Source organism: Miscanthus floridulus, unplaced genomic scaffold, assembly GCF_019320115.1.
Source record: "Miscanthus floridulus cultivar M001 unplaced genomic scaffold, ASM1932011v1 fs_266_6, whole genome shotgun sequence".
In the NCBI taxonomy this organism is placed as follows: Eukaryota; Viridiplantae; Streptophyta; class Magnoliopsida; order Poales; family Poaceae; genus Miscanthus; species Miscanthus floridulus.
Genome location: NW_027096480.1, coordinates 1 through 71,623, shown reverse-complemented (window position 1 = coordinate 71,623; position 71,623 = coordinate 1). Strand labels below are relative to the sequence as shown.

The 71,623-nt window shown below is 45.9% G+C and overlaps 3 protein-coding genes and 2 pseudogenes across 5 annotated transcripts; 3 read left to right on the top strand and 2 right to left on the bottom strand.

Annotated features, from left to right (window-relative positions):
- Positions 1 to 30,599: 30,599 nt before the first annotated feature.
- Positions 30,600 to 33,345, bottom strand: LOC136531039 (DNA ligase 6-like; annotated as a pseudogene).
- Positions 33,346 to 36,461: 3,116 nt separating this feature from the next.
- LOC136531038 (protein FAR1-RELATED SEQUENCE 5-like) lies at positions 36,462 to 37,350 on the bottom strand (annotated as a pseudogene).
- Positions 37,351 to 54,858: 17,508 nt separating this feature from the next.
- LOC136531035 (ATP synthase subunit beta, mitochondrial-like) lies at positions 54,859 to 59,092 on the top strand. 3 transcript variants are annotated; one of them, XM_066523750.1, is made up of 10 exons: positions 54,860 to 55,443; positions 56,131 to 56,206; positions 56,305 to 56,393; positions 56,496 to 56,613; positions 56,699 to 56,802; positions 56,880 to 57,038; positions 57,202 to 57,426; positions 57,513 to 57,824; positions 58,617 to 58,743; positions 58,824 to 59,090. In XM_066523750.1, exons 1-9 carry the CDS (start codon positions 54,976 to 54,978, stop codon positions 58,725 to 58,727), a joined length of 1,662 nt encoding a protein of 553 aa, XP_066379847.1. In that variant the 5' UTR covers positions 54,860 to 54,975; the 3' UTR covers positions 58,728 to 58,743; positions 58,824 to 59,090. The 3 variants fall into 3 exon arrangements, with proteins under 3 accessions (XP_066379848.1, XP_066379847.1, XP_066379846.1); XM_066523751.1 differs by having other exon boundaries at positions 54,859 to 55,443; positions 56,131 to 56,176; positions 58,617 to 59,092; XM_066523749.1 differs by having other exon boundaries at positions 58,617 to 59,090.
- A 2,558-nt stretch (positions 59,093 to 61,650) lies between these two features.
- LOC136531036 (65-kDa microtubule-associated protein 3-like) lies at positions 61,651 to 65,940 on the top strand. The gene is made up of 13 exons (XM_066523752.1): positions 61,651 to 61,955; positions 62,182 to 62,282; positions 62,404 to 62,610; positions 63,018 to 63,266; positions 63,383 to 63,592; positions 63,774 to 63,929; positions 64,033 to 64,192; positions 64,303 to 64,454; positions 64,543 to 64,630; positions 64,742 to 64,815; positions 64,911 to 64,985; positions 65,076 to 65,310; positions 65,415 to 65,940. Exons 2-13 carry the CDS (start codon positions 62,211 to 62,213, stop codon positions 65,798 to 65,800), a joined length of 2,064 nt encoding a protein of 687 aa, XP_066379849.1. The 5' UTR covers positions 61,651 to 61,955; positions 62,182 to 62,210; the 3' UTR covers positions 65,801 to 65,940.
- Positions 65,941 to 68,732: 2,792 nt separating this feature from the next.
- Positions 68,733 to 69,802, top strand: LOC136531037 (uncharacterized). Its single transcript, XM_066523753.1, has one exon. It carries the CDS (start codon positions 68,920 to 68,922, stop codon positions 69,565 to 69,567), a length of 648 nt encoding a protein of 215 aa, XP_066379850.1. The 5' UTR covers positions 68,733 to 68,919; the 3' UTR covers positions 69,568 to 69,802.
- The last annotated feature ends 1,821 nt before the right edge of the window (positions 69,803 to 71,623 follow it).

The following is a 71,623-nucleotide window of genomic DNA, read 5'->3' as shown; positions in this document are numbered from 1 at the left end:
CCTACCCGTTCATCCGGGGGTGCGCGACGGCTGCCCAATCGATTCGGATGTGGTGTTCATCACAAAAGCGAACGAATTTCCTACCGGTGAACTATGTGCCGTTGTCTGTGATGATGGAGTTCGGTACTCCAAAGCGATGGATGATGTCGAGAAAGAACAGCACAGCTTGCTCGGATTTGATTGTGGATATTGGTCGAGCTTCAATCCATTTTGTAAACTTGTCTATGGTGACAAGCAGGTGGGTAAAGCCCCCGGGTGCCTTTTTGAGCGGCCCAACCAGGTCGAGCCCCTAGACCGTGAAGGGCCACATGATGGGGATCATCTAGAGAGCCTAGGCTAGGAGGTGTGTTTGCCGAGCATAGTATTGGCACCCTTCATAGGTGCGTACAATTTGCTCGGCATCGGCTACTGCGGTGGGCCAGTAGAAACCTTGTCAGAATGCATTCCCAACCAAGGTTCTTGGTGTGGCATGATGACCGCATGCTCCACCGTGGATGTCGCTCAGCAGAAGTTTTCCCTATTCGCTAGGGATATAGAGTTGCAGAATTCCAATGTGACTTCGTTTGTAGAGTTCGCCCTCTACAAGAACGAAGGACTTGGCGCGTCGTGCGAGCCGTCGGGCTTCCGTCTTATCGGTCGGTAGTATGTCGTGGAGGAGATAGTCGAGGTAAAGCGTTCTCTAGTCATTGGGAGGATCGGACTCCACTGCTGGGTCCTCTTCAAGCTCCATGACCTCGGGGTCGGGCGGAGCAGTTGGCGGATCGGCCCTAGGGGTCGGACTAGAAGGGCCATCGTTGGCTTGTTCCGACCCCGCGTAGCGTACCGAGGGTTTGTGTTGATCACTAGCAAAGATGCCTGTTGGGACCGGCTCTCAGCTGGATGCTGCTTTTGCGAGCGTGTCAGCCGCTTCGTTGAGGCGCCTGGGGATGTGATTGAGTTCGAGGCCATCGAATTTGTCCTCTAGACGTCGGACCTCTTGACAGTATGCCTCCATCTTGGTGTCGTGGCAGCATGACTCTTTCATGACCTGGTTGACGACCAACTGAGAGTCGCCCCTGACGTCGAGGCGTCGGATGCCTAGCTCGATGGCGATTCGTAGGCCGTTGATGAGCGCTTCGTATTCTGCAGTATTGTTGGATGAGGGGAAATGAAGCCGAACCATGTACCTCATGTGGACCCCAAGGGGGGATACAAAGACTAGTCCTACTCCAGCGCCCTTCTTCATCAGCGATCCATCAAAATACATTGTCCAGTACTCTTGATCGATGGTTGTTGGTGGCATCTGGACCTCGGTCCACTCCGCGATGAAGTCGGCTAGTGCCTGAGATTTGATCGCCGTTTGGGGGGCATAAGAAATGCCTTGATCCATCAGCTCGAGTGCCCACTTTGCGGTTCTTCCCATAGCGTCATGGCTACGAACGACCTCGCCGAGGGGGAACGACGTCACTACTGTCACGGGGTGTGACTCAAAGTAGTGGCATAGCTTCCTTTTGGTGATGAGGACGGTGTAGAGAAGTTTCTGGATTTGGGAGTAGCGGGTTTTGGAGTCAGATAATACCTCATTGATGAAATATACAGGGCGCTGCACCCTGAAGGCATGCCCCTCTTCCTCTCGCTCTACTATTAAGGCGGAGCTAACCACTTGGGTGGTGGCCAATATATACAGTAGGAGAGATTCTCCGTCGCATGGAGGAACTAGGACCGGCGGTTTAGTTAAAAATCATTTAACCATGTCAAGCGCCTCCTGAGCCTCGGCTGTCCACTCGAAGCGGTCAGTTTTCTTCAGGAGTCGATAAAGGGGGAGTCCTCATTCGCCGAGGCATGAAATGAATCGGCTGAGGGCGGCAAGGCACCCTGTGATCCGCTGAACCCCCTTTATGTTTTGGATTGGGCCCATCCTTATGATGGCTGATATTTTCTCTGGGTTGGCTTCGATGCCACGCTCGGAGACGATGAAGCCGAGCAGCATGCCCCTTGGGACCCCGAAAACACATTTTTCGGGATTGAGTTTGATGCCGTTTGCCTGGAGTTTCGCAAAGGTTCGTTCAAGGTCGGCGACAAGGTGGTTAGCTTGCTTGGATTTGACTACGATGTCGTCGACATAGGCCTCAACGGTTCGCCCGATGAGGTCTCTGAAGCAATTAAGCATACAGCGCTGGTACGTTGCCCCAGCATTCTTCAGACCGAACGGCATTGAAATGTAGCAAAATGATCCGAAGGGCGTGATAAAAGATGTCGCGAGCTGGTCGGATTCTTTCATCGCGATTTGATGGTAGCCAGAGTATGCATCAAGGAAGCAGAGGGTTTCGCACCCCGAGGTGGAATCGACTATTTGGTCTATTTGTGGTAAAGGAAACAGATCCTTTGGACACGCTTTGTTGAGGCCAGTATAATCGACACACATTCTCCATTTCCCGCTCTTTTTTTGGACAAGAACAGGATTTGCTAACCACTCTGGGTGGTATACTTCCTTAATGAATCCTGCGGCCAGTAGTTTGGCTATCTCCTCGCCGATGGCCCTACGTTTCTCCTTGTCGAAGCGGCGCAGACGTTGTTTCACCGGCTTGGAGCTCAGGAGGATTTGGAGAGTATGCTCGGCGACCTCCCTCGGGATGCCCAGCATATCCGAGGGTTTCCATGCAAAGATGTCCTTGTTGGCGCGGAGGAAGTCGACGAGCGCGCTTTCCTATTCGGAGGAGAGCGCGGTCCCAATGTGGACTTTTTTGCCCTCAGAGCTACTGGGATCCAAGAGGACGTCCCTAGAGCCTTCTGTCGATTCGAACGATCCGGACGACTTCTTTGCGTCGGGTGTCCCTTCAATGACCTCCTCCCTGAGGGTGGCGAGCTCTTCGGATGCGATGACTATGGATGTGTGTCCGCAGCATTCGACCTCGCACTCGTAAGCGCGCTGGAAGGAGGTTCCGATGGTGATGACCCCATGGGGACCCGGCATCTTCAGCTTCAGGTACGTGTAATTGGGTATGGCCATGAACTTCGCGTAGCATGGTCGCCCTAGGATGGCGTGGAAAGTCCCCGGGAACCCCACTACATCAAAGGTGACGGTCTCAGTCCGGTAATTGGACCGATCCCCAAAAGTGATGGGCAGGTCGATCTGCCCTAGTGGCACAGCTTGCCTTCCAGGCATGACGCCATGGAAAGGTGCTCGGATGGGATGGAGGTGCGTTCGGTCGACGCCCATCTCGTCGAGCGTCTTGGCGTACATGATGTTGAGGCCGCTGCCCCCATCCATCAGTACCTTGGTGAGCCGCTTTGGACCAACAATCGGGTCGACGACAAGCGGATACCTTCCCGGGTGTGGGATGGCATCCGGATGGTCGGTCCGGTCGAAGGTTATGGTGGATTCCGACCACCGGAGAAAGGTTGGCGTGGCCGGTCCGGCGGTATAGACCTCACGACGTGTGACCTTCTGGCGGCGCCTAGAGTCGTAGGCCGTTGATCCTCCGAAGATCATGAGGGCACCGGTCGGTGTTGGGAAGGTGTCGTCCTTCTCCTCTGCGTTGTCAGTGGTGGGGGTAGGCTCCTTCCCCTGCTCCCCCTTATTAAGGCCCCCGGCCAAGTATTTGCGCATAAGGCCGCATTCCTTGTATAGGTGCTTGGCTGAGAAGGCGTGGTTCGGGCATGGCCCCTCGAGCATTTTCTCAAAGTGGTTCGGAGTGCCCTCCACGGGCTTCTAGCCACCTTTGCGGTCGGCAGTGGCCATGAGCGAGTTGTCGCGCCGTTGCTTCTTATTTTTCCCTTTGGCGGGACGGTTGGAGGCGCCTTCGCCGGCGTCCTCGTTCCGCCTTGTCTTTCCATCGGAGCGATCAAAGATGGCTCCGACTGCCTCCTCTCCAGAGGCATGACTAGTGGCGATGTCCAGGAGTTCCTTGGTAGTCCATGGGCCCCTACATCCTAGCTTGTGGACCAGGGATTCACAGGTCGTCTCGGACAGAAAGGCTCCTATCATGTCAGCGTCGGCGACGTTTGGGAGCTCGTTGCACTATCGAGAGAAGCACCGGATGTACCCGCGGAGGGTTTCATCGGCCTTCTGGCAGCAGTTCTTGAGGTCCCATGGGTTTTTAGGGCGTTTGTACGTACCCTGGAAGTTGCCCACAAAGATCTCCATCAGATCCGCCCAACTCTGAATAGCAATGGACGGTAGGTGCTCCAGCCATGCTCGCGCCGAATCAGCCAAGAACAGCGGGAGATTGCGAATAATGAAGTTGTCATCACTCGCACCACCGGCCTAACATGCAAGCCGATAGTCTTCGAGCCAAAGCCCGGGATTTGTTTCACTAGAATATTTAGGAATGTTGGTAGGCGGTCGATACCTTAGGGGGAACGCAGCGTTGAGGATGTGTCGGCCGAAGGCCTGAGGGCCTGGCAGGCCGGGGCTCAGGCTTCGGTCCTCGTTGCTGTCATAGCGCCCACCACGTCGGGGATGATAGCCGTGGCGTGCTGCTTCTCCATCATCGCCATGGGCACGTCTCCGAGCGTCGATGATGCTGCGTACGTCGCGGCCATGGCCGAGGCGTTGATGTACTGGGACAACGGAGGGTTGCCCACCGGCTGGCGGTGTTTGGTGTACGGATGCGTCCTTGGTGGGACGCACTGAGGGCGCGTGCTGGCTAGTGTCGGGTTCGCGTCATCCAGACAACGAACTTTCCGCCTGCTGCGCCGCTGCACGCTCGAGCAACGTGCGAATCTCCCGGCGAGCGCGGCGATCCTTGGATGTCGCGGCCTCCGGAAGGCCATGCAGCAAGGCGGTTGCTGCGGTGATGTTCTGGCTAGCTCGGGCAAAGTGAGGAAGGGCCCCATCGTCGGTGAGGATCCTTTGATGTACGGTGCGGGCCATGGCGCGCGCGCGCCCCCTGTCTTTGCGGCGTTCAATCTCGCGATTGATGTCCGCGTATTCCTGGACGAGCCCTTGCCCGGCCTCATCGATCTCTTGCTGACGGGCCCTCAGCTGCTCCATCCTTAGGTGAGATGGGGCTGTCATCTCTTCCCCGGATCTGCTATCAGGGTTGTTTGTAGGGGTGACCTCTTCCCTGGAGGCGCTTTCGACGTGACCTTCGAGGGTCTACATCATGAAGCACTCCCGAGAAGGGTGGTGGCTCCCCCTACTGGAATCCAAGCTAGAGAATGATCCCGGCTCCTCGTTGAGGAGCTCATAGAGGGTCTCCGTATCCCGCTCAATCGCCCCCACGAACTCGATGTCCGTGGGTGATTGAACCATACGTAGCACTAGAAGGCGGCCAGCGGTCGTCGCAGCGTTGCAGAGACCGAACGGAAACACTGTCGGGGCGCTCCGTACGAACCCTTCCAGACATAGGGCAGCGTTGCGAGAGGCCTCCTTGGGTGACGGGACTCCCCGAGAGTTGCTCGGCGGGCCCTCAAGCCTGAGACGGCTGAGGTTGATGGAAGGGGGAGATGGGGCGGCTGAGTGAGTCAGCGCCAGCTCTCCTTCTAGTGTGATGATGAAATCTAGGTCGCCGAAATGCACGTGTGCGCCTAGGGCCCAAGTGATTGCGTGGGTGGCCATCCGAGGCCTGATTTGGAACACGCAAGCCCCCTACCTGGCGCGCCAACTGTCGGTGTTTCATACAAGCACCGGCAAGTAAATTTATAGTAATGCGCGTTAGGCTTGGATGGTGCGCTAAAGGACACAAGATTTATACTGGTTCGGGCCGAATGTCCCTACGTCTAGTTTGCTGCTGCTCGTGTTATTAGCACCGTGAATGGTCTGTAGTAAGGGGTACAAACGATCGAGAGAGGGACTGGTCCCAAGTCTCTGATGGAAGGGTTGAAAGGTGGTCTAGAGCTTCGTAGCCGCTTGACTGTGTGTATGAGTGCGTCGTATTGTTCGGTCTTTTTTGGTCCGTCCCCTTGATGGAGGAAGCGCATCCCCTTTTATAGAGGAAGGGGGTGGCTTTTACAAGGGCCAGGGTTTAGGATGTATATTCTACTTAGTCTTGTGGCTCACGTCTACCCAATCCTCCTCCTTCATTCTGGTGAGTGCGAAGGGAGATAGGCGCCTACAATACTGTTGATGTCTCTGTAGAATGTCAGGTTGATTGCAGAAATGCTACCTTGCGCAGGGTGTGGGCTGTAGTACTGTGGTTCTGACTTATTGGCCTCTCCCATCCTTGCTCTGCATGCCTTCTAGTTCCTGTGAGTCTTCGTCGGAGGGACAAGGGGTCGGGGTCCAAAGCGACGACGTGGTCAAGGCCCTCTGACTTGGCGGACCTGAGGGGTCGGGAAGTGGGTGCCGCTCCCTTGGGTCCATAGTATGATGATGGAATGTCCATCGTGCGTGGAGATATTAAGTCCTTTTCTGGAGCGTAGCGGTTGTCGTATATCTTCGTCGGGTTGTGTGTCCCAGGGCTGAAGGCGGCGCCTACAACTCTATAGGGCGAGGAGCACGCACCTGTACAACCTTTCGGGCTCTGCGGCGCCTGGAAGGGTCTAAAGCACCTGTCCTGTCATCCCCTGGCAGTACTTTTCCTGCTAGGGCGCAGGGTATGGTCCTTGGAGCTACGGTTGACCCGAACGTCTTGTCTTGCCCTGTACTTATCATCTTGAGGGAATGGGGAGAAGTTGTCAGGGAGGATGAATCCAATCTTTAGATATGGAGCAGGGTGAGACTCGTTCCTCGCCGTCGGGCGAAACGGAGACCAATTCCTATCTCTCGGGTGAGACCGACCTCGCCCCTCCGGGGTCGGGCAAGGCGGAACCTATCCCTCAGCCCTCGGGCGAGACCGAGCCCGCCTTCAAGGCGTCGGGCAAGACGGAGATTAACCTTGAGCCCTCAGGCGAGACAGAGTTATCTCCCAAAGGCGTCGGGCGAGGCGGAACCAAACTCCTGTTTACCCGAACGAGGGATGAAACGGCGCCCTTATGCGTCTAGAAGTTTTTCATGTTCGGCGGTTATTGGTTCCACCTTCTGGGGTACCCCGGTATTAGGTCCCCGACACAACCTCTTACACCCACCAATACCCAAACCATATCCCGGCCTGGTCACCATTTTTCCTTTCCACCATTTATATTTTCCAAGTGATAATAATATAGTAATATATTTCCTATCTCTCGCGAGTGACAGGCAATCACTCGACATCTACCAGAATTCTGTAGCATAGCAATCTACACGATCCTGTCATACTAGTAAGACTCATAGGATAAAGATATATATGCAAGTCGGTTTCATTCAACTCCTTAAAACTTAATGCACAAATATAATTTAAACTATAGAAAAGTAGGGGTTATGCACCGGGGCCTACCTAGGTAAGATATATATTAAAAAGTTAGTATCTGCATCTTCAGATCATCCACAATCATCTAGATAGAAAGCTCATTGCATCATCTCCTGGAGAGAATACCATTACACCATCTTTGGATTCCCAATTATCCTTCAATTGATCCGTTGATCCATCATCGTACCTATATGATATGCATTGATGCAAATGCATAGATGGAAATAATCAACGACATCCGAAATGCTTAGAAATCCGATAACGCCTCACAAGCTAACGCGATAGCTCTAATACGGGTCTACGTATCCATGTTGTCGAATAAGGCGTTACTTCCCAACCACCGTTTTAGTTATACAAACCCAAGTTGTTTCTTTATTTCACTCTATCAATTTAATCTTTATTCGCAATAGGACATCATTATCTATTTATCAACTAATTATTAAGGAGCTACAAAAATTACAGTGAGTACCTAATATTGCTAGGAGCCTACTGTATAAATTTCAGATTCAACACTATTACTAATTGATCACAACAATTCCAACAAGTTTATATTTTTACAATATCAAATACCTCAAATTAATTATATAGCTTCCAAGAATATTATCACACTATGTGAACAAAATATACTAACCGGTAGATCATGATTTTAGGAGACTAACAAAATTGGTTTCATAATTTTTATGATTTTTCTACACTTTATTTTCAATTTCTGAAAGGCACTAAATTAATAAAACCAAAACAACACACAAGTTAATACCTGGGCGGCCAACTTGGCCCGCAGGCACGTGGTGGCCCAATAGCTAGGCAGCCCAGCCGACACCAGTTCGAACCAGGCGGACGGCACGCAGCGGCCCAGCGTAGGGGCGAGCGGCCCAGGCGCGAGTGGCACCAGGCAAAGGCCCACGGTGCTGTGAGCCTAGGAGGGGCGCATGACCAGTGGCCCAGCAACCAAGGCAGATGGCCCATGCGCGGAGAGGGTGCGGCCCAAGCGCACAGCGTTGATGACAATCTTATGAAATGGCCCCAGGACTATCATCAATTTACCCCGTAGGACATTAAAACTATTTTGGTGAGTCACGTATCTCGCAATAACCACCCTGTACAATATTTCACTTGAACTCATACCCTTATCTGCGTCTTCTTCACACGGTGGAGCAGAGGAGCACCGGCCGACAGGCACGGCCGGCCAACCCACGGCCACCAACGCACATGCCGGCAGGGGACGACGGAGTAGGACAGCAACGGACCACGGTGCAGCCGAGCGATGTGGCATGGGCACTAGGGAGCAGCGGCCCAGCGTGGGACCGAGGCACGGGCGCGCTCGTGCGTGATGGTCGGCTCAGCGCGATGACGGTGAACGGGGGGCGCGGTGCTTCGCCAGTGGTGAGGGTGAACCGCACGACCACACGGCAAGGCTGCCGACAAGTGCGATAGGAGCAGTGGTGGACGAGCTCGGGCTTGCAGCACCCATGGCGTAGGCGTGCTCGTGTGCGGTGGTGACAGTGGGGCGCAGCAGCAGATGCCCCCCAGGACAGCATAGGTGCCCGCGAGGTGGGAGCGGACCAACATCATGAGCCATGGCGGCGCAGAGGGAAACAGGAAGAGGACGAGCAGTGCTCTGTGGGACCGCGGTCCAGCATGGAGACACGGCGTGTGACCCCCAGGCACACCTGCGCACGACAGGCGAGAACCGAGGAGGGGCGCCGGCGACTGCGGTTGCGACGGGCACGGCGGACGGAGGAGAAACAGAGAGGATGAGCAGCGCTCTGTGGAGCTGCGGCTGGTCGCGGTCCGGCCGGGTGCTCTACAGAGGCGAGGAGCGTGGAAGGGAGTCATGTGCGGGCTGGCAGGCGGAGCTACGCATGGAAATCTATGCCTAGGCGTGCTCGCGAGGAGGCAGGGCAAAGCAGGGACGCTGGTCTAGCAACAGCGCTCTAGGGCTAGGGCACCTCCTCCGGCACAGCAGGAAAGGAGAGGGAGGGGAAAATAGCGCTCGGCTTAGCTCGGAATAGCAAGCAGGCACAGAGGCAGAGAAGAACGGCGCAACGAAGAAAAAGGCGTGGAGGCTTGAGCGAGTACGCCAGAGCACGTGGTCTGGCAGGGCATGCTGGTTGGCATAGACAAGACCTGGCCGCAGAGACAAGTAAGGTAGGGCAAGGACATGTAACGGAGATAAGAAAAGGTAGACAGAGATATTCATGATGCCGCAGAGTGAAACGACGGAACCAACAGTGTGGGAGGGAAGCAAACAAATCAATATACGACAGCCGCACCCCGGCCAACCTTCATTATGGCGATCATCAGAGAAAGGACACGATGGAGCGGGAGCAGTGGCACGATGACAGAACTCGATGATGCGGCGTGACGCTAATAAACTGGAGTTGATTGATTTCGAACAAGGGGGAACGCATTACTAATGACAAGCGATGGAGCAAGGCAGGGAGATGTCCCATCACGCAAGGCAGGGAGATGCCCCGTCATCGCTGTGGAGCCGTTCGCTCGCAAGTCAAAACTAAACCAAAGCTCTTCAACAGAGCGTGCTTTTCAAAATAAACATATGAGCTTATATATATATATATCGTTCTGTTGATTAATGGATTTTATTTTATTTCTAAAAGTTGCTTTTCATGCTTAATCTAACGGAACATACTGTTCACTGGCGTCGTCGTTCGTCATTCCTAAATATTTCTACGCACTGCGTTATTTAACTTGGGTGTTGATTCGAGTCCACAAAACTAAATCACCCAGGGTTCGCTTATCGCCTAGAGTACGTTTTAAATCAAAAATCCGAGAACTCATTTCAAAAAAAATTTACTTAGGCCTAAATCATGGTGCTAAACAAGCTCGTAACACCAGGGGTGTTATAGAAGAAGTGACTCAAGGGGGACATGGACGCTATGAGAGGGTACGATGAAGACATATATGGAGGGGGAGACTTCAACGAGACCTGTGGCAGGAATCTTTGCTCCATTTGCAAAGACCCTGGTCACAAGGCTAGCAGGCATAGAAGACGAGGGCAGCAGATCCATACATAGAAGTTGCTTATTTTCCTAGTGAAGTTGTTTAATATGTCTGTTAATGTTACTTTGAATATATACATATGCTTTCATATTGTGTTCGTATTGCATAACAAGTAGTTCAAATTTTGCAATGCTACATAATGTTAATTTGAATATTGTTAATTTGAATACTCTAACCCATTGTTTATCAATTTGTAATAGGATGGCCCCTCCCACGCAGCACTAGTTGTACCCCCTTCTTGAGGTGGAGTATGACGACCCGCACCGAGCACACTTCTTGACTGACACTGATGCAGAGGTGCCCTTGCCTCCTTTGAGGCCCCGCATGCACACCAGGGTGCACCAGTACGACAAGCATTGCACACTGTACATATGGCGTGTTGGCTTCCTCGAGCTTGTCCGTGTTGTCAACTATGGTCTTCCGCCCCTTGACCCAGCACTACTTACTGTAGCTGTAGACAGGTGCGAGTGCCTTCATTGTACGTAAACATTCTTATAACAAATTTGAGGTAACTAACAGTCGTTCTATTCTTATAACAGGTGGAGGCCTAAGACCCACATGTTCCACCTACCTTGCAGTGAGATGACCTTGACCATGCAGGATGTGAAGGCTATCTTTGGCCTTTGGTTGGGGGGCTTCCAGTGACAGGTATAGTTGACAACGATCACTGGAGGGAGCTGGTGGCTAAGTTCACTGGCTTTCTTCCACCGGATGTCGAGGTTTCCAAGAAAAATAAGTAAGTAATTTAAGCCTATTTAATACTTGCATTGCTCTCCTACAGCCATCGGGTCTCATTTTCTTTGGTAAATTTTAGGAAAAGTTCTGGTGTTTCATTGTCGTGGATCACAGAGCGCTTTGATTACTTGGACCCACAGGCTGATGAGGCTCAAATTGACATGTTCGCTAGAGTGTGGCTCTGGCACTTCCTTGGTGCTTTCCTATTCCTAGACGCCTCGGGCAACACCATTAGCTAGATCTTTCTTGACATACTACGCCAGCCGTGGGATAACATAGCGGCGTACAGCTAGGGCAGCGCAGTCCTAGCATGGACGTATCGATAGCTATGCGTTGCATGCCATCGCACCTCAGGGTATGTGAACCTTAGGGGTTGCTCCTACCTACTCCAGGTTTGGTGTTGGGAACGATGGCCCATTGGGAGGCCTCTAGTTACTAGTCTCCCTGTAAGTACTTCAATTCACTATATTCTTCGAGGCAGTTACATAAGATGAAATTATTAATGGCTAATTCATTATCGTGTTCAATGCAGCATTGGAACGGGCAGGATACACTGCCTATAGCTCTGTATATCTAGACGCAAGCAGAGTTAGTTAGAGAGAATGCGCAGTGCAAGTACAGGGAGTACACGGACTGTCTCGACGTTCTGACATAGCACCAGGTTATGCGCTCTTTACTATAATATATGTGTCTTGGTCGATGTACACTATATCACAACCTAACTCAATTACAAAATGTTTAGGTGCATTGGTGTCCTTGGGATGCTCTAGAGCTCTAGGACTATCTGAGTCCTATCACTAGGGATGAGTTAGACGAGAATCGCTTCAACGTCCCTCTTATTTTCTTCCACGTGGTCGAGATTCACTTGCCCATTAGGGTTTGTAGGCAGTTTGGAAGAATGACAGGCTACCCACCACCTCTTTACTCCACCAACCAAGAATTGCACGGGTGCGTTATCGATTAATAATAAAGCTACAATTCAGAGGTGTGTATGGTACAACTAATAATTGTTTTGTTGTAGGTATGACCGTAGAAAGAGGTATAAGACTAAGGATTGACGCATGACACACAACGCGTACATCTAGTTGTGGCAGACCAGGGACCGACAGCCGGTTGATATGGTTCCCCCACACGACCAGCACACCTTCAATGAGTACCTGCAGTGGCTTCACAGGTCTACGAGGACACATATCAAGCCCGCATACACTGAGGAGGCGATTGACGAGGATGACGAGGAAGATGTGATCGAAGATGTGTACGACGTTGCCACTAGGGATGACACACAACTACAGAGAGCCCCGCTTCAAACATACGTGGTAAGATACTCGAATGGTACAATTTGTTATCCATTTGGTATTAAGTATGTGTACTAAAACTATCCAACCACATTTCTGTACCCAGACGACACAATTGTCAAGGTTGTCCAACGAAGCAGCTTTTTGGCTTCATGAGTCTACAGGGTAGGGGCCAGGCGTTCTCGAGGCTTTTTTGGAGGTAAACATAAACTTGTCCATTCCGAAAATGTTTCTTTAGTGTATATGCGTTTGGGAAATGCACTAACTTTAACGTCTATTCATGCAGAAGGTGAAGCGGAGTTGTAGGAAGCTAGCTTAGAAGTTGAGATGCATGGACACTCCTTGGGTGGAACCCGATTACCCGACGCGGTCGGATGCCACGTCTTTTGGCTCTTTGAGGACACCAACCGGCTCTTCTCAGCCGGTGATAGGTGCCGCTTCCACTGTGCATACACCACCACATTATAGCATAGGGAAGGACCCTGTAAATGAGGACGACGAGGACAACGATGACGACGATGATGACAACCCCTGGGCTTCTACATATAGCACCACCAGTGGGACCCTTGGTAGTAGGATGAGATCGGCATGTCTTAGATAGGTGGTGCCCCACTTGGTACCCAAGGAGCCTCACAGGTAGTAACAAAGGTAGTTTCTTTGAATACGTAGGCTCCATAAACTAACGATCATAAAGATTATAAGTAATCATGCATATCATATACTTGCAGGGTATGAGTCGTAAGCACCGGCAACATGACCACACCAATGTTGGCTACACTCCTAATGTGTTGCCTACAAATCCAAAGAGACAGAGGCGTCCGAGGGATCCTTACACTCTTGGGACTTAGTTGGTTATGTCGAACTTATGTCGAACAAATATTGCCGTCTGAAACTTGCAGACTCATGAACCAATAAAAATGTTATGTGGCAACTTATCAACTTGCGTACGAACTCCATTTATTTGCTTCATATTCATTTCAATGCATCACGGCAGCACTTGTAGTTGTTTACAGCACCGACAGTAGCTCCCATTCAATTGCAATTGAGGCTGGTCGGCTTCTATCTGCATCCATGTCCTGCCACGTCGTGGTCTATGGCGCGGCAAAACCAGGGCTTAGGGTTGCGTGCCAAACGTGACTCATGAAAAAAGAACTCTGGAGTAAAGTGATAACATTATTGTTATTTTACATTGATCTGATGCTAATAACATAAGTTACATGCTACTATTTTAAAATACATGGGAAACATGCAAGATATATATGCCAGCCAGTCGTATTCGAAATAATTTCACTCAATTTTGTTCATTTTAGAAATTCTCAATGCATTCGCTATTATTAAAAAAACCTGGATGCATCAGAGAGCGACAAATGGATGGGTCAGAGGGTGACAAACAGATGAGATCACTTAAGATCGACCATGGGTAATCCGAGTACATGATACATGGGTATAATACATCAATAGTTCAAATGGAAAACAAGACAATGCAATGAAAGTTCTAGTACATAGCTACATTGATCATTAATAAAGCATGGAACTAACAGACGGCGCGATCAAAAACCCTCAGTCAGAAATATACTGAGTAAGCATCGTCCGAGTACCAATATTCTACCACAACCCTGTTGCTATGGCTAGGGTTACCTACATTGCCTGATCTGCCTTTCACCTATAGTAAGCGGCCTCCGCTCCATCTACGGCCTAAGACAAGAATGCCTTCTCTTCCTACTCGTTCATGTGGCTAGGCTCACCCGCATTGTCTAGATCTGCCTGTCGCCTGTAGTAAGCGGCCTCTACTTCATCTGCGGTCTCTGTGGCTTGAGAGAAGAACGCTTCCTCATCCTCCTTCGCCTTCAAACCCACCTCTGCTAGAGCAATGAACTTGCTCAGACTACCAGTGTCATCCTCATTTTCTCTACATGTAAGCCCGCCTCTGCTAGAGCGATGAGATCGCTCAACCTGGCAATGTCATCCTCATCCTTGTCCCCCTCATTGTCCAACTGAAAGGTCCCAATATGGCTAGAGGGGGGGTGAATAGCCTATTTAAAATCTATAAATCAACTAGAGCAATTTGATTAGTATAACAAAAAGCAAAATACAAACTTGCTCTAGCTCTACAAGAGTTGCAAGCCACCTATCCAATAACTCTAGTTGTTATGATCACTAGGCACACAATTCACTAGGTCACTACTCACTAAGAGCTCTCACAATTGCTACACTAAAGAGCTCCACTACATGAACTTAATCCACAAAGCAAGCTCTCAATTCTAGCTACACTAAAGAGCTTGCTATAGCTAGTTTGCGGGAATATAAATGAGTAAGTGAGGTGATTATACTACCGCGTAGAGGAGTGAACCAATCACAAGATGAATACTTTATCAATCACTAGGAGAATACCAAAGGGCAAGAGACAAGCAATTTTCTCCCAAGGTTCACGTGCTTGCCAACATGCTACGTCCCCGTTGTGTCGACCAACACTTGGTGGTTCAGTGGCTAAGAGGTGTTGCGTGAACCTCATCCACACAATTGGACACCGCAAGAACCTACCCACAAGTGAGGTAACTCAATGACATAAGCAATCCACTAGAGTTACCTTTCGATGCTCCACTGGGGAAGGTACAAATCCCCTCACAATCACTGGAGATGGCCATGAACAATCACCAACTCATGCCAATCCTCCTCCACTGCTCCAAGCTATCTAGCTAGTGGCAACCACCAAGAGCAACAAGCAAATCCCACAGCAAAAACATGAATACCAAGTACCTCTAGATGCAATCACTCAAGCAATGCACTTGGATTCTCTCCCAATCTCACAAAGATGATGAATCAATGATGGAGATGAGTGGGAGGGCTTTGGCTAAGCTCACAAGATTCCTATGTCAATGCAAAATGGCCAAGAGAGTGAGCTTGAGCCGGCCATGGGGCTTAAATAAAAGCCCCCATGAAATAGAGCCGTTGGCTCCTCAGTCCACTGAAAAATGGAACGACCAGACGCGCTAGTTAGATCGACTAGACGCACCGGTCAGATCGACCAGACGCTGGACCTAACGTCCGGTCACACGATGTGTGCCATGTGTCCCTAGCTTCAAACACTGATTGCACAATCTCAACGGTCAGCAGTACATTTAACTTGTGACCGGACGCGCTGCTTCAAAGTGACCGGACGTAGGATCTTAGCGTCCGATCATTTCTAGTAAGCATCCAGAAGCAAAAAATCACGACCGGACTCACCCAGCGTCCGGTCACTCAACATCTCCCCTGTGTGCCACATATGTCATCATATGTCATACTGACTAGACTCAGGCCCTGAGCGTCTGGTCAATTCTTGCGCCAGCGTCCGGTCAAGAGACCGAGGGTGAAATTCACTGTGCCACTGACCGGACGTAGGACCCCAGCGTCCAGTCCCTGCGCCATCAGCGTCTGGTCACTCTATGACCCCTGTCTTTTCTGTATAGGGCACCGGTGGCACCGTCGGACTGTCCACACTCTTCGTGGGGACACTCCACCGGTGAAGTTTCAAACCCTTGCTCAAATGTGCCAACCACCAAGTGTATCACCTTGTGCACATGTGTTAGCATATTTTCACAAATGTTTTCAAGGGTGTTAGCACTCCACCAGATCCTAAATGCATATGCAATGAGTTAGAGCATCTAGTGGCACTTTTGATAACCGCATTTCGATATGAGTTTCACCCCTCTTAATAGTATGGCTATCGATCCTAAATGTGATCACACTCGCTAAGTGTCTTGATCACCGAAACAAAATGGCTCCTACAACTTATACCTTTGCCTTGAGCCATTTGTTTTTCTCTTTCTTCTTTTCAAGTCCAAGCACTTGATCATCACCATGGAATCACCATCATCATGTCATGATCTTCATTTGCTTCACCACTTGGAATAGTGCTACCTATCTCATAATCACTTTGATAAACTAGGTTAGCACTTAGGGTTTCATCAATTAACCAAAACCAAACTAGAGCTTTCAATCTCCCCCTTTTTGGTAATTGATGACAACCCTTACACAAAGATATGAATTGAGATTTAATTGAATCCACGTTGCTTGCCTAAACATATTTACCATGTGTAAAAGGATATGGACAAGTTTCATGAATCCCATATGGTAGCAATTGCTCCCCCTATATATGTGCTAAGAGTTTAGATTGAAGCTTACACATATGCTTAGATAGAAAATATAGGAGACAATGTCTACCAAATGATGCTAAGGTATAAGAGATGGACCTTTGAAGCGTGATATCAATCGGAGTGCACCAATATACCATCCTTAGAACCATTAATAACTAGACATACACAAAAACTAGAATACCCCATGAGATCAACATTATAAGCAAGGGTCTAGTTTCCATAAAATGAACATAAGTCTAGTTGATTTAGCCTATGCATGCTAGTTTTTTATTTCACCATTCAAGCATATAACTAGCATACACCACACAAGCATGGATGTTGAAATTTAAAACTTGTGCCATGCAAGCAAATATATGAAATGCACATTCAAATGCAACATACAAGTTTATGAGCTTGCTCCCCCTACTTGTGTGCATTTTTTATTGATCCCCTTACAATGTTATTTCATTTGTTTTCATTTGTTTGATCCTCCTATCTTACTATCTTTGTGAATTTCTCTCCCCTTTTGTCAACAATTAGCACAAAAAGGCGAGCTTAAATTATAGATAGGTTGGGGTAAAACCATGTGAAATGAGGATCATTTTCCTAGTTTAGTTCAATCTAGATAACTTGCAAAAGATATTTAACTTGGTTTGATCCAAGGACAAGCTTCTTCACACCTCCAAATAAGGGTTATCTTGTACCATGTTGAGTTAAATACTTGTAGCTTATTTTCTAGATCAAACACTAGGTTTACAAGCCCACAAACATGTCATATGCTATCACTAGATCATTTCAAACATACAAGCAATAGTGGTACCATACAAGCATCAAATTCATTTGATTTTAATGAATGAGCCTAGGACATTATGATCTTTAGGCCTCTCAACTTACTCCCATACTTGGTTTCTTGTGAAGTTGTTTAGTTCTTCATGCATAGCATTGACCTAATCAACATCCTACAAAGCTTCATCCATCTTCTTAGGTTCAATGGATGACACAAATGAGAAATGTTCACAAAATGAAGCCAATCTTGATCTAGTTTGCACACCTCTTGAAATATCACCAATGATAGTGTCTAATGGATGATCTCTTGCAACATTGGTTGGTTGAAGCACTTGCACTTGATTGCCTACATTTGATTGATCATTTGGTTGAGATAATGAACTAGCCACTTGTTGATCTTGCACTTTGTCATGACTAGTACTTGCTTAAACTTGATCATGAGAACCACTAGCTTGCACATTTGAGTTAGAGAGCACTTGATTCTTGTCATCTTCAACATCAATCACCTCTCTAGGCCTTATACACCAATGTCCATGTTTTTCATTGCATTGATCAATTGAGTGCCTTTTACATCATCTAGATTCTCATCTTCCTCTTGGGAACCATTTGTTTCATCAAATTCCACATCATGAACCTCCTCAAGAGTACCACTAGCTAAATTCCAAACTCTATATGCCTTGCTAGTAGTGGAGTAACCAAGCAAGAAGCCTTCATCACATTTCTTTTCAAACTTGCTCAATCTAGTGCCTTTCTTCAATATGTAGCATTTACAACCAAAAATCCAAAAGTATGCTATGTTGGGCTTTCTTTCATTCAATAGCTCACAAGGTGTCTTCTCCATCATGGGGTGACAATAGAGTCGGTTGCTATAATAGCAAGCCATGTTGATTGCTTTGGCCCAAATTGAATGACTCACATTGTACTCACTCAACATTGATCTTGCCATATCAATCAAAGTTATATTCTTTCTTTCAACCAGGCCATTTAATTGTGGAGTGTACTTGGCCGAGAATTGATGTCTAATTTCAAATTCATCACACAACTCATCAATTCTAGTGTTCTTAAATTCACTACCATTGTCACTTCTAACTTTCTTGATAGTTGTTTCAAACTCATTGTGAATGCTCTTGACAAAAGATTTTGAATGTTGCAAACACATCACTCTTGTCAACAAGAAAGAACGCCCATGTGTATCTAGTGAAATCATCCACAATCACAAATTCATATTTGTTTCCACCAATGCTAGTGTATGTGGTTGGTCTAAACAAGTCCATGTGTATCAACTCAAATGCCTTGGATGTGCTCATCATGCTCTTCTTAGGATGTGTGTTACCAACTTGCTTTTTGGCTTGACATGCACTACATAGCTTATCCTTCTCAAATGTGACATCTTTCAAGCCTCTAACTAAGTCATGCTTAATCAACTTGTTCAATTGTTTCATTCCAACATGACCAAGCCTTCTATGCCATAACCAACCCATGCTAGACTTAGTGATCAAACATGTTGTCAATTGAGATTCTCTATCATTGAAATCAACCAAGTATAGATTCTCATATCTAAATCCTTTAAAAATCAAGTTAGAGCCATCTACACTTATGATCTCTACATCATCCACACCAAATATGCACTTGAAACCAAGATCACACAATTGAGCTACCGATAATAGATTGAAGTTCAAGCTCTCTACTAGTAACACATTGAAGATACTCAAGTCATTGGATATTGCAATCTTACAAAGCCCTTTGACCTTGCCTTTGCCATTGTCACCAAATGTGATACTATTAATCACATTGCTCTTGTTTTCATTGATTGAATTGAACATTCTTGGATCACCGGTCATGTGTTGTGTGCGCCCATTATCAAGCACCCAATGCCTTCCTCCGGCTTTATAATTGACCTACAAAAGAACATCAATTCTTTTTAGGTACCCAAACTTACTTGGGTCCTTGAAGGTTAGTTATCAAGGTCTTTGGTACCCAAATAGCCTTCTTCTTTGGACCCATAATTGGTGTACCAATGAACTTAGCCTTCACACCATTGGCACCCTTAACGACCATGTAACAAGAATCAAATTTAATTGAGGATACATTAGGTAGCTTGTTCTTGTTAATCTTGTAATTTTGCTCTATATACTCAACTTGCTTGCATCTATTGCAAAACCGACCATTGCCCTTCACAAAGCTAGCTTTGGGAGTGACAAAGGTTGTCTTGCCTTTCTTGAGGGTATAGCTTAATCCCTCTTTGTTGAGAGAAAACCTTTGGCTACCCAAGCACTTTAGCAAGCGGGCATCTCCACCATAGGCATTGCCTAAGGCACGAGTGAGCTCATTCACCTGCTTCTTGAGGATCTCATTTTCCACCATTAGTGAGGCATCATAAGTGAGACCATCACTTAAAGGTGAAGTAGAAGTAGTGGTGCTACAAGAAGTGTTAGTGAGAGCAACTACAACGGGTTTACAAAAAGATCCATCAATAATATCACATGTTAGTCCCACATCACAAGACATAATCACTTGCTCCTTCTTGGCTTCCTCTATTTTGACTTGCTCGATGAGAGAGGAGTAAGCCTTTTCAAGCTTAGAGTGAGCTTTACCAAGCTTCTCATGGGCTTCCATTAGCCTCTCATGAGTGGCATTGAGCTCATCAAAGGATTGCTCAAGAAATTTGACTTTCTTGCGTAATTCTTTGCACTCCTTTCTCTTTATTTCAACGCAAGTGTGCACTTGCTCACACATGTCCAAGAGCTCCTCCTTGGTGTACTCCTCCTCCTCATCATCATCATCATCATCACTCCTACAAGCATCACTTTCACATTCATCCTCATCACTCACATCATATTTTACCTTGGTAGGCTTTGCCATGAGGCATGTCGATGGAGTGTCGAAGATGGAGGGCTTGTTGTTGATGGCAATGCTTGCTAGTGCTTTCTTGATAGATTTCTTGTCATCATCACTAGAGCTATCACTATCCGAAGAGCCATCACTATCCCATGTGACCACATAGCCTCCACCTTTCTTCTTCTTTTGGAAGGTCATTCTCTTCTCCTTCTTTTCTTTCTTGTCCTTGTGCTTCTTCTTTTCATCCTCATCATTGTCACGATTGTAGGGACAATTCGCTACAACATGATCGGGGCTCTTGCAATTGTAGCATCTTCTCACATATTCTTTGCTTTTGGTGTGATCTCTTCTCTTTCTTGCACCATAGCCCTTCTTCTTCATGAATTTTCCCATCTTGCGTACAAAGAGGACCATAGCTTCATCATCAATATCACTAAGATCATCATCATCACTAGATTCTTTCTTGGACTTTTCCTTGTTCTTGGATGATGATGAGCTAGCCTTGAATGCTATACTCTTCTTCTTCCTTCTTGTCATCCCCCTCCCTTTCCACACGGTATATCTCTTATGTCATGACATCACCTAGTACTTGGTTAGAGGTAATCTCCTTCAATACTCCTCTTATGATAAGCAATCTCAACATCTCAAATCTTGGAGGTAGGCACATTAAGAACCGATGAGAGACATCATCATCCTTTATCTTCTCTCCCAAAGCCTTCAAGTCATTGACAATTACTTGCAACCAATGGAACATCTCTGGAATGCTCTCATCATCCTTTATCTTGAAGCTTGTCAACTTATCCTTGAGAATGTACAACATGGCACTCTTCACCGCCGGTGTGCCCTCATATGTTTCCTCCAATCTCATCCACACCTCATTAGCTCTTTCACAGTCCTTGATTTGCTCAAACATCTTGGAATCAATGGCATTGTATATGGTGTTGAGAGCCATTGTATTGCATTGCTTGTTGGTCTTGTCTTGGTTGGTGGGATTGTCGGGATCAATGATAGCATAGTCATTCTCGGTCACCTCCCATACTTGATCATTGATTGAACCAAGATACATCCTCATCTTTCTCTTCCAATAATCATAGCATGTGCCATCAAAGAACGGTGGTTTGCCCCCACATGGTTGAACACAACTTGAGCCATAATTTGACACCGAGGTTGTTAGCCTTTAATCAAATGGTGACCATGGCTCTGATACCACTTGAAAGGTCCTAATATGGCTAGAGGGGGGTAAATAGCCTATTTAAAATCTACAAATCAACTAGAGCAATTTGATTAGTATAACAAAAAGTGAAATGCAAACTTGCTCTAGCTCTACAAGGGTTGCAAGCCACCTATCCAATAGTTCTAGTTATTATAATCACTAGACACACAATTCACTAGGTGACTACTCACTAAGAGCTCTCACAATTGCTACACTAAAGAGCTCCACTAGATGAACTTAATCCACAAAGCAAGCTCTCAATTCTAGCTACACTAAAGAGCTTGCTATAGCTAGTTTATGGGAATATAAATGAGTAAGTGAGATGATTATACCGTCTCGTAGAGGAGTGAACCAATCATAAGATGAATACTTTATCAATCACTGGGAGAATACCAAAGGGCAAGAGATAAGCAATTTTCTCCTAAGGTTTACGTGCTTGCCAACACGCTACATCTCCGTTGTGTCGATCAACACTTGGTGGTTCAACGGCTAAGAGGTGTTGCATGAACCTTGTCCACACAATTGGACACCACAAGAACCTACCCACAAGTGAGGTAACTCAATGACACGAGCAATCCACTAGAGTTACCTTTTGGTGCTCCACTAGGGAAGGTACAAATCCCCTCACAATCATCGGAGATGGCCACGAACAATCACCAACTCGTGTCAATACTCCTTCGCTGCTCCAGCCATCTAGGTGGTGGCAACCACCAAGAGCAACAAGCAAATCTCACAGCAAAAACACAAACACCAAGTGCCTCTAGATGCAATCACTCAAGCAATGCACTTGGATTCTCTCCTAATCTCACAAAGATGATGAATCAATGATGGAGATGAGTGGGAGGGCTTTGGCTAAGCTCATAAGGTTGCTATGTCAATGCAAAATGGCCAAGAGAGTGAGCTTGAGCCGGCCATGGGGCTTAAATAGAAGCCCCCACGAAATAGAGCCGTTAGCTCCTCAGTCCACTGAAAAATGGGACAACCAGACGTGCCGGTCAGATCGACTGGACACGTCGGTCAGATCGACTAGACGCTAGACCCCAACGTTTGGTCATGCGATGTGTGCCACGTGTCCCCAACTTCAAATGCTGATTGCCCGGTCTCAATGGTCAGTAGTACATTTAACTTGTGACTGGACACGCTGCTTCGAAGTGACCGGACATAGAATCTCAGCGTCCGATCGTTTCCAGTAAGCATCTAGAAGCGAAAAATCACGACCGAACTCACCCAGCGTCCGGTCACTCAACGTCTCCCTTGTGCGCCACATATGTCATCATACGTCATACTGACTGGACTCAGGCCTTGAGCGTCCGGTCAATTCTCACGCTAGCGTCTGGTCAAGAGACCGAGGGTGGACTTCACTGCACCACTGACCGGACATAAGACCCCAGCGTCTGGTCCCTACGCCATCAGTGTCCGGTCATTCTGTGAACCCCTATCTTTTCTATATAGGGCACCGGTGGCACCGTCGGACTGTCCACACTCTTCGGGCGGACACTCCACCGGTGAAGTTTCTAACCCTTGCTCAAATGTGCCAACCACCAAGTGTATCACCTTGTGCACATGTGTTAGCATATTTTCACAAATGTTTTCAAGGGTGTTAGCACTCCACCAGATCATAAATGCATATGCAATGAGTTAGAGCATCTAGTGGCACTTTTAATAACCGTATTTTGATACGAGTTTCACCCCTTTTAATAGTATGGCTATCGATCCTAAATGTGATCACACTCGCTAAGTGTCTTGATCACCGAAATAAAATGGCTCCTACAACTTATACCTTTACCTTGAGCCTTTTTTCTCTTTCTTCTTTTCAAGTCCAAGCACTTGATCATCACCATAGAATCACCATTATCATGTCATGATCTTCATTTGCTTCACCACTTGAAATAGTGCTACCTATCTCATAATCACTTTGATAAACTAGGTTAGCACTTAGGGTTTCATCAATTAACCAAAACTAAACTAGAGCTTTCACCAACACAATCGGACATAGAACGCTGCGACCGGCTCGGGTTCTGTGTTCATGTAACTTGTTTTCCACATAACTTGCACGGGCCACCTCTGCAGCATGGTCCCCGCTGCATCCAATCCCTTCATGTATAAAATGCAACAAGATACCAACGCGATTATAGTACATTTAAAAGCAGGCAACGAAAGTAAGAAGGCTTCCAATGACTCACTTGCACACAATGCAGCAACATGGTCGTTCAAGACCTGCATCTATATTGTTTCCTCCTCCATTGCAGCCTTTCTTGCCCTATCCTCCTCTAATGCTCTCCGTCTCTCCGACCCCCATTTGTCAAGCCTAACATCGATCGGGTTACGAATACCGCTCTTTCTAGCAAACTCACGCATGTTCTTCTTTCGCAGTTTAACAAAGTGGTCGACATAGTCACGTCCATATCCCCTCTTCCATGCAATTCTTGCATCCCCTTCAAGTCATCCAAAAACTTATCTTGACCATCATAAGATTCCCACTTGCATTTCCTAGTGCTCTGTTCAAACGAAAAATTATATCATAATTCTTCAAAAAATACAATTTTAGGTTTTCAACACCAATAACCAACCTCATCATAGTCAACCATATGGCCACAATAATGGCCTATTCCAAGCTCCGAAGGGACTAGGCCATAGTTGGATTTAACATCACATTCGCACATGACTGGAGGTGCTTTGTAAATTACCCTTTCTTTCTTCTTTTCCTTAACCTTTGGTGGTTCTTCTGGCAATTGGTTCTTAGGACCATACAACCACTCCTTGAAATGATACTTCGCCATTAAAAACACCTAAATAAGGTGACATTAGTACATGAACACATATAGCTCAACATTTCAACACATACACTTTGCACTTACTTGATGCTTGTTTGGACACACAAACTCCAACGTATTCTCAGGGTTAATCACAGCTCGATCTCCGCAATCGCACAGAGGAGGTTCCTCGAGTCGTCTAACTGCGGCTAAGTGCTTCTCCTTAGCCATCATTGGAGAGGGGTTAGGGGGAGGTGGAACCCACCGCTCGAAGTGCTGTCGTGGATGTCGCCCTCTCAACCAATCGTCGAAAAGGAGGTATCTGGGGTCAAACTTGTCTGTACCATTGATCCACTGAAAGAAAAAGCACCTCTCATAGACCTACACAATAAAATTTCAACAAAATATTAGTAACCTAGTAATACAAATGAAGAAAAAAATATACGGAAACAATTACTTACATTAAAATGATTGTATGTGTAGAAGCAACGAGCCACTGCGTCCGGATATCTCGATTGAAACACGTCGGCTGGACGACCACAGTCACAGTTAGGGATAGGGGGGTCAGGAGGGACGGGGACATCTTTGCTAGACTCATCGGGGTACAATTCTCTAGGACGACCCCGTTTTCGCCACAACTGCTCCCGAAACATGTATTACATCTAATAAAATGGTTCAAATTAAACATCAATCAAAACAACGTAAATTAATATAAAATATAATTATTTGCATTGCAACTCAAATAATATAACCAACACTTATAGCAACAAAAATATACATGGTAAACATACTTCTAACTAAATAATTAACCTTAACATTGACAAAATCAAACTAATATCTTCCTCCAAACCATCGCCCATAGTTCTCAAACATAATTTTTCTCCTAACATTAACTCTCATTCATAATATTTCAATCCACCATTCAAACGAAAATAAAAAGTGCGTCATTACCTTGAACGAGGCCGAGGAGGGAGGGAGGCGGCCAGGGAATAGAAGGGAAGGGAGGAAGGGAGGCGGCAACGGAGGGTCGGGTGCCGACAGCACTTGGAAGTGGCGGGAGGGCGCGGCGCGGAAGTCGTCCACCGCGTTAAGGCAGACAGAGGGAGGGTGGCTCGCGGGCGATATTTACCTGGGACTACCGCGCCGTGAGGGATGGCGCCGCGGCGCCGCGGCTGACCCTGCCACGTCACCGGTCAACGCCCCGGTTGTCGCCACGCCATCCCTCTCGCCGCGCCAGGAAAATAGGTGTGGACAAAAGTGTTAGTTTTGGGAAAAAAAATAAAACAGTGTTAGATTTAAAATTAGTTTACAAAACGTGTTAAAAATTAAAAAAAAAATCTCTAAGGACACCACAGGATCTGCTGCGCAGTTTCTATCAAAAACAACAGCATGTGCAAGCGCAGGTAATATCGTCTTCATCATAGCCCCAATACGCAAGTTACGAACCTGAAGTTAAACAAAGCCACACACAAAACAGAGAAGTGGTGGAGCTTATTAGAAGTTACACAGTAAAAGGCAACATGAATAAGCTATTATATACTAAATTGTAGCTTAATTTAACAGACATAGAAACATGTCGCAGGAGTAACAATAAAAGCGAGATGCACCATAAAGTTGATCTCCAACACAGTAAGGGCAAACATATAAGAATTTCAATTTTTTGTGAATGCAAGGAAGTTGTGTATTAATAAATCAATACTTGAAAACTTCAAATTTGAGAGAGATAAATATAAGCAATTAAGACCAAAAACATGGAACCAAAGTACAACCAGCAGCCATTACATGCAATATCGCCTCAAATAAAAATTGCAAAGTACACAACAAAAAGGAATGGATGCTCACCAGTGTTCTGACAAGAAATTTTATTTCTGTTTCTCTACAAGAACGAAGAAGATGCAAGACAAGTATTTTTCTCCTCCCAGCACTTCCACTACCTGATATTGCACTAATACGAAAAAATTGATGATGTAAAGAGGAATTGAAGATAATCCTTTGTCAGAGCATCCCATAAAAATAAACAACATCATGCAAAATATGAATCTTATTATTATCGTCGAAGCAAAGGGTTAAGTTTACCTCATCAACCAAAAAACTGGAGCATCTTACAGATAGATTTTTTTTTTACTAAGTGTCATGTAGGTATTCCACTAAAAGGCAGATTCAGCGCCGGAGGCTCCCACATGAGTGGGGTCTTGTGAAGGGATAAACCGAGATAAGCCTTTTTCTCGTAAAATCTACAGAGATGCTGCTTCGAACCCACGACCTGATGACTCAGTGAGACAGCTCTCACCACTGTACCAGGCCTGCCCTTCTTAGGTATTCCACTAAAACCGTCAAAAAAACAGAAGGAGAAGCCGAGGCAGGAAAAGAGTCCCTAGCTATCAAGCCATTTAGTTTGTTAGCAAATCAAATTCAGTTGGTTTAGATTTTGGGGCTGGGCTCATGTATATAAGCAGAGACCGGCCAGTGTTAGGCAGGCATTAGATTGATTCATTGTGTATCCCACGTACCGTGCCCTGCCTTGCTGGAGCGACGTCAAGCTGCCATTACATCTCCGTCGCGCCGACAAAGTCCAGGGCCGCATCCAGTTACTTTATTCAAGTATATAATGCACACAGCAATCCTTTCTATTATCTCTATACTTCCCCAACACATAACATCTAGCACAAGAAAAAATGTTAAAAAAAGTATTATGTCAAACCTAAGCAGATTCTACTGACGAGATGTGTTATTTGTCATATCCATTGCTCTGTACTAATATATCAGAAAATGGTTTTCCCTGTGTCGTATGAGATTGCACAACATGTTACAAAATGGAAGGTACAAAATAATCAGAAATTGTTGTTGCATTACATGATATCTGGGGTAGTTAGTAATTACCACATAAAAAGATTGGATATAATTCAAATTAGCCACGATTGAAATTTAGCCATTCATATAAAAGCAATCTTCAGTTGCATGAAATGCTTGGCAAGATTCATGAAGGACCACTGGCGGATAGTTTTAATTTGTAAGTAATACCTTAGTTTCCAAAGCGTGGAATATACATCACAAATCGAGAGAGGGCGGGGAGGAGCAAGTAGCGTTTGATTCTGACGACATTCTTGGGCAACATTACCTATAAATTACAATTCATCCATTGTTGATACTTGTTACTATAAATGTCAACTCAATCAGGAACAGCCAATGAATGAAACTACACAATGATGTTGGATCTTGCCATAAGTCTAGCGAATGAATCCATATGTCTTCACTTTGCAAAGAAAATTGCGGAAGATTACACTAGAAGCCTTTTTTCTTCTATACTACCAATATGAGATAACAAGTTGGTACTTACCAAGATCACCGTAAGTTTTGTACATTTCATGTATTTTAGATCTGCTGGTTCCTAATGATTCCTCCAGAGTAGTTACAACTAGACTCCCACCAATGTTCAGTTCCTAGCTTCAGTAACAAACATGGGGTTGATGTATTCCCATGTCCTATGACAATGCACAGCAAAACTATATTAAAAGAGAAAAAGATGAACAAGGAAAGAATGTGTAACGTTTAGAGCATCATACTGTAAACTATTCCCGCGCAGTCCGGTTTATAAGGAGCGCACACATATAAGATTCAAACTTTACAATCTTTGAGCAATGGTTTAATGCATGTTTTCATTAATATTGATCAGGGCATACTCAGTGCAAAGAGATCCCGCTCTGTGCGGGGTCTAGGGAAGGGTGTCAGTGGCAAGCCTTACCCTCTCCTGTGCAATGCGAGGAGACCGCGACTCGAACCTGGGACCTTCCAGTCATAGGCGGTAAGACTCTACCGCTTGCACCAGGCCCGCCCTTCTCTACTGATACACAGATTATTCATAATAAAAATTAAATTATGATCTGGAATGTACTCCCTCCAGCCAAAAATATGTGATGTTTTGGACATCATGGGTTCTCGGAAACATAACTTTGACTAGTACCTTTCACTGCAATATATATTTATAAGGCATAAAGTATGGCAAATGTGTACTTTTATGGAATTATGTTTTGACACAAATCTACAAGAAGTATCCCAACTCAATACTATAAGGTACTCCCTCTGTTCTAAGGGGTTGTTTGAGACTGCTCCACTCCAGGTTTTCCAGCTCTGCTCCAGCTCCAAGAAAAAAGTGGAGTTGGAGCCATGGAGGTCAACTCCACGTTTTTTGTGAAGCTCCTCAAGTGGTACTCCAGAACCTGGACTTTTATACTTCCTCATGGAGTTGGGGGAAATTACCCACCAATGCCAGCCATTACACAAATACCGATTTGTTTCTTTCTCATTTCTCTGTGTGACTGCTTCTGTCTGCCCAGCCCTTCCTTGACGTTTCTCTCGCGCCGCCCCTTCCTCCTCCAGAAACCCTAGCGCCGCCGCCCACTATTCCGGTGTAACACCCTGAATTTTGACCTAGTTTAAAAACGACTAAAAATTTAAACTTTTTAAAACTTTACATAAAACAAAAAAATATAACCTAGCTAGGAATTTATTTAGTATCAATAGGATAACTAAGAACAAAACTACTTGTGTGAAATTGCGTGAATGTTGGCTTGCTTGTTTGCTGAACATATGGTGGTACACCTTGCATACTTGCATTTTCGAATTTGAATTCAAAAGTCATTCAAACAAATGCATAACAAATCTAGGAAATGAAAAAGGAAAAGGAAAAGAGAAAAGCTTCTTGGGCCCCTTCCTCTCCTGGCCCGCAACAGCAGACCTCTCCCTCTCTCTCCCCCCTTTCCCTTCCTCCTGCACTGGGCCGGCCCGACTCGCGCCCTAGCCCAGCTCGCGCCACACCCTCTCTCTCTCTCTTCCCTCTTTTCCTCTGGCTACCGAACGGGACCCACAGGTCAGCATCGTCATCTACCTCCTCCCGCTCGATGCAAATACCGCGTCGCGGTGCTCGCCTTGGCCACACCGCTGTTGGCAAGGCCACATTGGGCATTACACCACCCGCACTGCACTCGCCACTCACCCGCGCTCACGTTCACGTAGTTGGTTGATTAGATTAAGGCCTCTATGGTCGAGTCCACTGCACGGTGCCGCCTCGTTCAGTCCGGCAAGCTGCCACCGCCACTACAGTCACTCCCCGTCACCTAGGTCGCCCCAACGGCTGTGGCTTGACCTCCCAAGCCCCGTACACCACTTCAACATCCGCACTGGGGCTCAGCGTCACCGACGTAACACGCTCCAGCGAGCACGAGCCACCCTCCCCTATTCCCATCACTGCACCGGCGACCCTCATCCGTCGCCGTTCCCTTCCCTCCCTTTCTTTCTCTCACTGATGTGCAGGACCGAGCAATAACGGCGTCGCCATTGCCATCCGTCCCCGTCCGACGTCGCCATTGCCATCCGTCCCTGTCTGTCACTCCCTCTCCCTCACTCTCTCTCTCGCTGTAACGTGGGCCTGCGGACATAACGCCGTCACCCCCCAGCCCCGCACCACGCGCGCACACACAGCACGGGATACACGAAAGGAAAATGCTACGTACACCCGGTTAGTGTACAGAGAGGGCTATAAATCCATTTCTTAGAAAATTTTCCAGAAATTTTGTAAATAAACTAGATGCATTAAGGAAATTAACCATGTAGTTTGCACATATTTTCGTACACCAGAAAAATACATGTAAAATTCCACCTAGTTATTTAAGTATAAGTTAAACTTCTAAAATACATATCTCCCTCGTCCTAACTCCGTTTCACATGAAACCACTTCTAAAATTCATCTAAAATCTAGCTCTATTTATTTTACCTGGTACAACCATATTATTCTATGTTTGCTTTTGTCCTTTTATTTTATGTTTGGCAGTAGCCTTATACGACCCGACAGACGACGGTGACTACCAAGAGAACGAGGACCCGGACTACGTAGACGTGCCGGAAGGAGACAACAATGAAGGCAAATCCTAGCAACCCCATCCCCCTTCCACCTTGCTTTATTTGCTACTAAATAAATGAATTGCTTATTGAATAATTATTATCCAGGATATGAGCTCTATTGTTATAATGTGATTAATAATTACGATAAATGGTTATTTTTTTATGTTATAAGCTCCATGATATAAATGAACTTATGGATAATAATTGTGAACCCTAAAATTGGTAAACCTAAACTGAACCCCGACAAGGGGCGAGTGGAGGTAATTTATGTGGGATAGATTACCTTGGCAGGATCGCCTGGTGAGGGTTCCTATGGGAGATACTCACCTCGGCCACATAAGGACCGGTTCGTAGTCCCTCTCGCCTAGTGAGATATTACGTACAGCCACATGTCTAATATGAGTAGACTTGATCTCACACCCCGTTAGATAGAAGTATAATTTCTACTAGGAGGCCAGTGTTGGCAGCGGAATATTAGGAGAAGGCACGGATGCTATGTGATCTTCCGTGGCACGGTTGGCATGGATGCTATGTGATCCTTCACGTTAAGCCCCTTGAGTTTTGACCGCGTTCGAGCCCATATTATTATTTTTAGATGATTTGGTATCATCAGCACTAGTATGATGGGATGATTTGGTATCATCCGAGATTATGCGATGGGACGATTTGGTATCCTTCCGAGATTAGTGCGTTTTCTAACCCCTGAGAAGTCGTGGTAGAGTTATATGGATATCTAAGGTCGCATACATTCGGGTACAGGTAGTTTTGATCTTTCCTTTTACCTTTTCAACCAAATCAAATGTGCGAGCCAAATGCAGGTATGGTGCAGGCTGTCCTGCTGTCCAGCAAGCTGCAGAAATGCAGATACATATGGCATGACTAACTATTAAATAAGATGCTAAAGAATATCAGGTATAAGCAGCTAAGCATGCTCAATAGGTAGATACTTTTCAATTGGCAGTGATGTATTGGCAGAATCTGCATGTGCTAAAGAAGTTCCTACATGTAAGTTTGACATCTTTGGAGTAGCCTGAGAAGAATCACTAGCCATGTCTGTTTTACTACATTTATCTACAGTTTCACTTTGTGCATTCTGCAGCACAATATTCTTATCAACGCCAATTACATTGTTACTCTCACTTGAACTGTAAAATATGTCAACTGCTACCGCCACATCTCCATTTGCCTTCTCAAACAAAGAAACTGCATATTCTCTAGACATGCTACCATCTACAATCTGGAGAAGCTGGTCTAAACTCTGATCTTGTGTTTTTGCAGTATCAGCTAACTGATCACCATTTTCCACATTATTTTGATGTGCCTCCACAGTTACTTTTTCAGTCCTTACCCTTTTAAAAGCAGCTTCTCTGGCTTCTGTAGCTCTAATGAAATAATTTGTAATTGTGGACTGCTTGCGCCCACCAGATTATGTTGAGGAAGTTAATCGTCCTTTCTTTTTTGGCTTGTTTGTAGTGCTGGAACCCCTCTTATTTACCTTTTTGGGAGTATTTAGTTTCATTCTCATAGGAGACAAATTTACCAGTTTTGCAGAGTATTCCACTGGCTTCTGCGAAAATGAAGGAGATTCTTGCTGGCTACTTACATCAGCAGAAGACCCATGATCAGAAGAATGGTTTTTCTCTGACTTGGGTGTGTCATTACAAGAAACATTTGCTTCTTCAAAGAAATCTCTTTCCCGCTCAAAAAAATCAGATGCTGCTTTAACAACATCACCACCTGAACTCATCAGCAGGTCCGTGATCTGTTCCTGGCTGACCCACGAGGGTAGGAAATCTGATAGTTCTTTAATCATTTCCTGCGTAATATTCTCCCTCAGAGTATCCTGTTGTTCAGAAGCAGAAGTGATTGCTGGTAACAAAGCAGCATCCTCCCCATCATGCTGGCTCGAGCATTTAGCAACCACATCTTTGCAGCTATGAGTAGCATCTATCGACCTACGATGGAATGCCATCAAGAACTCCTGTTTGTTTGCTGTCTCATCGACCAACCCAGCAAAATGCTTCTGCAGAGCAACTGCCTCCTTACTATCGAGCTTCCCAGCATCCACGCCAACAGTAGGGATCACCCTCTTTGGGTGCAAAAACTTAATATAGTCGCGCAACTCATTGTAGCTTGAATGCTCACTGTAAGGAACAAGATGGATCTCGAGTGAATCTTTCACCCTAACAGCAAAACCTTCCTTCTTGGTTTCATACATCCATCCAGTTGGTACAAACCCGACAGCCCTCGCATACCCTCTCTCCATCATGATCTCCTTCATCTTCACAAAATTCGGCTGGAAGTAGGGCCAAGTCTCCCCTAAGATATTCCACCCAATAACATGCACATCTGTCCCTGTTGCATCCTCAGTAAAAAAGCCATTCTCCCCACCGAACCCCAACACTGTCAAAATTTTCATCTTCCTACTGTCCACATGGATTGAACACCCACAGCGCCGTGCAACCTCCAGCAAAATCCTCTCTTTGCGGACCGCATAGGTCGCGATCAGACACAGCACACGCTCTCCTGACACTGAACTCTCATCTTTCACACGTTTGATTGCATTCACTACGTAATCCATAGAATCCTCTTGCGAAGGGAATGTAAACTTGGGGTTACAGTATGTGGTGTCCAGAAACACCGCATCAGCACGGACGAACTCCAGCAGGTTAGCATCGCGCGTCATAGACTCTGTGTAACGGAAGTCACCGGTGTGCACATACCTCTCGGCGCTTGGCCCAGGGGAGGTGAATAGGAACTGGACGGCGCCGGGGCAGTGATTGGCGTCCACGGCGGTGACGCTCCACCCATCAACGCTGATACGGACACCGACATCGAGGGAGACGACAAGCTGAGGCGGGACAGAGAGCACGGATGAGACGAGGCGTGCGGTTGGCGCCGAGCAGAAGACAAGGCCGCGGCGCCAGGAAGGGCCGAGGCACTGTAGTGGTCGGAGTGGAAGTGCGAGAGAAAGTAAGCGACAGAGAAGTCCCCGGCATGGCGGAAGGCGTCGACGAGGAAGCGGGAGCCCGGGATGAGCGCGGCGGGAGGCACAGAGGCCGGGACGGGCGGGAGAGGCGTGGAGGCGGAGGTGGGGATGGATAAGAGCAAGGGTAATAATACAGTCCACTTATTGGCTGTAAGGGTCTTCGTAGCCTTCTTTTAGCCTACTTATATAGTAGTTAGCTCTTTACAGTTAATACATGGCTCACTTGTCTCTCTTACAGACTTTCTTGGTTCTTGTGCCCAAGCCGACTATCAGCTTATAGCCCGCTTCTCCTCTCTCTCCTCCACCTCAGCATTTAGTCGGCTTACAGCCTGCTATTATACTTGCTCTAAGGCGTGGGAAGAGGGGAGCCAGACAATGGAGGAGAGGAAGAGCGATGAGGTGGTGACGGACAACGATTTGGAATCTTCGGGGGAGGAGACGAGGGACGCCATTGATTGCGGCGGTGGGTTTAGGGTTTGGAGGCGCCGGCGGCGGTGACGGAGAACGGCATGGCGCGGGGGTCATGGCGCGCGCCGAGAGGCAATGGAAAGGGAAAGGTGTGTCATGGCAAGTTTGGCAGAGCCCTTCCTGATTCTCCCTAAGAAGTGATTCAAATTGATTCATCATGAATTATGATTATCTAGGATAAACTCTATGCATATAATGATTTCGTGGGAGAGTGAATTAGGAGAAATTATTTTTTTCCGCTCCAAGCCATGATTCGAAAAAAGTTATTGTGATATGTAAAAGAGCTTATATGAGTTATGTGATGTAGAAAAAGTTATAAGTTGTTTGGTTCAAACAACTATAAAAGCTATCCCTTTCTCCTATCTCTGTGAAACAATTTTTGCGACACATGTCTCTATTTCCATCCATTTTGGAAAAAACAGAAAAGTGAAAGCAGTTGCTTCTAAAAAAGCAGTTTTAGGGTCAACCTATTTGGTTGACGTTCTACTTTTTTACAGCAGAAGCGCCTTTTTAAAGCTGAACCAAACACATCCTTAAAGCTTTTTGGTAGTGTATGACTTCTTTAGAAAAACAATAAAGTGATGAGAAGCCATGTTTTGACGTCTTCTTCTTCTTCTTGATAAAAACGGCTTGGGCTTCACCATTTTTATATTGGTTTGACTTCAGAAACCGATCTTGTATATGCTCATTTTGTAAAGCTTTTAATTGAGCCATTTGAAAAGACACAACAAAAATCATGCCAAAGAGAACCTTAACCACGGGAGCTAAAAATCATCATGAGATGATCATATATTATTTGAGAATATCCGTAAACCAATTTAGAAAACTGAGGTTTCATGTCTCTGTGTTGCTAGATGCCTTACATTCAATATTTACTTTGGAGAGAGCACATGAGAGGATGTGTTTGGATCCTCCACCAAACCTCGCCTCGCCTTGCCTTGCCTGGTGAGAAACTATAGGATAGTTGATCGCTTGGTTGACAAGTAAGCTTCTTAGTAGCAAGCAAAATCCTTACCAAAACATTTTCGTTCGCTCAGACTAATGAGTTTTCTTTGAACCCGTGCTGGTGAGGCGGCAAGTGTACTTAGGACACCTCCAATAATCCAATGGTCAAGCTAGCAAACCAGCTCATACTTTATCACGTCATTTAAAAGCATAGTACACAAGATGATCTCTCCAAATCTAACTCCAAACATTTCACCATGGGTTTCATGTCACTTCCTTTTTCCCTCACCTACATTACATCTCATCGTGGGCGTTGATACCATCCTCGTAGTTTCTTAAATCCTAACAGATTCTCTTTTCATCCACAAAAGAATGTAATTATAACTTTTCGATTCGAGGAGTCAAACGATTTATAGCGTGTTTGGATTGGGGAATAATCATGTGCAACATTGACTGATCAGGCATGGCACCACTACTGGTAGTTAGCCTGTCCGCTGGTTGGTTTCTAGGCTGATAAGCTCGGCTGGTGCTGGTTTGTTGTGAGAGAGAAATATTGTACCATGGCTGATAAGCCCTAGCTGAAACCAATAAGCGAACAGACTGAGTATCAGGCGGTGATTTGCTCCTGTTTGGTTTGTGGAGGACGCTACGAAATGAGTTCATCCGACCATTTTGAGGGAGCGACTCGGTGCTGTGTTTTCTGCATGCGGAGCGGATGACTTGATGACGGACGGGTTGGACCCGTGATGCGAACCAAACGCTACGAGTAGGCTCGGATACAGTTTCAGATGATTCCACGTCGATCCGTTCCGTGAACCAAACACATTGCTACGGTTTGACCAAAATTATATAAAAAAATATTAACATTTGTGATACAAGATAATTACCATTAAATTAATCATTAAATGTATTTTTATAATAAAAAAATCAGTTAGAGACATAAATATTAAAATTAATTATGATAACTTTGATTAAAATCAAAGTTAGTTTGACTTGCACAAATTTCTATTTTCTCCGTTCTAAATTGTAAGATGTTTTAATTTTTGAGATACATTATTTTCTATATAATTAGATATACTTTGTCTAAAAAATATAACATCTAGTAATTTGGAACGAAACAAATACATGTTTCGACGGAGATAGTTTAAAGTATCAGATTGGAGCTGCCCTTGTAAAACCAAACACGCCCAGGTCACGCAAAACTGACAGATCAGCAGCAAGCACGCTCCACTCTTCTCCGTCCACTGAGGACCAGGTCCAGCCGCGAATCCCTCCCCTCCCCACCCTCGGGGACTCAGATTTGGTGACTTGCCTGACTTGCCTAACGTGCGGGCCTCTATCTGCCCTCGGAATCCAATCCATCGGTTTTCAAAAAAAGTGCGTCAATCTCACAAGAGCCACGCCGCAGCAGTTACCCGTAGCAGCCCGCCGGCCTCCCGCGCCGCACGCCGCCACCGGCCTCTCGCGACTCGCGCTGTAGCCGCTCCGGCCTCCAGCGCTGCACGTTGTGCCCTCAGCGCTCCTGCAGCACTCCCGTGCCTCGCACCGCCGCAGCTCCCGACCTGTGCGTCGTCGCAGGCTTTCCCATCCCGTACGCCGCCGCAGCAGTCCTGTCGCGCCTCTCTGGAGAAGCCGGTAGTCGGAGCAGCAAGGAGAATATGGAGCCTGCGCCAAGGCTAATCTCAGCAGTACGACGCCGTTCAAGAGGTCCTCGCCGCCATGGAGGAGATGGACTAGGCAGGAATGCTGCCACCGTGGTTTCTCTCTTTGTGATGAATGTAATTAGCTTTTGTAAAGAAATCACTTCTTGTAAACATGTCATATTCTACTAGTCTATACGATGAAATCAAGAGATCTTGTTTTGATCTTGTGAAGTACTGAAATCTGAAAATGGAAATGCAAGATTTTGCCCCTACTGATGTCTGCTTGATATATGTGTATTTAGACCGAATAGATACAGGTACTCTCCAGGCACACAAACAAAGCCATTTTCACAAGCACATAATTGGTAGACAGATCAAGTACATTGGATATTTGTGTGCTCCACTTCCCAAGCACAAGTCCACAAGTTTAAAATCATTCAAAACACATTCAGATTGTGTACCCTGGCAAGTTGTGCTATTACTGAAGTAGCACATGTGCTTCTACTAAAATTCTATAGGCCATTTCGGAGCTGGCCATTGTGAGCTGCTAGAAAGGTCTCAAAGAGCCATGTTAATGAGTCTTCAGTTTCATCAAAGAGAATTGCAGCACCAAAAATAGTGATTTCTCTAAAATGATTGAGCCCAAGAAAGACATCAAATGGTCGGTATTCTGTGCCAAAAGTAGTGTCAAATATAACGACATCACCAAAATATGCGTAATCAAGGATCATTTTGGCATCAGCCCAAAATATGTTGGTTATATGCTCATCACAATCCACTTGCAAAAGCATATTGGAATGATGGATTTTCAGAGATCTTGCCATGAAAATATTTCAACATACTACCAGCCTGTCCAAATGCTAACTCTCTCTTCCTTTTGCTTTGTAAATAATTTTTGCAGTCACGACAAGTGTAACTAAGGTTAAATGGCCCTCCAACTTGACGGATAGCCAACTCATGAGCAGCTTTTGGTCTAATTCCAGAATCATCGGCGGTCTCAATTTCAAAAGCATGTAGTTCTGAAATTTTCCTTTGTGATGCCATCAAGTGTCGAGTTTCAGGCAAGTGAAGGGAGTGATTGTGTTCAAGGACAACATCAGTGACTTCATAATTTTCTTCCCCTCGGTCCAATGTAATAGTCATTCGTGCTTTGCAATCGGTTCTTGTTTCAGGTCTAAAACACTTTGCCACGTGATCTCTTTCCACTTTTCTTCGATGAGCCTCATTGGCACAAACATATCTGCATGATTTTACCTTACGATCAAATTTGTTGTAATTTGTATATCTTTTCCTAACATCAAAGCCAGAACGACCCCCATAGGCCACCCAAAACTGCCAAGCTTCATCTGAATTTTTAAATCTCAAACCAACTTGAGGTGTTCGCTTGTCAAGTTCTGCCATTGCCTTTCACATAAACCAGTTTTGCCTTTCACAATGCTCAAAATTTTCTTGTCAAATTCTATCAAAAGGAAGAACTTTACTACATAATGGATAACACATGATTGCATATTTGCATTTTTCTGATCAAGCAAAGCATCAGCTGTAAACAAATACTCCCTCCGTTCCTAAGTCTCCAGCATATTAGCCATCAGCACAGTGACCAAGTAGCAGCAAAGGAGCGCCGATTTGCTTTTAATCGCCGCCGTCTTCTTAATGTCCCAGCGTCCGTTCGTTTGCCTAATTAATCACGCGCTGATGCTGCTGAAAACGTCGTTAACCCGCTCACGTACTCCGCACGCTCATGTACGTAACCCTGCGCGGCAGCGCTCACGTAATTTCGCGCGCTCACGTATGTACCCCTGCACGGTCGTGCTTTTTCGTTTGATCTTCCATTAGAATAAAATTTAGCCGCCAAAGCATCAAATTTTCATTGCCTGCCACTCTAGTTCGATTTTTCCATGGCCTATATAAATCACCATGGAGGATCGCTATGCCCAGGTAATTCCAGCAAACTCTCCCCCTCACTTCTCTGTTTCTCTGCCTCATTCATGCTGCAATACCAAAGCAATGCCTGGATTAGGGATCGATTTGAACCTACAGCCACCCGACTCAGGCCAAATCTATCCCATAGATTGGGATGACGTTGCGGAGTTTGATGGCCCTGCTCATGAACTCGATTATGACATGGTGTGGGACAATGGAATAGAAGGTGCTCCTTCGCTCATTTTTATGTTTTACCATGTCCTCCTTCTGGTTATGGTTTCATTCTTTCTTTTTTGTTTCATGCCATAGATGATGAAGATGGAGCAGATGGAGTGCAAGGTGATGGTGCAGCCTATGGAGTTCATGTTTCTTCAGACGCAGCAATAGATGGTGTTCAGGTTCCTTCGGTGCAAGGAGATGCAGCAGCATCAGATGGTTAGTTTATGATTCTTTTCCTTTCAGTGTATGAGTGTCCAGTTCATTTCAGTTTAGATGTTGCTTCATAGAACAGTCCCATAGAATCTAGTTTCAGGTTAGTGTGTTGTCGGACAGCTACAGTGTACAAACCATTTTCAGTTATCTGTGATTCAATGTAGCCCGGTTAGCTTCAGGTTTCAGTTATGTGTGATTCAATTTTGTAAGCATTATGTTTGCAGGTTCTAACGACAAGAAAAGGCAGTTCTATCCTGATGATCTAAAGATCGCCATTTACCTTGACTTGTTGTCAAAAACTGATTCACCTATTCTTCGTCGTGGAGTTTCAAAATCAGTTTCTGAAAATTTTGATGTCCCTTTAAGAGTTGTACAGTCCATTTGGAAAAATGGTCAAGATGGTGGAATACAAGGAATTGTGAACAAGTATTCCAAGAACTATGGTAGGAAACGAGTAGAAATTGATTTGGAGGCCATAAAAACATTCCTCTAAAACAGCGCTCTACCTTTCAAGACCTCGCTAATGCTTTAGGAGTGAAGAAAAGCACTCTTTATAAGTGTTTCAAAGAAGGCTACTTTCGTCGGCACACTAATGACCTTAAGTTTAGTTTGACCGATGAGAACAAAAAAGCTCGGGTAAAATATTGTTTGTCCATGATGAATGGTTTATCTTTCAAACCATTGTACAATGTTGTGTACATTGACGAAAAATGGTTCTATAGGACACGTAAGAACCAAAAATATTATCTGGCCAATGATGAGGAAAGACCACAACGTTTTGTTAAAAGTAAGAATTTCATAGAAAAGGTAATGCTTCTAGCTGTGGTTACAAGGCCTAGATATGATGCAAATGGAAATTGCACATTTGATGGTAAAATAGGGATTTTCCCTTTTGTCAAGGTAGAACCAGCAAAAAGAAAGAGTCCAAATAGGGAGAGAGGTAAGACATTCTTCAATTTTTCGTATGCTTTACATAACTTTGTCTTGGTGCCTAACATAAGTTTCTTTGCATTTGCAGGTGACCCTGTAACAAAGCCCATGATGCCGGTAACAAAGGATGTGAGCCGAGACTTTATGGTGAACAAAGTTCTACTAGCATTGAAGGCAAAGTGGCCAGCCGGAAAAAGAGGGATGCCAATCTTCATACAATAAGACAATGCAAGGACTCACATTGCCGTAGATGATCCAGCGTTTGTGTAGGCCACCCAAGCTGATGGTTGGGAAATTAGGCTAACATGCCAACCTCCTAACTCACCTGATCTGAATGTCTTGGATCTTGGATTTTTTGCAGCAATCCAAGCTTTGTTTGAGAAAGGTACACCAAACAACATTAACGGTATTGTCAAGACGGTTGATGAGGCATATCAGAACTATCCGGTGGATAGATCGAACCGAATTTTCCTAACCCAGCAGGGTTGCATGATGGAGATCATGAAGCATAATGGCGGGCGGCACTACAACATCCCTCACATGAAGAAGAAGACCCTAGAGCTGCAAGGACGTCTTCCCATTACTCTGAAGTGCCCTTTGCAGCTTCATAATCAAGCCATGCAATTTGTCGGTACTTAGAATTGTTTTAGTCTAGATACAATTAGCATGCGTGGGTACTTATAAGTGTTTGTTTGTCAGATGAGGTTCAGTAAGGAGTTGCAATGATCTATTAGCCTGAATTCAAACTGCAAGCAAAATTAAAAATTCTAGATTTCATCCACAACTCGTGATAAACTTATTTACACTGTCCAGATGACATCCAACATCAAAACAAAAATCATCGATAAAACTAAACCAAAGCATACCCGTGAACAAGGTCACGTCCAATCCAAAACAAAGTAACAGAGGCATCATGTACATGCTGTTCATGTTGTCCATACAAAAGAGGAAGGTAGACAGGGAGCAGCAAGCTAGTGCAATCTTCTCTTTCCTTGTCAGATTGAAACTTGGTTACCTCAGTTGATGCAAGTTGCATTAGAGCATGAAAGACGTCAGCATCTTCTTCTTCGGTAGGGGCAATCTCCTGCTGATCCTCTTCTTCTTCGACGCATGAATCCGGTGCCCAGTTCACACCACGATGGCGCTGAGGATCGACGATGGCTTGGGCACTCGATGGTGCGGTGTCGTGGTCATGGAAGAGGCAGTACATGGGCAAACGGAGGAAACGTCGGATACGTATAAAAGCTAACAGAGCTGGCAGCATAGTAAAGACTGCGCAGATGAAACGAGGCGACAAAGACCGGGAAAGAAGCCTGCGCTACCGAGAAAACTGGGAAAGAAGCTAATACGACGGAGACTAGTAGAAAAATGAAAAACGCTCAGGCGACGGAGACTTAGGAACAGAGGGAGTAACACATAGATCAAACATACCAATTCTAAAGCAATAAATAAGTTAGCCTATCTGTCAGTGCAGGACCCACGGGATACCCTACAAGGAAGGGAGAGACCTAGTCTAATTAGAATTCTTCTCCTGTAATCTTAGTAGCAGTGTTACTCCGTAATCCTACTAGGAATCCTCATTGTAAACCGATTAGGACTCTGACCTTCTGACTATATAAAGGAGGGTAGGGCTCCTTAGATGGAGAGTTCAAGAGAACAATTGTACACAACACAACGCTTCATAATCAATCCAACGCAAAAGCTAACACCGATTGGACGTAGGGCTATTACTCGATCTACGATCGAGGGCCTGAACCAGGATAAATCGACTATCTCTTACGTTAACCATCGAGTTCTGCATACGCTGAAACCCGAACATACTACCCCGGGTACCCCCGTGGCAGGCTATCGGTGGTCAAACATCGATAGCTGGCGCGTTAGGTAGGGGCTTTCGACGACTTTGCATCTGAGAGCTTGATGGACCTCGACGACATGATCTTCTCAAAGGGATCAACCTTCATCTTCGGTTCATGGATCTGCAAGGCAGGCGACGATGGCAAGCTCCAAGGCTGCCTCCTTGAAGATTCAGATCATCATCAAGACCATCCTATTTCAACGATAACGACAGATCAGCTTGCCGGAAGATCCGCATAGCTCGTAATGTCCAATCCGACTCAGTTTTCACAAATTCACGCATCCGATTCAAACTCAGGTTCCGCTTCCGAAATGAAGTCTTATCCGAGTTCTTTCAGAAAACTGAGTTCTTTTTTGACAAAGCTCCGGAACATGACATCAACCTATCAAGAATACTACTCGGAGAACACCCAGAATACTTCAAAGAAGTCAGATCCTTTTCTGTTCGGACTCCGCAACATGGCAACATCTTATCAGACATGGCACGAAGGACCCACTTATCCCATGCTTAGAATGCCGCTAAAGGGAGCCCAAGAAGGTCTCGTTTTAACCATAACATCTCAAGACTGCATCATTCACTGGCCAGATACCGTTCTTGAGGATGACGACACCCATCTAGTCGACGACACAACAATAGCAATTCTACCCTACCAAGAAGGAGATTCCATCCATGACTTTGAGACCTCTATTGAAGTTATCAACAGCTCTGGCAGTATGGAAATCAACGATGATGACAGAACAACTCATGCTAGAGAAGTACTCATGATTCACCATCCTCGATCACCATTGATCCCCCCAGAAACACCCGATGTAAGATCTTCAGATGAATCCGAGTCCAACATATCACCATTTATCCAGGGGTACGATGGTGAGACTGAGAGTCAGAGGCAAGCAAGAGAAAGAAAGAACAAATTGAAACAAGGACGACAACGCCGTGCGAAACAGCGAAAAGACACTTGGATCAAATATGAATCAGACCTAGCCGAGTACAATAGAAGAAAATCAGAACGAGAGATTGAAGAAGGACGAGCAGCGAATACACCCTATGATAAGATCCGAGAAGCACTAGAAGAACTCAGGGCGACCTCACATCCCAATGAGAAATAAGAATAGCTCTGAGATTTTCTCCGATCAATAGTATTTAAAACAAACGACGGAAAGGCAACATCTCATGAACAGGAAGATCAAAATCAAAGGAAGTCTGCTTTTGAAAGACTAGGACCAAGTGGAAGCCACAACGGAGAGAGCCGAAGAAATCACAGTCAAAATAACCGAGTCGAGCAACCAAGAAAGACTAGAAGCAGAGCGCCTACTCGGACAGCCACACAAAACTACTCTCACCAAGATGACAGTTGGCAAGAAGGGGGTGCAGAATCAAAATATACAGAAGCCAGAACACACGATAGATTTTCCTGTTTTGCAAACAGACTGGCTTTGATTCGACTACCTCACAAGTTCAAACCACCCAACCACTCCAAGTACGACGGCAAGACCGAACCAAAGCAATGGCTCAGGATTTACTCACAATCAATTGAATTAGCCAGAGGAGACAATGACATCAAAATCTTGTTCTTTCCCATGGCCCTAGAAACCATGCCACTTCAATGGTTCGACAAATTAAATCTCGGATCAATCAGAAATTGGAAAGACTTGCAAAGAGCTTTCTGTGAAAACTTTGCAAGAATTATTACACATCCAATCACCCACGCAGAATTAAAAGGACTCAAACAGAAAGGAGGTGAAAGTCTCAGAAATTACTATCGACGATTTGGCGAACTATGGGCTCAAGTACACGACATCACACAACGAGAAGTAATCGAAGCTTTCTCTCACGGAATCGTGGCTAGATGGCAATTTCAAGACTTCTGCAAAGAAAACCCAAGAAATAATGAAGAATTCAGAAGAATAGTAGAAAAGATGATTACTGCAGAAGAAAAAACAAGAGAAAGATTCCTAGAAAGGAACAACAGAGACAACCCAGACAGGTAAAATCCTCGAAGCAACAGACATCAGGAGAGAAAGCGAGGTCCAAACAACACAGTAGCGATGGCTGACAAATCAAAGAAATTTACCAAGCCCAGAAGATATGACGACATTGAGAACATGTGTTGCCCTTTGCACCCCAACGGGAAGCACACCATCGGAAATTGCTACACCTTCAACAAAAGATACACTAGAAAAGATAGCAAGGGAAACAATGAAGAAGATAATCAGAAAAAAGAAGGAGACAACCATGAGGACAAGGGATTCCAAAAATCTAGAGGGACAGTAGCAGTAATCTTTGCCGGGATTCCAGACTCTAGAAGCAAACATCAAGAAAAACTAGCGTTACGAATAATCATAGCCGCAGAACCTGCTACACCAAGATATCTCAACTGGTCAGAGTACCCAATCCAATTCTCAAGAGAAGACCAGTGGACCAGCGTAGGAAATGCAGGTCATTACCCATTGGTTCTGGATCCAACCATTGCTGGCATGACTGTTACGAAAGTACTAATCGACGGAGGAGCCGGACTCAACATCATCTTTTCAGAAACTCTAAGGAAGATGGGACTACAACTCGCCGGGATGATCACACCAACAAGCACACCTTTTTATGGCATAGTACCCGGCAAGGCAGCAATGCCACTTCTACAAATCACTCTACCAGTTACGCTTAGGACTCCCTCGAACTACCGCACAGAGTTCATCAAATTTGAAGTCACAGATTTCGATTCATCATATCATGCAATTCTTGAGCGCCTGGCACTAGCAAAATTCATGGCAATACCGCATTATCCGTACCTGTTGCTTAAGATGCCAGGGCCTAACAGAGTTCTTTCTCTTCGGAGCAATTTAAAGCGCACATTTGACTGCGACGTACAGGCAATCCAAATTGCAGCAAAGGCACAGGCAAACGATGGAAGAAAAGAAATAGCCACTATCGCCGTAGAAACAAGCCAAGAAGAACTAGAGATACTAGCTAAGAGACCAAGCATCCTAGCACCACCAAAAGAAGCTAACATGAAGCAAATCAACCTAGGCACCGGTGATCCCACAAAAACAGCAACCATTAGTGCCCACCTATCGACAAAATAGGAACTCGCGCTCACCAACTTTCTTCGGGACAACAAGGACATCTTCGCTTGGAAGCCGGCCGACATGCCAGGGGTCCCAAGAGAGTTGGCTTAGCACAGAATTGATATCAATGAAGGCTCCAAGCCTGTGAAGCAACGACTACGACAATTCTCTCCCGACAAGAAGGCAGCAATTAAAAAGGAAATTGCAAAACTAATGGCAGCTGGATTCATCAGGGAAATTCTCCATCCGGATTGACTAGCAAATCCAGTTCTGGTACAGAAAAAGAACACGGATGAGTGGCGCATGTGTGTTGACTACACAGATCTCAACAAACACTGCCCAAAAGATCTGTTCGGGCTACCACGCATTAATCAAATAGTTGATTCAACAGCAGGATCTGCCCTATTATCTTTTCTTGATTGCTATTCCGGGTATCACTAGATCGCATTAAAAGAACAGGACCAAAGCAAGACATCTTTCATCACTCCATTCGGTGCCTACTGCTATAGGACCATATCGTTTGGACTTAAGAATGCTGGAGCCACTTACCAAAGAGCCATCCAAACATGCCTCGGTGATCAGATTGGCGAAAACGTAGAAGCATACGTAGATGACGTGGTTGTAAAAACAAAGAACCTGGATACACTGATTGAAGACTTAAAACAAACCTTCGAGAATCTGAAGAAGTGGAGGTGAAAATTGAACCCAAATAAGTATGTATTCGGAGTTCCCTCAGGACAACTACTCAGATTCTTGGTCAGTCATCGCGGAATCGAAGCAAGTGCCAAGCAAATTCAAGCAATAACAGAGATGGGCCCTCCTCGAAACATCAAAGACGTACAAAAACTAATAGGCTGCATGGCGGCACTCAACCATTTCATATCAAGGCTCAGCGAAAAAGGGTTGCCTTTCTTTAAACAACTAAAGAAGACAGACAAGTTCGAGTGGACAGAAGAAGCCAATGAAGCTTTCAAAAAACTTAAGGCATACCTCACCTCCTCACCAGTCCTCACACCTCCAAAGAAAGACGAAGACATGATGCTATACATTGCAGCAACTACTACTGTAGTCAGCACGGCAATAGTAGTGGAAAGGGAAGAAGAAGGGCGCGCGTATAAAGTACAATGCCCAGTATACTACATCAGCGAAGTACTATTAGAATAAAAAATCTGATACCCGCATGTGCAAAAACTACTCTACGCCCTACTGATCACTTCACGCAAACTTCGTCACTATTTTGAAGGCCACAAGATTACCGTGGTGATAGATTTCCCACTAGGAGACATCTTACACAACAAAGACGCAACAGGACGCATATCTAAGTGGGCGGTTGAACTCGGCACTCTCAACATCAATTTCACCCTAAGGAAAGCAATTAAATCCCAAGCCCTTGCTGATTTTGTTGCCGAATGGACAGAAATTCAACAACCCGTATCAAGCACCATCCTTGATCATTGGAAGATGTACTTTGATGGATCACTCAAGCTAGGTAGAGCCGGTGCAGGCGTCGTCCTAATTTCTCCAAACGGAAGACAACTAAAGTATGTCCTTCAGATATTATGGCAAGCCACCAACAATGAAGCAGAATATGAAGCTCTCATACACGGGCTAAGAGTGGCTATTACCCTCGGAATCAAGCGACTACTCGTATACGGCGATTCAGCAGTAGTCATCAACCAAGTCAACAAAGATTGGGATTGCACCAAAGAAAACATGGGTGCTTACTGTGCTAAAATCCAAAAACTTGAAAAATACTTCCAAGGACTAGAAATCCTACATGTCCTGCTGGATTCCAACATTGCAGCAGATGTTCTTGCCAAGCTTGGATCCGACAGGGCAAAGGTCCCACCCGGTGTATTCATAGAGGAGTTATCAGCTCCTTCTATCAAACAACTCGGTGAGACAACCACAGAACTCACAGCCAAAGGCAACCAGATTCTGGTGATCAACACTTCATGGACATAAGTTTTTATTGATTACATCAAAGAGAATAAGTTGCCAGCGGAAAAACAGCAAGCCACACAAGTCGTCCGTAGAAGCAAGAATTACGTCCCAGTAGGAGACAAGCTATACAGAAGAGCCGCATCATCAGGAGTACTCCTAAAATGCGTCTCATTTGAAGAAGGCAAACAAATCCTAGACGAAATACACTCAGGCTGCTGTGGAAATCACGCCGCTTCAAGAACACTAGTCGGCAAAGCATTCCGCACTGGTTTCTACTGGCCAACCACTTTGAAAGATGCAGAAGAACTCGTCAGAAGATGCAAAAGTTGTCAGATGTTCGCAAGACAAGCTCATGTGCCAGCCCACAACCTCATCTGCATTCCACCCGCTTAGCCTTTCTCTTGCTGGGGGCTAGATCAAGTAGGACCTCTCAAGAAAGCAAAGGGCGGTTTCGAGTACATCTTTGTAGCAATCGATAAGTTCACCAAGTGGATCAAATATAAACCACTCGCAAAATACAGCGCAGCCAAAGCGGTCGAGTTCATCCAAGATATTATGCACCGTTTTGGCATGCCCAATCGAATCATCACAGATTTGGGTTCTCCCTTCACAGCTACAGAATTCAAAAGTTGGGCACATGATTGTGGCTTCAGTATAGATTACGCATCAGTCGCACATCCAGAAGCCAACGGACAGGTAGAAAGGGCTAATGGACTCATACTAGCCGGATTAAAACCAAGATTGTATGAAGAACTAGTAGACTATGGGTCAAAATGGATCGAAGAATTATCAAAGGTTGTATGGGGGCTACAGACTCAAATAAGCAGAGCCACCAGATACTTACCTTTCTTCCTGGTATACGGATCAGAAGCCGTACTACCCACATACCTGATCTAGATGTCACCAAGGATAGAACAATACGACAAGGGAGAAGCAGAACACACCTGAAGATTAGAACTCGACAGCACAGAAGAAGTCAGAGTAAACGCTACCCTGCAATCAGCGAAATACCTCCAAGGACTAAGGCGCCACTACAACAAGAATACCCAGTCTCGATCGTTACAAGTCAGAGACTTAGTACTAAGAAGAATACAAAAAACCGACGGATGCCACAAACTACTCAGTCCATGGGAAGGTCCTTTTATCGTCACAAAAGTCATCGGACCAGGCACATACAAGCTCATAACTGAAGATGGAAAAGAAGTCAACAATACATGGCACATCAGTCAGCTACGAAGATTCTATGCATAAAAACAACTCAAGGAAAAATATGTATACAAGACATAGGAGATCAACGTTCATGATCAACAAAAATAGCGCTATGTATCACTGTAACACATCAATATTCATGATCAATAAAGATGATTATCTATCGACAAGCATTTGTCTCATGGCCCTCTCCGAGTTGTTTCTAAAATGCAAAATAGCTGAAAATACACCTAAGCATCCCAGCCGAGAGCAAAATAGCTGAAAAGACGCTTGAGCCCGCCGATGAGGGTAGCTAACAAGCTAACACCCAAAATAAAATGCAAAATAGCTGAAAAGACGCCTGAGCATCCCGGCCGAGAGCAAAATAGCTGAAAAGACGCTTGAGCCCGCTAATGAGGGTAGCTAGCAAGCTAACACCCGAAATAAAATGCAAAATGGCTGAAAAAACGCCTGAGCATCCCGGCCGAGAGCAAAATAGTTAAAAAGACACTTGAGCCCGCCGATGAGGGTACCTAACAAGCTAACACACGAAACAAAATGCAAAATGGCTAAAAAGACGCCTGAGCATCCCGGCCGAGAGCAAAATAGCTGAAAAGACGCTTGAGCCCGCCGATGGGGGTAGCTAACAAGCTAAAACCCAAAATAAAAAGCAAAATGGCTGAAAATATGCCTGAGCATCCCAGCCGAGAGCAAAATAGTTAAAAAGACACTTGAGCCCGCCAATGAGGGTAGCTAACAAGCTAACACCCGAAATAAAAAGCAAAATGGCTAAAAATACGCCTGAGCATCCTGGCCGAGAGCAAAATAGCTGAAAAAACACTTGAGCCCGCCGATGAAGGTACCTAACAAGCTAGAACCCGAAATAAAAGCAAAACGACTGAAACTAAGCCTAGGCATAGACCAGAGCAATTTCAAAAGCAAGACCCTCCAGCTACTTGTACCAAATAGCAAGCGGCTCGGAGGCTACACTGGAGATACCTAAGAACGCAAATGGGTTGTTTACAAGGCACAAAAGAAAGCCAGACAAGCACTCGACGGATCAAGAAAGGTCGTCAACACAAAGATCTACATATAACGAGTTGTTTACAGGGCACAAGAGAAGGCCAGACAAGCACTCAACAGATCAAGAAAGGTCGTCAACACAAAGATCTACATATAACGAGTTATTTACAGGGCAGAACAGTACTCGACAAATCATCCGAGGAATAGGCAGCGCATTTAGGCAAAGAAGACATCAACAAAAATGACCTTCATTCAAAAAGAAGTATAATGTCATATTACAAGGCACGGGCATAAAAGTCAAATACATCAAGCCTCATCATCAGGAGAAGGGAGAACAATATTAAGATTATCTACTATCCTACTAGCTAAGTCTTCAACTTCAGGCTCTATCCTCTCAACAGCATCAATGTATTCTTAACTGTCAGCTTCCTCTGCTATCTTGGACAAAGGAGCCGCTGGAGAAAGAACCCGGACCTAGGCCAGAACATTCTTGGTACACAGTTGAGCGCACCTCTTCACAAACTCTTGGAAATAAGTCGGAATTCGAGGAATCAACTGAGCCCAAGATTGCCCATCATCCGCTGGAGTTCGAAGAACGTCAGCTACTGAACGAAAGGATTTCCACAAAGCCCTCCAGTTTTCAGTAGCCGTCGCCAACTTGCCAGACAAGTCTTCAATAGTTTTTAGGCCTGCATAAGATCTCTATCAGCTCCACGCCTAATCAACTTAGCAAGCGCGCGTTCCTCTTCAGCATGAGTAATTACCTCCTCGGCTTTGTTATGACTTGTATGAACAAGAGTCTTCATTTCTTCAACGCCCTCCGAGAGCTTCTGCTTTTCTACCCGGAGAGCTAGACGAAATAGCAGACAACAAGTCAGCAGAAAGGAAAGTTTGAATACAGAAAGAAATAAAAAGAACCCTCAATACCATTGCACTCCTTCTTCATGGCCTCCAAGTTCTTCACGGCCTCCGAGTTCCTTCGAGCCTCCTAAAGAGCGGCATCCCTCTGCTTCTCGATTTCAACCGCCCGGGCACGAAGAGATTTTTCTTCATCCTAATGCGTTTGACGCTCGGCCTCCATCTCGGCCCGGAGGAGATCAAAATTAGCTTTCAGGGCGCTCACTTCTGAAGACAAGTTTTTCTCGTTTTCAGACAAGAAAAAGAAGCCGATGTGATCATGAGAGAAGGACTGAGCAAAAAGATACAAAGAAAAACAAAGAATAAGGACCAAAGAAAAGTGAACATCCAAAGAAGGAACGATAAAAAAGCTTACCTGGAGCTTTTCTCCAAAAGAAGTCGCAAGGGACGACAAGTTTCCCCAGGCAACAGTTAATTCCGATAGCCGATGAGTGGCATCGAACTGCTGCACCACATCATCAGCAAAAGGCGGACCATCGGAGGCAAGAGAAGGAGAAGGAGAGGCTAGCCGAGGCAAAGAAGGAATGACCAGAGCAACCTCCCGGGAAGCCAAGGCCAATCCCTCAGAAGGACCCGACGCAATGGCCTCGGTCACCTCCAGGGCGGCCAAGTCTGTAGCGGCACTATCGCCAGAAAGCTTCGTAGCCCACGTAGCCACTTCACCAACAGTACGCTGCGAGTCCTGAGGCTCAGTACTTGGTGGCACGACGGAGGGCTGAGAAGAAGTTGACGAAGAAACGAGAGAAGACGAAGGACTAAAAATTGATAAAAGAAATCACCGATGAGAACCAGAGAAAAGGAGAACAGAAGCAAAAAGACGAAGCCAGAATCTACTCACCCAGCCACCTTCTTCTTCGCAAAACCAAAAGAAGACCTCGCAGGGGGGACCACAGCGGCAAAAACATCCCCGCCGCTTGGCGACAGGAGCGGTATAGCCGATACCGGAGCCCCAGAAGAAGCCAGGGCTAGAGCCGTGGAAGAGCTCGGCACCGGAGCTACGGAAGAACTTGGTACCAAAGCTACCAAAGAACTCAACACCAGAGCTTCAGAAGAAGCCGGCGCAGGAGCCTCAGAAGAACTCATACCCGATGTCCGGTTACTTCAAAAAGATCAAGACTGAAAGTCAAGACAAAAAGGAGAAATTCAATGGAAGGGGAATATGAAAACAACTCACCGCCGCATGATAAGGGGTACTTCATCATCCTCTTCCCCCTCGGTCTCAACCAAGGCCACCAGGGCACCCACTGAAAAAAGAATAAAAGTACTCGATTCAAGATAAAAACAAGAAAACAAAGGGACAGAGAGTATAAAATGTGCTCACCTAAGAGCATGCTAGCTACAACGGGAGTACCTAGAGGAGTACTTGGCTTGCGAGACTTCTTGGAAGCAGGCAGGCCAGACGAAGACCCATCCGTTCACCCCCTCTTCGAGACACTACGAGGACCACGGGGGACTAGATGAGGAACATATTCTTCATATACATCAACAAATTCGGAAGAAACTCCAGGAAACGCTATGGAGATTGGGGACTTACTAGCTGCGGAAGCTCCAGCAAATCTCTCCCCAGTGTTCGCCACGGCAGGGAGGACATCAAGAGGGATCGGGTCAACAAAGTTGCGCCCAAATTCCTACAAAAAAGAATAAAACAACAAGACAAGGAAAAGTTAAACAAAAAAGGATACAGCAAGAATACATAAAGTACCCGAACGAAGAGAAAACAACTTACAGCTAGAGGCGGGTTGTTGGTAGAGAACTTAGAGATAGTAAGCGGGACAACGCTTGCTCCTTTCAGCATCTTCTGAAGACACTCGAGTACCTCCTCATCGGTCAGCTCAAGAGCTGGGACCATGCGTGAAGGATCCTCAGCCCCAGAGTACTCGAAGCCAAGGTGCTCTTGCTCCTTCAAAGGCTGAACTCGGCGACGAAGAAAACTCAAGACAATGCCAAAATCGGTTAAACCCTACTGTTTCAGTATACTAATCCTATCAAGGAATGGCTGGATTGCCTGAACCTCAGCAGACGACACAGGGTTCTTATCCCATCGGTCATTAACCACGGGACCAGATCTAGAGTGGACAGCAAAAGAAGGGATCAGATTGGCGGCATAAAACTAGTCGGCACGCCAATCCCTTACAGAATCAACCAGGTCATAGTCAAAGAACTTGCTCTTAAGACCCTGGCAAAATTGAATCCCACAACCACCAAGAACACTGGTGTCTTCACGCGTGGGGTTGGGGTTTCAGGCGAAAAAAGTAACGAAATAGAGAAAGAGAAGGGGGAATTCCAAGGAAAGCTTCACAAAGATGAACGAAGACAGAAAGGTGAAGGACTGCATTAGGAGCAAGATGATTCAGGCAAATCCCAAAATAGCTGAGAAATTGATGAAGAAAGGCAGAGGAAGGAAGGCAAAGTCCAGCACGAATGAAGGAGACAAAAAGAACGATCTCACCAGGACCGGGAGCAGGGACCCGATGCTCGCCTGGAAGTCTCCATTCAGCAAAGGCCTTGCTCTAGATCAAGCCGTCGCTGACGAGCTCGCGGAGCTGCTCTTCGGTTGTTGTCGGAGCCGGCCAAGACTTTTGGGCGGCCCTCATGCCCACAAACTCCTAATTCTCAATCACGGAGAGTGATGACTCCTCGTCCACGAAGGAAGACTGAGCCTTGCTTACGGTTTTCTTCTTACCCATGTACTGGCGGAGGCAAAAAAGAAACTAGGGGAAGAGAAAACTTAGGCAGCGGCGCTAAAGACGGCGGCAGCAATGGTGACGGCGTATGACTAAGAGCTAGGGTTTGAAGGCAAGAGAAGGGTAGTAAAGAAAAAGAAGATGAAGAGTCTTTAAATAGATTTTACAGCGTTAAAAACGGCCCACCAGGCCCGTTAAAGCACCGTGTGAGAACGCAACGGTCCATTTACTGACACAGCTAAAATAATGGAGGGCATAAATCCACACAATGGTACAATTCAACGGGCAGATTTTAGACTTATCCGTCCAGCACTACTGCGGAGTTATCAGATAACTACAAGAACAACCCGTCAACCAAGAAGAAAAGAAAGGCAACTTCACAAGGAATATAAGAACTCGGTTCTTACGGAAAGAACTCGGGAATATCATGAACAACCGGAACTACAGCATAAAAATAAATGACAACTTAGAAGACAAGATTCTTTCCATTACAAGCAACTTCAAAAATAGAAGATTACAAATCTTACAAGACCCAACGTACTCGGTACCACGAAAAGCAAAGTAGCAAAGAAGAACATGGACGCGGCTAGGCTCTGGAACGACTACGTGTTCCAAATTGCTACTCGAAAGGACAAACCGCCATCGGCTACACTGTTTTCTTCAAAGGACAGACACAGTGCATCCAAGGCGGAAATCAGCAGCACGGCAGGACAGCATGGAGGAGAGAAGGCCGGCAGGCATCTGTCTACCCAAGACCGATGTGATGCTGGATATGGTGTTGATCTGCATCAGACAGTCTTAAGACAGGCGACGAGGATCAACCTAGAACTGCCAGATGAAGGAACGAAGTCCATATCACAAGACTTCCTCCAACTACCGCCACGTACAACCTGGTATAATGCTGCCGCGGGATTAGCCTACCTCTAATCCCTATCATAAGACTTCCTCCAGCTACGACAAGACACACAAGAACTACAAAACACGCCCGGAGGCTGCTCTACTTCACAAACTATCATGTTAATGATCACAAAGGTTTCAACAGAATGTTCAATGGATGAAAGCAAGCACTCCGAGAGGGTATTTATAGATCAAAGGAGCAGTGCACATGGACTAGGAGTACCAACAAAATAAGCCTAACAAAGGACACAGTGAAAAGATAAGACTCCATAATGGAAGACTCAGGTGAGAGGGAACAATACTCGAAAGATGGACATATTCAGAAGAATATACTGACACAGTACAACCCGTGAATAAAAGGCATTCACACTCAAACACCACCATACAACTACATCTGACAACAGCAGACTACCAGAGAATATACCAAAACCCTGCTTCCGAGTTCTTCCTAAACAAAATAACCCGGATATATGCTCGGGGACTGTAAAAGGAGAGGTATATAGTTCTATCAAACAACTCAGATTCAAGACCCTCCAACTTTTTGTTCCAAATAGTAAGAGGCTCGGGGGCTACACTCAGTGAGTGCACTTTTTTCTCCAAAAAACGCACATCACTCAGAATGCTTCTTCAAGACAGACGGCTTCAGGGCCACAAGACAAAAAGAACCCGAACACAGCTAAATCAGAGCCATTTTCTCAACAAAGAAGTCGGGGAGCCTTTCGACGAAGAATCAGGAAGGTTACAAGAAAAGACCCTCAAGCTCTTTGTGCCAAACAGCAAGAGGCTCGGGGGCTACATCCATATGGGAGTACTTTTTTCTTCAAAAAGGTACACACCACACAAAGATCTCACGAAGCGCTACACGGTTTCAATCAAGAAAGCACTCGGACGACGCTTGTTCCTGCTCAACAGGACTTGAAGGAACAAGACGAGGCTTCCAGAACTCAACCATAAAGTGCTCGGGGGCTTGTCAGTGCGGGACCCACGGGATACCCCGCAAGGAAGGGAGAAGACCTAGTCTAATTAGGATTCTTCCCCTGTAATCTTAGTAGCAGTGCTACTCCGTAATCCTACTAGGAATCCTCATTGTAAACCGACTAGGACTCTGACCTCCTGACTATATAAAGGAGGGCAGGGCTCCTTAGATGGAGAGTTCAAGAGAACAATTGTACACAACACAACGCTTCATAATCATTCCAACGCAAAAGCTAACACCGACTGGACATAGGGCTATTACTCGATCTACGATCGAAGGCCTGAACCAGGATAAATCGACTGTCTCTTGCGTTAACCATCGAGTTCTGCATACGTTGAAACCCGAACATACTGCCCCGGGTACGCCCGTGACAGGCTATCGGTGGTCAAACATCGACACTATCTAAACTCCATGTGCTGAACTATCTGAACTACTGAACTATCTGAAATAACTGAAATACTGAACTACTCACAACCCTATAATCTCTGAAGTTTGTATATCGTAGATTCATTTTTAATATTGAAAATCACACATGCACATCCACGAACTTCTAGTGCTAGTTGGATTTTAGGTGAGATGAAATTTTGGTGAATGTGAAGTGAACACTAAATACAAGATTGTGACAGAGAAGAGGTCTGATACTTTTTGAAGTCCTCACGGAGCTCGTCGACGGTGTCCTGGGCCGGCGGCAACGCTGCTGAATGGCGTCACTGCGTCGATTTGTGCAGCTCGGCCGCCCGGCCCCTCCGGACCACGGACGGCGGCGCAGTACTGCTCGGGTAAGCGTAAGACTGCTTGGCCCAGGCCGACGGCGACGCTGCTGAACAGCGTCCCGGCGTCGTTGTATGCAGGTCGACGGCTCGGCCCCTCCGAACGACGGGCGACGGCGAGCAGTGGGTATGGGTCGGCGCAGCCCGCCAAAAACCAGCGCAGTGCGCGCGAACGAGCAGCCACTGCCGCCTATCTTTCACGGAGGAAAACTAAAGTATCCTGCGGCAGAAAGCTGGCAGCCGTGGTATGGTGTAGGGCCGCACGTTTCGCTGTGACTCGCCGAATACCCAATCTGAGTCCCCTCCGTATTCCCCAAACCCAACCCCGATCCCCAAACCCCTACCACCCTTCCCCGCAGAGTGGAGCCGCCACTCCCACCCACACCATTCTGAGGAAAGCCTAGATCCGGACCCCTCGCCGCCGGCCATGGCCACGCGCCGGGCCCTCTCGTCCATCCTCCGCTCCGCCTCTCGCCTCCGCTCCGCCTCACCGTCCCCGTGCCCGCGCGCGCCGCTCCACCACCGCCCGTCCCCCACGGGCTTCATACTCAACCGCGCAGCCGCCTACGCCTCCTCCGCGGCGGCCCAGGCCGCGCCCGCTCCGCCGCCTCCTTCCACCGGCAAGGAAACCGGCGGCAGCAAGATCACCGATGAGTTCACCGGCGCCGGCGCCATCGGCCAGGTGTGCCAGGTCATCGGCGCCGTCGTGGACGTACGCTTCGACGAGGGGCTGCCCCCGATCCTGACGGCGCTCGAGGTGCTCGACAACAACATTCGCCTCGTGCTCGAGGTGGCGCAGCATCTCGGGGAGAAAATGGTCCGCACCATCGCCATGGACGGAACTGAGGGGCTCGTCCGCGGCCAGCGTGTTCTCAACACCGGCTCTCCCATCACTGTAAGCCCATTTCCTCATTTCCCGTTCCTTTTTTGTGTTTTGAGCTGATATATTCGGATGTCTATCTGACGAATCGGCGAACCCGGTGGATTTTATGTTTGATGTAGACGTACGGATCCATCTATTGTCCAGTCAGTGCTTTGTAGATCTACGACTGTTTTTATCGATAGTATGCTGTATTGATTTGGTTGATAATCCATATGCCTGTAGCATTATCATCATGGTTTAGTTAAATTCAAAAATGCCGATCCATTCCATGTACGTTTTTATCTACTAATAGTCTCATCACGAGTCAAGATTATTTACCATTCGTTAGTTTGATAAAGTTACTAAGGAAACTTCTTATAGCCATAATAAAGTATAAACATTTGGAAATCTTTGAAAGTTTTTCCCATCTCTTTTTGTCATCTACTCAGCTTATCATGGGCACATGCAACTTTGGTGGCTTGCTTATTATGTGTTCTATGATTTAGCTACTAAACACATACTAAGTCATTGACACACATGAAATGATTTGTTACAGCTACCGTATATAAGCTTTGTACCTATCTATTGGGTCTGTAGGCTCTAGATGTTTACAGTATCTGAACCTAGTTGTTGCTAGTCTCTTAATTACTGTGCTACACCATCTTCCAAACATTGTCTCAGTTGTGCTTTTGCATTTGTGACTTGTATATCTGATTCTAGGTCCCTGTTGGTAGGGCAACGCTTGGACGCATTATGAATGTTATCGGTGAGCCTATTGATGAGAAGGGAGATATAAGTTAGTCTTCATGACATTGATTTACTTTTAACATTTATGTATACACTACTAAAAGTCATGCTTATATTCTTGTTTTGTTGATTGCTCCTTGCTTTTAGCAACAAATCACTTCCTCCCTATCCATCGTGAAGCCCCATCCTTCGTCGAGCAAGCTACAGAGCAGCAAATTCTTGTTACTGGAATCAAGGTGCACCTCTTTGGAAGTGTGTGCCTGTCTAGTTTGCTAGGTTCTTTTCATCTTTCAAGGCTTATTGTGCATATTTTAATTCAAGGCTTCTACTTCTATCAGGTCGTGGATCTTCTTGCACCTTACCAAAGAGGTGGTAAAATTGGTCTCTTTGGTGGTGCAGGGGTGGGAAAAACTGTCCTTATCATGGAGCTGATTAACAATGTTGCCAAGGCCCATGGTTTGTTTTTTTACAGAGCTGGATGGGCATGCAGCGAAATTGTCATGTGTTTATGTTGGCTTATTTATTTTATTTCTTCATCTAGGTGGTTTCTCTGTCTTTGCTGGTGTTGGAGAACGTACTCGCGAGGGTAATGACTTGTACAGAGAAATGATTGAGAGTGGTGTCATTAAGCTTGGTGATAAGCAGGTAATGATCAGGATTTTGAATGTGTTGTTGGGTCTCATATCTGTGGCGAGTTTTCCTTACATTGTACTTTGCGGCAGAGTGAGAGCAAGTGCGCTCTTGTCTACGGTCAAATGAATGAGCCTCCTGGCGCTCGTGCTCGTGTTGGGCTGACTGGTTTGACTGTTGCTGAGCATTTCCGTGATGCTGAAGGACAGGACGTGCTTCTCTTCATCGATAACATTTTCCGTTTCACCCAGGTAGATTCACGTCCTGTTTTATGTCCAGAAAGTACCTGCAATGGTATTCTTGTTATTGGATATGCAGATGACATTAGTCAATCAGTCTCGTATGTATTTTCTGCCTTGATTCTGCATACATTAAAGCTGAAAACTTGTACATTTGGTATCTACTATCTGTCAGGCGAACTCTGAGGTGTCTGCTCTGCTTGGGCGTATTCCATCTGCTGTGGGATACCAACCCACCCTTGCTACTGATCTTGGAGGACTGCAGGAGCGGATTACCACCACAAAGAAGGGTTCTATTACATCTGTTCAAGCTATTTATGTGCCTGCTGATGACTTGACAGATCCTGCTCCTGCAACCACCTTTGCCCATCTTGATGCTACTACTGTGTTGTCACGTCAGGTATTCCTGCCTCATGTCTAGTTAGAATTTCTGCAGATTGATGCTGTTGCTATTATGAGTATGATGTTAGCGTTGTCTCTTTGCAGATTTCTGAGCTTGGTATTTATCCTGCTGTCGATCCTCTCGACTCCACATCCAGAATGTTGTCCCCACATGTTCTGGGTGAGGAGCACTACAACACTGCTCGTGGTGTTCAGAAGGTTCTTCAGAATTACAAGAATCTGCAAGATATTATTGCCATTCTGGGAATGGATGAGCTCAGCGAAGATGACAAGTTGACGGTCGCTCGTGCTAGGAAGATTCAGCGGTTCCTTAGCCAGCCTTTCCATGTTGCTGAAGTTTTCACGGGTGCACCTGGAAAGTATGTTGAGCTGAAGGAGAGTGTCAAAAGTTTCCAGGTATATGTCATGACTGTAACCTATCTCCTGGCCCATTGTGAACTGTACTATTGCAACAGTTTCTCCCCCTCCAATTATCATTGTTTGGCTAAACAATCCAGTTGGTGTTCTTTGCCTTGCAGCTTCGTACTCAATGCATTATTAAGTTTTGTCAAATTTAATGATTTATTTGATGTGGTCATTAGGTAGTCTATGGAAATGCGTCTTTTGACAAAAGTATAGTAGTTTTATTTTTGTTTTTGATAATGGTAGTTTTTTTTCTTGATTTTACTTCTAACATGAACCACAGGTTGGCTAATGGACATTTGGCTTGTCATATGATGTTTTTCGTTGTTGTGTTTTATCATAGTTTTCAACAACATATTGTTGCAGGAGTTAGTAAAAGTTACCTCTTGTAGACTGTCCCATGTCCAAAGTGATGTATACACATGAGTACTTTATTCTGAACACTAACGGGGGCAAAAAAAAAGTGTCCAGTTATGATTTTTTTATGAAGGTAAACCTGCTTATATAGAAAGCAAACACAAGTTTCACATGATGGTTTGTTATGATATGATATGACTAATTATGTACATGATGGTTTGTTATGATATGATATGACTAATTATGTACACACTTAAAAAATGCCTTGCAAATTCTACTAGCTGCTTTAAGTGATCTTATCATCTTAATAGGAATACTTATCATGTGTATGTAAGAGTATTTTTGTCTCGTTACTGGAATGCAAATGGCAGCACCCATTTTTGTGCTTTTACGGTTAGTGTTGACTATTTGAACCTTTGTATCGGATAGGGTGTTTTGGATGGCAAGTATGACGACCTTCCAGAACAGTCATTCTACATGGTTGGAGGAATAGAGGAGGTCATCGCCAAGGCAGAGAAGATTGCCAAGGAATCTGCATGATAAACAGTCTCCACAGGCAATGCAAAATTTAACTTTTGGAGGTCAACATGTTGTTCCCTTTATTCTGTGTTATCAAGAACATGTATTTATGTGCAGGAGGCCCTGCCCTGCCAATGGATGTGTTTCCCCTCCGTCGTCGTCCCCCACCCCCACCCCCCCTCCTAATAAGGATTCACAGTGACATTTTCATTTGGCTTACTGCCCTTTGAGGAAGAATTATCCTTTAAACTTGTTAATTCTCAAAGAAATACTGTAGTCTCGCATGTTAATAGCTGCTATGAGGTCACCTGTTCAATTTTTTTCTGAGCTGATTCCACAGTTTGTTATCTGTGCAGTCTCGTTTTTGTGATCTGTTTTTAACTCCAGTGTTTGGTTCATGGGATGACAAGGGATGAGTTGTGTTTGGTTCATGGGACAAAGGGATGGAATGTGTTTGGTTCATGGGACGATAAGGGATGAGAATGAGATGGGTCGCGCTCTAAGCAGTCCTTAAGGACATGAAGCTAACCAATTACATAGCAAGGTATATAAAGGAACATCTAAATTTATTATCAAGGGCTTCACACAATGTTTGATACATCCTGCAAGATAAATAACTAATGGGAATCTCATGAACAAAGACCCTCTTTGGTGGATCTGCGGGGGCTTCAACTTTTGCACCGTAGTGATACTGTAGTAGAAGCTAGTGAAGCCTCGTGGCTTTACTGGCTTCTCCTGATTGTCAGTTCATTTTGGATTGAAGAGAGAAAGTGGCTCTTGCCACAGAGTACATCTAAAGTAGTCGCGGTAGAAGAAGCTAAAGCCTTTCAAGCCATTGCCAAAGAGGGCCTAAGATAAAAGTCTTTGTGTAAGAAGTAAACATATGCTAAGCACACTAACAAGCAAACCTAGTTGACACTTAACAAGAGAATTTGCACACAACAAGCAAAGTGAGAGCTTAAACAGGAAGTAATGCAAGAACAAAAGAGAGGCAAAGAGACAACCTGAGTTTCCCTTAGTATCAAGTTGTTGCTACAATCCCCTAGTCTACATTGGAGCACCGAAGAGTGATCAAAACTTGGTTAAGCTCCACTCTAGTGAGTACCCCTTCTCCACTCTGGAATAGCGAGTTTGAAACCATATGCATCTTTTAAAGCCTTCTCAACAAGAACTCCAGCCGGGAAGGTCACCAAGTCATCCACCGAGCTGTCTAGGTGATGGCAATCAACAAGAGTAATAAGTATTCAACTTCAACTCAAAGAGATCCAAGCAAAAATACCAGTGGCAGTCAAGGCTAACTCTCAATTCTCACTTCTTGGCTTGGATGGATCTACAATAGCTACACCATCCTCTCAAGTGTTGGCAACAACAGGGTCAAAGAGCAGCTCAAAATGAGCCAGGGGGGGGCACTTATATAGAGGTTGAAGGAGCTGCTAGTTGTTGGAAAAAGTTGGAAGACAAGAACACCACTAGATGATCCGTCGGTCTCCTCCACTTGCACCGGATCATATGGTGCCTCTGTGTTGACATGTTTTTCCGACAGTTAGGAAGGAACATACCAAAATATTCAAGGGGGTCACAGAGTCTCCATCAAATCATACACCACAATACCGAGATTGGGCCAACTTATTAGAAGTCAAGCTTGGCCCACCCAACGATTTGTTAGGGAGTCACTTAGTCTCCATCAGATCATACATCGCACTAGAGTTAACTAGGCAACTTGTCACCAAGTCAAGTTGGATTTCACCAGGCGATTTACCAATGTGTCGCACAACCACCACTGGATCGTACGGTGCACATCAATGGGATGGTCAGTTGCCATAGCCAAGGACTGGGCCTCGCCAGATGTGGGAGGGGCCGGGTGACAAGGGCACAGACGTAGTGTATGAGCTCAATGCCCTCGAGGAGTGCCATGAGGTGGAGCAAGAGACATTGCGGTGCTCATTGGGTGGCGACACAAGCCTAAAAAGAGTAGGGAGAGAGAGGAAGCTGATGAGCTTGCGTGTAAACATGGGTGCTTAGGTCAATGTGGTAGGATACGGTGTCCAAATGGTCCTACAAGACCATCCAGGAGGTAATTTTAACATTATTAGATGCCTTAAGAGTGTTTTGTAGTTGAGGAGGTATATAGTCAATTCTTGACATGTTAGGGGTTATGTATATACTTTTCAATATGCCACATCAGCAAAAACCGCTTTCAAAATCGTCTTCTGGGGTTATTTAGATAGTTTTCAATAGTTTAAGGGGGTAGAACATATGATTTTATAGATGAGGGGATGAAGTAGACAACTATCAATAGGTTAAGGGGTTAAGGAGATTTTGTTTCTTCAAATTATTTCGCTTCTAAAATGTAATTGAATAAGAAGTCACAGTTTTCCTTTCTCTTGATTTATTACTTACAAGGTTTGCCCTGTGTGTTTGATTCTCGTGTCAATTTGAAGTAAATCATGCTCTGTGAAGTCGATTTGATAATTTTTTTAGCAATTTGTAAAATTTCATTTTCATCTCAATGATCTTTTCCCTTTAGTATGTTTTTTTTATCCTTTTTGTGTTTGCATCACACAATCAGATCTCAACGTAACCACGATATGTAATCATAAACCTCTTCAGAATGCTATGCAAATGCAACAGTGTTCTTTTATACCTCGAAAGTTATTATCATAAAGAAAGTTCGCTTACTCCGCTTCTGACACGCAGGCACCGACATGCTGACCCCACTCGTCAGCACCCTGTATGATGCATCCACTTGGCAACCTGCCCTCATACGAGTCAATCACCATGTCCGCTTGTTGGTTTCAGCCAGCCCAAACCAGGCAGCCAACAGTATTTTCCTCTCACAACAAACCAGCACCAGTCAGCCCAAACCAGTCCAGAAACCAACCAGCGAACAGGCCGAATGTGCCATCCGGGCCGTTGAATTCAAAACGGAGGGCTCAGGATGGGATTCCTCCGGATCCGGCCCAATTAAAAGATGGCCGCTAACGGCTCTCTGCCGCCCCGTCCTGAACCAACCAACGGATTTCCAAACCCAAATCTTCTCCGCCATTCTTGCCTCTCCCGACTCCCCCCCTACCCTATTTCAAAACATTTCAAACCACTCTACGCCTCCTTCCTCTCCTCTCATCCCCCATTCACTCTCTCGCCCCTGAGGCGCCTGATCGCACTATCTCCTCCCGGCGACAGTCCGCCGCCCGTGCCCGCCCCGCCCAGCCCCGCCCGCTCGACGAGGCTGCGCCGGGTGGTGAAGAGGTGAGTATCCTACTTGCGATTCGCCCGGGGATTGGATCCGGTCGCCCGCGGCGTAGCGTGCAGCCTCCGCTGAGGCGAAACCCTAGGTTTCGAGAGGGGCGTGGGGTGTTGTCTCATCTTCCTGTTCAGCGCGGTGGAACCGTTGCTTTGGGGCGCGTGGTGCTCGCGTGGGGATATGTGTGTGTTGCCGCGAAGCTGCGTTTGATCTGTAGAATCGCGTCTGCAGGGTGCTGCTGCGGTGTCCCCCCTCTCGCTATGAGTAGCGCTGTGAAGGACCAGCTGCAGCAGATATCGACGACGTGCGATTCACTCCTGTTGGAGCTCAACGTAAGTCCTCTCTCTCTCTCTCTAATTCCACAGTTTTTCCCCGGCCTTTTTGTTGGTTTCGCCGTTCGGCGCGCCCGGTGCGCGATGAATTCAGATATTTTTTTTTCCTGGGTTGTGTCAGGTGATTTGGGATGAGGTCGGTGAGCCCGACATGGCGAGGGACCGGATGCTGCTGGAGCTCGAGCAGGAGTGCCTCGACGTCTACAGGAGGAAGGTCGACCAGGCCAATCGGTGCAGGGCCCAGTTGCGGCAGGCCATTGCGGAGGCAGAGGCCGAACTCGCTGGCATCTGCTCGGCCATGGGCGAACCACCGATACATGTTAGACAGGTTAGTTTCTGTGCTTTGAAGTACCATATACCATGAAAGAAACAAATAACATTTGAGTACTACTGCTGTACTGCAGAAGGATAGTCTACATAATTTTCTCTCATGATCTCTTTTACTGCCACTGCAACTTTAGGGCTGTGATAGTGTGATTGCTATTGGCTAGATGTGCAGGTCACTCGTACTCTGCTATATTGAAGGCTTACAAAAATAACTGTAGTGGCTGTATTGGTAATTCTTACCTTTTTTTGATGAAAAATGTTATAGTAGAATAACAACGTGAATGGTTTAAGGGAGTAGCAGAATGAAATTGTCCCATATTGAAGTCAGGAACTGCATGTATTCTGCTACGAAAACTGAATATTTCAGTAGTGACTCCATCAATAATTTGTTTTCTTTTTAAATGACAGTCAAATCAGAAGTTACATGGTTTGAGGGAGGAATTGAATGCGATTGTCCCATACTTGGAGGAGATGAGAAAGAAGAAAGTTGAAAGATGGGACCAATTTGTTGATGTCATAGAGCAAATTAAGAAGGTTGTATCTGAAATCAGGCCTGCAGATTTTGCACCCTTTAGAATTCCTGTGGATCAGTCTGATCTGTCATTGCGAAAGCTGGAGGAGCTAACGAAAGAGCTACAATCCCTTCAGAAGGAGAAGGTCAGCATCACTTGTTCCAATCTGCTTTATTTGTCCAATGAGTATTACTCCCCATGTCTATTATTTTCCTTCACTGCTCATGCAAGTCTAAAAATCTTTGTGCCTGTTTTTGACAGAGTGATCGGCTGAAACAAGTGATGGAACATCTTAACACTTTGCATTCGTTATGCGAGGTGCTTGGTGTAGACTTCAAACAAACAGTACATGAGGTGCACCCTAGCCTGGGTGAGACTGATGTATCAAAGAACCTAAGCAACAGTACAATTGAGAGTCTTGCATCAGCTGTAAACAGATTGCGTGAATTGAAAGTCCAGAGGATGCAAAAGGTTAGCACTCTTTATATCACTTCAGAAATTTCAATCATTCAGTGCAGTCAACCGTAATTTTTTTTATTATTCAGAGCATTCACTAGTGTCAAATTTCGATGGTTCAGCACATGCCACGCTCAACAATTTTCAATAATTCAGTGCCTTTAACATTGTTAATATGAAATTCTGAATGTCACAGCTTCAAGATTTGGCATCTAGCATGCTTGAACTTTGGAATCTCATGGATACACCACTTGAAGAGCAGCAGATGTTCCAGAATGTAACCTGCAATATTGCTGCTTCAGAACATGAAATAACTGAGCCTAACACCCTCTCTATTGACTTCCTCGGCTATGTGAGTTCATTGTTCTTTAGATATTGCTCATGCCACTGTTGCTATGTTTTTTCTTTGTTTGAGCTAGGAATGTTCTGAGATTATATCTTGATCTAAAATGTAGGTGGAATCTGAAGTTTTAAGGCTTGAACAACTTAAAGCGAGCAAGATGAAAGACCTTGTTCTGAAAAAGAAGACAGAACTGGAAGAGCATAGGAGACGTGCTCATTTGATTGGCGAGGAGGGTTATGTAGCCGAATTTAGCGATGAGGCTGTTGGGGCAGGTAAGGATCATATCCTGGGTTGTTAACTTGTGTCCATTAAAATGTATTGCAGACCTGAAAAATATTGGAACATGAGAACGATCTTATCCCACCTTTGCCTTTTCCTACAGGAGCTGTTGATCCTGCGCTGGTGCTGGAACAAATTGAGGCTCACATTGCCACAGTGAAAGAGGAAGCTTTTAGCCGGAAGGATATCCTCGAGAAGGTTGAAAGATGGCTGAATGCATGTGAGGAGGAAGCTTGGCTGGAAGATTACAACAAAGTAGCAATGCTGGTCAACTTTATCTGCAAATCTCTGTTATGTTTTTGTTTGCTCGATAGTAATAGTTCCCTGAACATGACATGTATAGGATGGCAATCGTTATAATGCCGGGAGGGGGGCCCACTTGACACTCAAAAGGGCTGAGAAAGCTCGTATTTTGGTTAACAAGATCCCAGGTAATATTGCTGTATTGGATTTCTATTAGAGCTTTCACTGATTATGTTCTGTTGATAGAATGTTATTCTATCATAGTTGCAACCAATTTACCATTGCCATGCCTGAAGCAGGACTGGTAGATGTTTTGACCACAAAAATTGTAGCTTGGGAGACAGAAAGAGGAAAGGAGTTCACATATGATGGTGTAAGTTTTCTTATTCCCGTACTTTTTTCTTGGATGTTTAATTCCTTTGGATATTTAATATTTTGCTAAAATGTATTTCATGCAATATTTTTCAGGTCCGCCTTCTGTCAATGCTTGAAGAATACATGATCGTTCGCCAGGAGAAAGAGCTAGAGAAGAAGAGGCAAAGGGTATATTTCAGTGCAAAATATTTCTACATTGTATAAACCTTCAGTTTTAACTGGAGTTAATATGTTGTAATACCTTGTTCTGATTTGCAGGATCAGAAGAAGATCCAGGATCAACTCAAAGCTGAGCAGGAAGCGCTGTATGGATCAAAACCAAGTCCATCTAAGCCACAAAGCACGAAGAAGGCGCCTAGGCACTCCATGGGTGGTGCGAACCGAAGACTGTCACTTGGTGTAACCACAACGCAAGCCCCCAAAACAGACATAATGCACTCCAAGACAGCTCGTGCTGCCAAGAAGGCTGAAGATTTGGGCGCGTTATCTCCTAGTAAGCTTCATTTTCCATTCATCTACTGCAATTTCTTCTCCATTCATCTCCTAGTAAACTTCCTTTGACTTGCATACAATTCTGATCGAACCTAGCACTTTCAGGTAGTAGAGGCTTGGACATTGCGGGTCTTCCCATCAAGAAGTTATCTTTCAACGCAAGCACTCTGCGAGAGGCAGAAACACCTCGCAAGCCTTTTGCCCAGATCATGCCAGGAAACAATGTCTCATCTATTCCTGCGCGGCCCGTCTCCAATGACACAGAGGAAGAGAACAAAACTCCCAAGACATTTGCAGCACTCAATCCAAAAACGCCAGCGACAATTACGGCTCCTATGCAGATGGCGGTGACACCAGCTGTGGCTAACAAGGTCATAGCCACTCCTGCAACCCTTTTCCAGAAGGCAGAGTCGCCAGCACTGCCAGGGGACATCGAGTACTCGTTCGAAGAGAGGCGGCTCGCTGTTTACCTGGCCAGGCAAGTGGCTTAACTCGGTCATTCACCTTCGCCCTTATTGCGTAGTTCAAAGCTGAACTGACTGATTTCTCGTCAGAGGCCAATGTTACCTGTTGGTCGATACTCGATAGTAGTCGGCCTCGTTCGTACTTTGCAGTACTATTCTGATTCATAGCCATATTTGCTACAGCTAGCTAGTAAATGGAGTTTAGACTTGAGCTTGTGCACCGTATCCTAAGTTGTATAGCTTCATCTGGCTGCATCGTCGATGACCTGTTATCGTTATTATTGTTTATTACTGTTATCCAAATATCTTGTCGCATGTTGTGTTTCTGATCTCAAATCTTTGGGATAATCTGGTTTGATCGCCAGGAATTGTCATCGATCTGTCGTAGCATGTGAGTGTGCAGTGTGCTCAATCTTTCAGAGTTGCAGTGTGCGGTGTGCCCGATATCAATCAGCATCCCAGCACCGTTTGTAAGGTTAATGCCAGTGGCCAGAGCAGCACAGAAGTACAAAATTATAATGTCAGTGTGGTCCAAGTCGGGTTTAAAAAGCTATAAGATAATGGCATTGACCTATGCTTCCGTACCCATGCACGAACGAGCTCGGTGTCAAACTACTTGCCACAGATTAGTACAGTAGTTGTGATTTGACGGTTGGGCAGCGCAGCACCTTGTGGAACTACCAAACCATGACACCCACCAATGACCATGAGCCCACTGGATCACTGGTCTAGTGCCGGCCCTAAGGGGTGGGCAGGAGGTGCGACGGCCGAGGGCCCTCGCGGGATGGGGGCCCAAGCCCAAGTATATAATACTCCATACTCTTTAGCTATAGTCCATTATGATTTAAGATTAATAAGAAGATGCAGCGGCCCATCAGCAAAAAGGAGTCGTCGGCCTCTTTCTTTCCGGGAGGCAAGGAGCCGAGCCGCCAACACCCGCACATAGCAATTGCGAGTCGCGACTTTCGGACTTCTGGCGAGACGGGAGACTGCGAGAGACGCAACGCCGATCACTAGTTCACCACGCGATCACCAGCGCAGATCACCGAGACACCGATGCTCGAGTTCTAGTCTGCCAGAAGCCAGACGACGGCGGCGACCAGGCAGCTGAAGCAGGGCTCGACGAAGACGACGACATCTGATCTTGGTTATTGCCTTCTGTCCTTTTTGTGATTTGTGAATCTTGGTTCTGAATAAGTTCATATCCAAATTGTCTGGGCCCTAGGTTTTTTTTTCTTGTTCAATTTTTGTCTAGTACTTTGTACTCATATAGTTATGTTTTTCTTGTAATTTAGGTCAGGTGTTAGAATTGTAGAATGTTACCTCAGAAACATTTGTCGAGAGAGGCCGTCGCGACAAGTTCACCAGAGGGCCCTCAAAATCCTAGGACCGGCACTGGCTTTCAGGTGCCCGGATCGGCGCTCCGGACCGGCTGGCGGACACGAAAAAGGAAAAGGAACAATTCTGAACACACCTCGTCCTCCGGAAGTCCACCACGCTGCGTCGTCGCGCCACCGGCGGCGGAAGCAGCCATGCCCATTGGATTTCTAGTGCCAGCCCCAAAGCGACTAGCCCAACCTGACCCGGACCGGACCGGACCCCCGGCGGCACCCTTGGCCGGTCGGTCCCACGCGCAATTCCACGTCGACGGCGACATGAACACCCACCTGGCCACCCCTTTCCCCTCGACTCGACTCCAACCTTTTTTGGTTGTCCGTCCCTCTCGCACGCACCAACACAACACAAGCCCGTCCCATCCCGGAAGAATTTTATTTTTAATCATTTTTTATTCAATATTTTAATAATAACCGCACAAAAATTCAGAAACGACCCTTTTAGCCACGCCAGCCAACGCCGTCGTGCCAACATATGTGGCGCGACAATATCTATCATGTTCGACGGCGTTTCCGACGTGAAAAACCTTATTGCACCACTCCCGGTGGCATAACAGTATTCTTTTGTCACGTCACCGGAAGTGGCATGACATGATTGATTTTTTGAAAAATCATAACTCTTTAATACGACGTTGGATGAAGACGATTTTTATATAAAAATTATAGATCTCAACGAGATCTACAACTTTCTAGTTTTGAGTTTTTTCGTTTGAGAAAGTTAAGATGCTCAAAAAATAATATAAAATTTTAGCATCATAATAATCGCGTACCGACGCTCGCCGTATTTTTTTTGAGCATCTTAACGACTCCAAATATTAAAAACTTAAAACTACAAAGTTGTAGATCTCGTTGAGAGCTACAACTTTTGTGTAAAAGGTATCCTTATTTGACAACATATAAAAAAAGATATTATGTTTCTAATACGACATGTACTAGTATGCAGTTATTATGCTCGTGAAATATTATATTATTTTTAGCATCTTAACGACTCTAAATGTTAAAACTCAAAACTATAAAGTTGTAGATCTCATTGAGAGCTACAACTTTCATGTAAAAAGTATCTTCATTTGACAAAATATAAAAAAAATATTATTTTTCTAATGCAATAAGCACTACTACGCGGTTATTATGCTCCTGAAATTTAATATTTTTTGAGTATTTTAACGTTGTCAAATGAAAAAACTCAAAACAACAAAGTTGTAGATCTCATTAAGAACTACAATTTTTATATAAATTTTATCTTCATTCGACGTTGTATCAAAGAGTTATGACTTTTTAACGGTTTTGTCTGGTTACGCCACTCCCGGTGACGCTGTCACGCCAACGAAAGTGGCGTAACAGCGTTTTCCACGTCAGAAACGCCGTCTAACATAACAAATGTTGGCACGTCATTGCACGTGGCTCAGCAATGTTATTTGGTCGCGTGAGGTTAGATTCGCACAAAACAAAAAAGAGCAATTATTATTAGAATATTGAATAAATAAAGGTTAAAAATAAAAAAAAAATTCCCCATCCCATCACCACCGCCGTCACCGTCCCCGCACACTTCCATCGCGCGCGTTCCCGCAAGCAAAGCCCAGGCAGGCGAGAGCACCATCCGCCATCCGCTCGCAACCGCTCTCCTACGGCCCCCCGACGACACACTCCACCTCTATAAAATCGCCCACCGTAACGCAGCCAAACGCACACAATCTCGCAGCAAACCGCCGGGCCCCCCTCTCCCTCACACACTCCTCGTCCTCGAGCTCCTCCATGGGCAACTTCGCGTCGTGCACGCTGGCGGGGGCAGCCGGTGCCGGGAGGGCCAGCAGCGGCGCGAGGGTCGTGCTCCCGGACGGGCGGGTGCGGCAGGTGGCCCTCCCGGCCACGGCGGCCGAGCTGATGCTGGACGCGCCGGGCCACTTCCTGGCGGACGCGCGGGCGCTGCGCCCGGGGCGGCGGATCGAGGCGCTCCCGGCGGACGAGGCGCTCGTCCGCGGCTCGCTGTACGCCGCGCTCCCCATGAAGCGCCTGGGAGCCCCCGTGGCGCCCGCCGACGTGGCGCGGCTGGCCGCCGCGGTGGTGGCCAGCGGGGAGAAGGCGCGGGCGGCGACGAGGAGCAGGAGGAGGATGAGGACGGCGTCGTCCCCCGCCGCCACGGCCAAGGTCGCCGCCGTCGTCGCGCCGCCCGAGGTGCTGGATGCCGCCGATGCCGCCGCCGCCGCGTCCCTTGGGCTCCAGGAGATGGACGCGGCGCCCAAGCCGAGGGCACCGAAGCTGGAGGAGATGGCCGTCGACGACGCGGCGGCCGCGGCGGAGATCGAGGAGCTCAAGCAGCGGCTCAGCGGCGGCGGGCGGCGGTCCAGGCGGCCCACGCTGGAGACCATCCAGGAGGAGAGCTACGTGCCTGCGAGATGCTGACGGTGCCAGTCAATAATGGTCAAGGCCAGCCAAACAGAGAGATGGCAAAGGCTGTTTCTCTGATAGCCTCATAGTTTCATAGGTGTTTCTTCTCGATTCATATTCACCTTGTTGTGTAAAAAATAGCAGTACTCTTTTTTTGGTGCTGTCTCTTTTTCCATTTATTTTGGAAGAGAGAGGAAACGGGTTGGATCAATATAATTTTGAGAATCGATATAAATAGAAACTAAGGGAATTTCACTGTTTCTGTTATCATGACCAATGCATTTGCGAACCATTTGGTGTTTCAGTAGCTGGGTTTCCATGAGCATGTACCCGAGATTGCTGTTTTCATGCATAGAGAATTGGTGAAGAGTAATTATTACGGCGCTTAAGACAAAACTTGGCACCCAGTACAGTAAGCAGCCTAGAGCTTGTAACAGTAATTATCTCTGTTTCTTTTTTTTTTAAAAAGCATCGTGTTTATCTGTGGGAGATTCTTTGACTACAACTCAAGTACAGCTATATGTGTATCTAAACCTTAAATACAATTTTGAGTTTTCCATCCATGTGATCTTAACCATCGCATTTAAAACGCAACTTGAGTAGTGCAGTTGTCCTCAAATAGTTGTATCTGTAGCAATGTTCCTTGCCTAGCTGCTTTTGTCCATGTGGCCGTGCTAGAGTCCGGACGAATCGCGCATTGCACTCTGTTTCGCGCGCTCCACGTAGGGCCCGTGCCGTCTAAGTGACAAAAGAAGGGAAGAGGGCGGCGCCTCCGATTCGGAAGGACTCGGCTGTGGCATCGTATGGATGCCCTGCAAGGTGAGGAGAAGAGATGCAACACCTGATCTGCTTTTAAAACATCCAAATGCAATAGTTGCTACATACGTCTGAAGACAGATGAACCACTTGAAACATGCTTCTGAAACATTTGAAAAAACAACTGAAAACACTTGAAAAACATTGCAAACATACGCAACATCCAGATAAAACACATGCAACGTATGTGTGAAATACATGCAACATCTAGATAAACACACTTACAACATACATCCCAAAAACACAGATGAAACATTGATAACAGACTTTTGCAACATACGTGTACAACCATTGCAACATATGCAACATCCCGATCTACTTTTGCAACATTCATCTGAAAACACTTGCAATATACCTCTAAAATATTTGAAACACTCGAAATATACTCTTACCACATGCGCTTTCAGCAAAACATGGTAGCCAGGCGGGCGGAGCATGACACAGCGGGAGCCAGCTGTGCGGTCATAGTGGAGAAGGAGGATGACAGTGGGTGGGTGGTTGTGTGGCCCCCGGTGAGCGGCTGCGCTGCCCTAGTCGCTAGTAAGCAGCTACCCCTAGCGATAGGGTGCCCGTGGTGCCCACGATGGAGGACACAACAACAGTCGGGTGGTGCGGCCTTGCACGACGAGCACGTTATGATGGTGCATTGTCATGGAGGAGCACGCGACAGCGATGCGGGCGGACGACGGTGGAGAGGAAGGCTGGCGAGAGGCGCGGTAGATAGGGAGGCGTGCGAGAGCCACGGTGAAACCGGTCGCAGAGCGTAGTTACGGTGATGCATGAATTTTTTTAATCTATGGTGACTGGAGGGGACCGGAGCGAGCGGATAGGAACGGATAGGTTTTTGAACGTCGGATCCATGGTATTTTGTGACGGTTTTGAAAGGTGGTGGTATCGACCAACCGCCAACCCAAGACTTTATAGGAATACATTGAAAGACGAATGAAAACAAAACCTGTAGGGGTGATGTTTACAGCAAAATATTATCGGGGAGTCAAAGATGGATCAGAAGATCAAGTGCAATTGGAAATGATCAAAATCAAGTTTGCAAAAGTTAGGAAAACCCGACCCAGCCCGATCTAGGGCCTCCTGGCCAAACAATAGCTAAAACCATGTATAGACTCGTGAGGCAATGTTGAAACCAGTCGAGGAAACTTTTGGGCAATTCGAGGGAGTTTCAAGATTTTTTTTGTTGGAAACTGGCCTGATCTCATGGAAAACTTATAAATTATGGGTGGAATAGGTTTTCTACTGG

Coding starts and splice junctions, on each gene's coding strand:
- LOC136531036 (XM_066523752.1), top strand. CDS start 62,211: ATGAGTAGCGCTGTGAAGGACCAGCTGCAGCAGATATCGACGACGTGC. Junction 62,283..62,403: donor CACTCCTGTTGGAGCTCAAC/GTAAGTCCTCTC, acceptor GGGTTGTGTCAG/GTGATTTGGGATGAGGTCGG. Junction 64,816..64,910: donor AGGAGTTCACATATGATGGT/GTAAGTTTTCTT, acceptor AATATTTTTCAG/GTCCGCCTTCTGTCAATGCT.
- LOC136531035 (XM_066523750.1), top strand. CDS start 54,976: ATGGCCACGCGCCGGGCCCTCTCGTCCATCCTCCGCTCCGCCTCTCGC. Junction 55,444..56,130: donor ACACCGGCTCTCCCATCACT/GTAAGCCCATTT, acceptor ATCTGATTCTAG/GTCCCTGTTGGTAGGGCAAC. Junction 56,614..56,698: donor CAATGTTGCCAAGGCCCATG/GTTTGTTTTTTT, acceptor TTCTTCATCTAG/GTGGTTTCTCTGTCTTTGCT.
- LOC136531037 (XM_066523753.1), top strand. CDS start 68,920: ATGGGCAACTTCGCGTCGTGCACGCTGGCGGGGGCAGCCGGTGCCGGG.